Source organism: Triticum urartu, chromosome 1A, assembly GCF_056163025.1.
Source record: "Triticum urartu cultivar PI428250 chromosome 1A, HENAU_Tu73, whole genome shotgun sequence".
In the NCBI taxonomy this organism is placed as follows: Eukaryota; Viridiplantae; Streptophyta; class Magnoliopsida; order Poales; family Poaceae; genus Triticum; species Triticum urartu.
Window position 1 is genome coordinate 587,735,256 of NC_141873.1, and position 71,614 is coordinate 587,806,869.

General features: G+C 45.0%; 4 protein-coding genes and 2 pseudogenes across 8 annotated transcripts; 3 read left to right on the top strand and 3 right to left on the bottom strand.

The window, feature by feature from the left end:
• LOC147993162 (uncharacterized) overlaps nt 1-2,097 on the bottom strand; it is a 4,273-nt pseudogene extending 2,176 nt beyond the window's left edge.
• A 3,375-nt stretch (nt 2,098-5,472) lies between these two features.
• LOC147993163 (uncharacterized) lies at nt 5,473-6,532 on the top strand. The gene is made up of 2 exons (XM_087542452.1): nt 5,473-5,917; nt 5,998-6,532. The coding sequence occupies exons 1-2, from the start codon at nt 5,473-5,475 to the stop codon at nt 6,468-6,470; spliced, it is 918 nt and encodes a 305-aa protein (XP_087398578.1). The 3' UTR covers nt 6,471-6,532.
• A 5,290-nt stretch (nt 6,533-11,822) lies between these two features.
• LOC147993164 (uncharacterized) lies at nt 11,823-21,935 on the bottom strand (annotated as a pseudogene).
• A 3,429-nt stretch (nt 21,936-25,364) lies between these two features.
• On the top strand, nt 25,365-33,688 carry LOC125532359 (uncharacterized). Of its 5 annotated transcripts, none has more exons than XM_087533624.1 (4): nt 25,365-25,540; nt 25,634-25,736; nt 32,776-33,035; nt 33,143-33,688. In XM_087533624.1, exons 1-4 carry the CDS (start codon nt 25,380-25,382, stop codon nt 33,354-33,356), a joined length of 738 nt encoding a protein of 245 aa, XP_087389750.1. In that variant the 5' UTR covers nt 25,365-25,379; the 3' UTR covers nt 33,357-33,688. The 5 variants fall into 5 exon arrangements, with proteins under 5 accessions (XP_087389750.1, XP_087389743.1, XP_087389755.1 ...); XM_087533617.1 differs by lacking the exons at nt 32,776-33,035; nt 33,143-33,688 and adding exons at nt 27,192-27,403; nt 27,512-28,341 and having other exon boundaries at nt 25,396-25,540; XM_087533629.1 differs by lacking the exon at nt 25,634-25,736 and adding an exon at nt 31,877-31,979 and having other exon boundaries at nt 25,415-25,540.
• Nucleotides 33,689-47,353: 13,665 nt separating this feature from the next.
• On the top strand, nt 47,354-48,395 carry LOC147993165 (uncharacterized). The gene is made up of 3 exons (XM_087539247.1): nt 47,354-47,437; nt 47,529-47,675; nt 48,117-48,395. The coding sequence occupies exons 1-3, from the start codon at nt 47,354-47,356 to the stop codon at nt 48,393-48,395; spliced, it is 510 nt and encodes a 169-aa protein (XP_087395373.1).
• A 3,326-nt stretch (nt 48,396-51,721) lies between these two features.
• LOC147993166 (uncharacterized) lies at nt 51,722-55,418 on the bottom strand. The gene is made up of 5 exons (XM_087539248.1): nt 55,147-55,418; nt 53,383-55,046; nt 52,936-53,150; nt 51,896-52,846; nt 51,722-51,811 (listed from the first exon to the last, which is right to left on the bottom strand). The coding sequence occupies exons 1-5, from the start codon at nt 55,416-55,418 to the stop codon at nt 51,722-51,724; spliced, it is 3,192 nt and encodes a 1,063-aa protein (XP_087395374.1).
• Nucleotides 55,419-71,614: the final 16,196 nt, after the last annotated feature.

Below are 71,614 nucleotides of genomic sequence, written 5' to 3' on the forward strand. Positions count from 1 at the left end.
TGGCAAATAAAATAGGAGCAATACATGCCTATCCTATTACATGACCGCCATCCAAACCGGTTGAAAATATCCCGAGCTACCATCTCTTATCGGGTAGACGCAGTAACCAAACGATTCCTGACCTCTGTCGGAGTGAGTAGCGACCACATACGGGTCAACGCCGTGGCCCTGAAGATAACCTGCAAAAAGTGAATGTTCGTTGATCTGTTAAAAACCAAATCATTTCTGTATTTCTAGACTGCCCATAATAAAGCACAAACGCCAACACAAATGTGCCTCGCTGTATCGGAGTCAACCCCATCAAGCCACGTTCCAAATAACATGTTGATGGAAGTAGGCGGATTAATATTAAAAGCAATATGAATCGACCGCTACAGAATCTTAGCCAGCGGACAATCAAGAAAGAGGTGTTTGGTAGTTTCGTTATGGTCACAAAAACTACATCTAGCAAAGCCCACCCAGTTGCGTTTTGTCAGATTATCCTTAGTCAAAATAACTTGTTTATGCACAAACCACATAAACACTTTGATTCGCAAAGGTACCTTTACTTTCCAAACGTGCTTCGAGGAAGGAATGACGCTAGAGTTTATGACATCCAGATACATGGATTTGACCGAGAACACGTCGTTCTTAGTTAGTTTCCAATACAGCTGATCTGGCTGCTGGACAGCTGGACATCCATCAAACGTCTTACAAGATGAAGCCAGGCCTCCCAACGATTTCCAACTAGCGTCCTCCGAAAACTAATATTGAGGGGAGTGGATTGTAGAACGGTTGCAATGTAGTCTTCTCTATGTTGAACAACGTTGTACAGAGTAGGATATTGAAGTGCAAGGGGAGTCTCCCTAAGCCACGTATCCTCCCAGAACCTCGTATTAGCTCCATTTCCGACTATGAACCTTGTCTTGTTGAAAAAGAGTTGTTTGACTCTCATCAAGCCTTTGCAAAAAGACGTAAATTAGCTAATACGTCAACAAATTTGTATTTTAATCAAATGATGACTTGATCGCGAGGACAACAATATTGATTTGGTTTGGTTATATCTTGCGATAGGTTGTGATGATTTTGTTTGGTTCTGCAAACCGATGACTATAGAAATGCGTGCTTTAACCAATGCAACCAAAAGACCGATCTGATGAAAGAGACTAGGCTGCACATCATACGTCAACACTCTCCCTCACGTGTGGCTCCCTCAGGCCTAAACGTGGACCGAAAGTGGGCTGCAATTAGTGCGTGCTCTAACCAATGCAACCAAAAGATCGATCTGATGAAAGAGACTAGGCTGCACATTATACGTCAACACTTCTCCTCACGTGTGGCTCCCTCAGGCCTAAACATGGACCGAAAGTGGGCTACAATTTAATTGCGCCAGCCGGGTCTTGAACTAAAGACCTCTTGACTCTGATACCATGTAGAAGTGCGTGCTCTAACCAATGCAACCAAAAGACCGATCTGATGAAAAAAACTAGGTTGCACATTATACGTCAACAATAACTATTGATCATGTAGATGAACAATGGTTGGGCCCGTGTTGATGCTAGCAACCGCCATGGTGGTGTCAAGTGACTCGCGTGTACTTCTTTATATCAAGACTCTTTCATGTCTTCTTCGATGATGTTATGGATATATGGATCAATGGTCCAATAGTTGGCCATTGAAAGGTGTGTCTCTACCAACGAAATAGTTGTTACCTATTCCGAATGAGGTTTTTTACGATACATCATACTACCGAACTAAAGGGATAGTATTAAACTAATCCAACGGTTAATATGGTAGGGATCAAAGGTTGGCTCGAGGACAGTTTGGTGATTTTCTAAATGATAGTTTACGTCAAAGTTTGAATGACGACGCATCTTGCCCAGAAGAGCACCCTCGCGACCCACCAATCTTCGCCGCCGGATGTGACAAGCGCCGCCACACAACACGCCTTTGACTCATGTTGCGCTGCATACTGCCATAAGGCGAGGCACTTCTGCACGGCCAGGTAAGAGAAAGCTCGATGGGGAGGGTCCCAACGCCGCCGGCCAGTCCGTATCCATCGCTGCTCAGCGTCTCCAGATCACTGGCGCATCTCCTCGCGTCCACGCCGGCAAACATGTCGCAGCTATGGGATGAGTCGGCGGCCCCTGCTAACTGGTTCCTAAGCTGCAGTACTGATTTTCACCTTAAATCTGATGGGCGCAGTATGGTTTGATCGCAATTTAGAATAATATAATACTAGGTCGTAACTTCAGTATCATCTACCATCAATAAAATGATGTATTTTTTTATCAGACCTTTGTGAAATAATTAATAGAGATAATTGTATCCATCAATCGATGCAGAGGCCGGGGGTTTAACCTCCTTTTCAAAAAAGCTAGCCAACGCCATTGCTGCGAGGTCGCGTGCTCAAATTCAAGTACAGCCAAATATAAGTGAATTGCCCAAAGTGCCCCTAACGCCTGAATATAGTACCCGTTTTCCGGTGTAGTATTAGCAAATCTGGGCCACTAGATCAGAAAAATAAACGGTCCAAAATAACTTGATGTACTGTAAAAAGGTCTCCGAATGAGCAACTCAAGTAGGATATTCAAAACGTGTGAAGTTATAATCCTTTTCTTCATGAATTGCCCTCACTCCCTCCCGCGTTTTGCCACGCCCAGGCAACTTGAGAGTGAACCCCAATCCCTAGGGCCACTTTCCTGTTGGGGAACGTAGTAATTTCAAAAAACTTTCTACGCACACGCAAGACCATGGTGATGCATAGCAACGAGAGGGGAGAGTGTTGTCTACGTACCCTCGTAGACTGAAGCGGAAGCGTTGACGCAACGTAGAGGAAGTAGTCGTACGTCTTCCCGATCCGACCGATCCAAGCACCGTTACTCCGGCACCTCCGAGTTCTTAGCACACGTACAGCTCGATGACGCTCCCCGGGCTCCGATCCAGCAAAGCTTCGGGGATGAGTTCCGTCAGCACAACGGCGTGGTGACGATGATGATGTACTACCGACGCAGGGCTTCGCCTAAGCACTACAACGATATGACCGAGGTGGAATATGGTGGAAGGGGGCACCGCACACGGCTAAGGAACGATCACGTTGATCAATTGTGTGTTCTAGGGTGCCCCCTTGCCTCCGTATATAAAGGATCCAAGGGGGGTGCGGCCGGCCTAGAGGAGGCGCGCAGGAGGAGTCCTACTCCTACCGGGAGTAGGACTCCCCTCCCGTTCCTTGTCCAACTAGGAGAGGTGGAGGGAGAGAAGGAAAGGGGGGGCGCCGCCCCTCCCTCCTTGTCCAATTCGGACTAGGGGGAGAGGGGGCGCGCGGCCTGCCCTGGCAGCCCCTTCCTCTTCTCCACATTAGGCCCATAAGGCCCATTAACCCCCCGGGGGGTTCCGGTAACCCCCCGGTGCTCCGGTTTTATCCGAAACTTCCCCGGAACGCTTCCGGTGTTCGAATATAGTCATCCAATATATCAATCTTTATGTCTCGACCATTTCGAGACTCCTCGTCATGTCCGTGGTCACATCCGGGACTCCAAACTAACTTCGGTACATCAAAATGCATAAACTCATAATAACTGTCATCGTAACGTTAAGCGTGCGGACCCTACGGTTCGAGAACAATGTAGACATGACCGAGACATGTCTCCGGTCAATAACCAATAGCGGGACCTGGATGCCCATATTGGCTCCTACATATTCTACGAAGATCTTTATCGGTCAGACCGCATAACAACATACGTTGTTCCCTTTGTCATCGGTATGTTACTTGCCCGAGATTCGATCGTCGGTATCCAATACCTAGTTCAATCTCGTTACCGGCAAGTCTCTTTACTCGTTCCGTAATACATCATCTTGCAACAAACTCATTAGTTGCAATGCTTGCAAGGCTTATGTGATGTGCATTACCGAGAGGGCCCAGAGATACCTCTCCGACAATCGGAGTGACAAATCCTAATCTCGAAATACGCCAACCCAACATGTACCTTCGGAGACACCTGTAGAGCACCTTTATAATCACCCAGTTACGTTGTGACGTTTGGTAGCACACAAAGTGTTCCTCCGGTAAACGGGAGTTGCATAATCTCATAGTCATAGGAACATGTATAAGTCATGAAGAAAGCAATAGCAACATACTAAACGATCGGGTGCTAAGCTAATGGAATGGGTCATGTCAATCAGATCATTCATCTAATGATGTGATCCCGTTAATCAAATAACAACTCTTTGTCCATGGTTAGGAAACATAACCATCTTTGATTAACGAGCTAGTCAAGTAGAGGCATACTAGTGACACTCTGTTTGTCTATGTATTCACACATGTATTATGTTTCCGGTTAATAAAATTCTAGCATGAATAATAAACATTTATCATGATATAAGGAAATAAATAATAACTTTATTATTGCCTCTAGGGCATATTTCCTTCATTTCCTTCCCCCACTTGATCCCTGCCAGCATCCTCCAGCGGCAGCGGGGTCCTCCTACGTGGTGCCCCATGGTTCCCTGGGCCATGGAGTTCGTGGCCCGTGGCCTTGCTTCGTCCTGCGTGCCACATCGCCTCCTATGCATGCCACCACTTGCAGGCCATCTTTGGTACATTTGGCAGCTGGATGGCGCCTTAAGCTTCTTTTCCTCCTTTCTCCTCCCCCTTGCATGAGCATCTCCGGCATCGATCGAGGCCTCCTGCGGCGACACTTGGGAGACTCCTTCTTAGATCTGGCTAAAGGTGGCCACGTCTGGCCCTCCCGTGCGGCATCCTTGATGGGTCACATGTCATCCCCGACCAGGGCCTGGTGGCCTTGTCGGGGTTGGCTCGAACTCGGTTCATGATGCTACTGATTTTGGTATCTATTTGTGAGATGGCACTGATTGTTTGGCATATATTTTTGAGGAAACGTGTATCCGTAAAGTAACATCATTTTTGTATAGAAATGTCGTCAACTGGGTCTGCCGAATGGACCGATGAGAATACTCGGATTATCGTGGAGTTGTTTGTGAAACAAGTGAAGGTTGGAAACATGCCAAGCACTCATTTGACACCCAGTGCATATGATGAGGTGGGAAAGGAGTTCTTGATGAGAACTGGGCTTGAGTACACACCAAAGCAAGTGAGGAACAAATGGACCAAGTTAAAACGTGAGTACAACACATTCAAGAAGCTCGAGTTGCGCGAGACTGGAGGGGGTTGGGACTTTGAGAAAAACACTGTTAAACAAGATAATGAGTGGTGGAAAAACACTGTTAAACAAGATAATGAGTGGTGTAGCAGTCATATTTGGCAAGTATTGTTGAAGTTGGGTGATGAAGGCCGAGCCTCGGAAATCTATTTTGAGTGGATTTGGACGGCTTCAATAGACTATTGCCACACCGGGAGAGACCTACACAATGTTGAGAATGATGGCAAGTGTGTTCTTTGATCTTCATGACTTGTTGGTACGTAACTATGGTCTAAAAGAAACAAGCTTTGTTAGCACTTATGAGTCTCTTGCTATGTTCTTGTGGACATTGGGAGGTTGTGAATCAAATAGAAGAACTCAAAATTGCTTCAAACATTCAGCGGATACTATCCATCGTAAATTCCATGAGGTTCTACAATGTGTAGTGAACATGGCATCTCACTACCTTAAGCCACAAGACCCAAACTTCCACATTGTGCATGATCTAATTAAAAAGGATAGGATGGCTTATCCTCATCTCAAAGATTGCATTGGTGCAATTGATGGGACTCATATAAGAGCTTCTATTCCCAATGGGCCACCAAAAGTTAGGTACATTGGGAGGACGGGCATGACAACTCAGAATGTGATGGCGGTATGTGACTTCGATATGCACTTTACTTATGCTTCAATTGGGCAACCTGGTTCTATGCATGATACAAATGTATTATACCATGCAATTGAGAAGGACAGGCCCTCCTTCCCCCATCCTCCAAAGTGTGAGCCTTTCTTTTCATTACAAGTTTACACATGATGTACTCTATCCTCCAACTAACATGTATGTGTGTTGTCAATTTAGGCAAGTATTACCTTGTAGATGCCGGGTATCCTAATAGAGATGGATATCTAGCACCATACAAAGGAGAACGGTATCATGTCCCTGACTTCCAAAGAGGTGCACCTCCAAATACTCCTAAGGAGAAGTTCAACAAGATTCACTCTTCCAGACGCAATTGCATAGAGAGAACCTTTGGAGTGTGGAAAATCAAATGGCAAATTCTCCTCAAGATGCCAAACTACCCGTTCCAAACACAGATGAAGATTGTTGCAGCTACTATGACATTGCACAACTATGTTTGCCTCCATGACAAAGACGATCTCCACTTTATTCGATGTGAAAGAGATCCGGATTATGTGCCAACAATTCCGGATAGATATAAGAAGTATGTTATTCCTCCGAGTGCATCGGATGCTTCAACTTCAGAGGCAAGTGCTCCTGACATGGATAGGTTTAGGAATGAACTAGCCACGGCCGTTGCTCTTGGTTGGTGAAGTCATGCTTCTGGTCCATACTATTTGTTCCCTGTTTGATTTGCAAACATATGCAAATTTGATGCAGCTTTCATGGTACTGCATATGTCAAACCTTGTGGTTCTTCATCTTAACTTGAGGGAATTCAAAACTCTACATGTTCAGTACATTGTTTGCATTTGTGCTAGCTGAAACTGCTCCCCGTACAGCCAAAATTGCTCTCTGTACAGCCAAAACTGATCTCTGTACATCGAAATATCTCTCTGTACAGCCAAAATCGAAGGAATCTATATAGACAAAAAAAAGAACCTACTTCTAATCCGGCCTGCAGTGCACATGTAAGCCCAACCGGCTTTCACTACTGAAATGGGCTTTACACCTGTCCACCTGAATGGGCTTGATCCTACATTACTAGGCTGCCAGCCCATGCATACGCAGTTGCTCCTCGCCGCTGCACCGAACGCTCGCTGGCTCCACGAGAATCCAGCTAGCGCCAGCTTCACGAGAATCCAGCTAGCGCCAGCTTCACGAGAAGTTGGCTTGTTTTGAAAGCCAACGAGCTTTCGAACGGGGCCTAAGTATCTTCACTCCAAAACTTTGTCCCAGGTGACAGCGAGGCCGACTGACTCACCTTTTTGGAAAGGGCTTATGAGAGTCAAATTAGCCTTTTTTAATAGGACAAAGTTTATTATCGGCAATGGTGCTAGCACATGATTCTGGGAGGATACTTGGCTCGGAGAAACCCCCCTTGCACTTCAATACCCATCTCTGTATCGTATTGTTCAACGACGTGATGCTTTCGTTGCAACGGTACTTCAATCCATTCCCTTTAATATTCAGTTCATGAGGACGCTAGCCGGTAATCGTTGGGAAGAATGGCTTCATCTAGTGAGTAGACTGATGGAAGTTCAGCTGTCTCAACAGCCCGATAAATTACGCTGGAAGCTTACTAGGTCTAGAGAGTTTATAGTTAAATCAATGTATCTTGATGTTATCAATTCAAGCTCTATTCCTAGTTCCAAATATGTTTGGACTATCAAAGTTCCTTTGAAAATTAAAGTGTTTATGTGGTTTGTACATAAACAAGTCATCTTAACCAAGGATAATTTGGCAAAGCGTAACTGGACAGGACCTACTAGGTGTAGTTTCTGTGATCGGGATGAATCTATCAAACACCTTTTTCTTGATTGCCCGTTGGCCAAAGTTCTATGGCGGACGGTCCACATTGCATTTAATATTACTCCTCTGAGTTCTGTCAGCACGTTATTTGGAATGTGGCTTAATGGGATAGAGTCCGAAACAGTGAGACACATTCGCGTAGGAGTATGTGCTTTATTGTGGGCAGTCTGGAACTACAGGAATGATTTGGTTTTTAACAGAACAACAAATATTCATTTTTTGCAGGTTATCTTCCGAGCCACTGCGTTGATCCGTATGTGGTCGCTACTCACTCCGGCGGAGGCCAGGGAGCGTTTGGTTACTGGATCTATCCGGTGGAGATGGTAGCCCGATATATCTTCAACCGGTTTGGATGACGGTCATGTAATAAGATAGGTAATTAGTTTACCTATCTTTCTGATGCAAGCCGGTTGTGGCTTTTTTGGCTAGTTTGTTATTGGCCTTTTGGCTCTTTGTGAGCTTTCCTTTACTTTCTTTGAGACTTTAAGACCTTATTGAACCTATTTGCTTTTTATAAAGTTGGCTGTATGCATCGTTCTAATGCATAGACCGGGGAGCCCCCCCCCCTTTCGAAAAAAAGAAAAAATACACGATTCTGAATTGTTGTAGCCTATCTTGGCAGGCAGGCTCTGGACAGGACATGCCATGTCCGTCCTCATCTACATCCAATTGGCAAGGTACAGAAAACTGTTGCAACAAACCTACACACTTCACGATAGGGCAAACACACAAATTACAATGACATACCCAGAACACGCCTAGTGCTGACAGCTCCTACAACCAATGAATGAGTCATGCCCAAACACATGTCACTTATGAACAAAACAGACTTACTAATCATGCATGTTTGTCGGTTCTACCTTGAGATTGCAGCAAGCAAGCAACTAAAAGAATATAATATGAATCACAAATGGTCTTAGCCTCCAAGCTCGTAGTAGCACCTGGGTATTTGATACTGGTTCTGTTGCTAATATTTGCAACTCAAAACAGGGACTACGGATTGAGAGAAGATTGGCTAAGGACGAGGTGACGATGCGCGTGGGAAATGGTTCCAAAGTCGATGTGATCGCCGTCGGCACACTACCTCTACATCTACCTTCGGGATTAGTTTTAGACCTGAATAATTGTATCTTGATGTTATCAATTCAAGCTCTGTTCCTAGTTCCAAATATGTTTGGACTGTCAAAGTTCCTTTGAAAATTAAAGTGTTTATGTGGTTTGTACATAAATAAGTCATCTTAACCAAGGATAATTTGGCAAAGCGTAACTGGACAGGACCTACTAGGTGTAGTTTCTGTGATCGGGATGAATCTATCAAACACCTTTTTCTTGATTGCCCGTTGGCCAAAGTTCTATGGCGGACGGTCCACATTGCATTTAATATTACTCCTCTGAGTTCTGTCAGCACGTTATTTGGAATGTGGCTTAATGGGATAGAGTCCGAAACAGCGAGACACATTCGCGTAGGAGTATGTGCTTTATTGTGGGCAGTCTGGAACTGCAGAAATGATTTGGTTTTTAACAGAACAACAAATACTCATTTTTTGCAGGTTATCTTCCGAGCCACTGCGTTGATCCGTATGTGGTCGCTACTCACTCCGACGGAGGCCAGGGAGCGTTTGGTTACTGGATCTATCCGGTGGGAGATGGTAGCATGATATATCTTCAACCGGTTTGGATGACGGTCATGTAATAGGATAGGCAATTAGTTTACCTATCTTTCTGATGCAAGCCGGTTGTGGCTTTTTTGGCTAGTTTGTTATTGGCCTTTTGGCTCTTTGTGAGCTTTCCTTTACTTTCGTTGAGACTTTAAGACCTTATTGAACCTATTTGCTTTTTATAAAGTTGGCCGTATGCATCGTTCTAATGCAGAGACCGGGGAGCCCCCCCTTTTCGAAAAAAGAAAAAATACACGATTCTGAATTGTTGTAGCCTATCTTGGCAGGCAGGCTCTAGACAGGACATGCCATGTCCGTCCTCATCTACATCCAATTGGCAAGGTACAGAAAACTGCTGCAACAAACCTATACACTTCACGATAGGGCAAACACACAAATTACAATGACATACCCAGAACACGCCTAGTGCTGACAGCTCCTACAACCAATGAATGAGTCATGCCCAAACACATGTCGCTTATGAACAAAACAGACTTACTAATCATGCATGTTTGTCGGTTCTACCTTGAGATTGCAGCAAGCAAGCAACTGAAAGAATATAATATGAATCACAAATGGTCTTAGCCTCCATGCAGCTACAATATTCAGTGTTCTCTCAACGCACCCATGAGAGCACATGTATAGATCACAAAAATAGTCTGCTCATAATAATGCACAATGCAAGACACTCCTTCTCCGATGCAATTTTTCGTTCATGCTGCAGCATCACTGTGGATCCATTGCCAGCCAGGGCTTGTCGGCCTGCCTGCATAGAAAGGGAGCTAGTAAGAGCCAGCTTTAATAGGCAATGTTCTGCTTAGCACACTGATAATATAAATAGGTGCAAGTATCGACCAGCTTAGCTTTTTTCTAAGTAGTTTTAACACACACCGAAGGGATTTAATAATGATTCCAACTGACACTAATTATATACCAACAAGGAATGGAACTGCGACTTAAAGCACAGGTATAATAGCGGACAGAAAAGATTACCAGCTTAATTCACTAGAGAGGGTGGTCTGGCCTGATCTCCTTAGGCCTTAGCTAGCTATATCATGCACTTTCTCCTTTCCTCGATCTGCTGTTTGTGTTCGATGTGCTTGTTCCATGTTTCAATCTGGTAGACAAGATGCAACTGCAGGTTTCAATTTCAGTTTTGGAAAAATTTCAGCACAACCGAAATCACCGAAGTTCAGTGAATTTTTCAGTGATTTCGGTTTGCATTTCGCCCAAATGACCAAAATATTCACTTGAATTCAATTGAACATTTGAAATTTTGAAAAAAAAATTGAATTCGTGTGCACTACTAAAATTGCTAAAATATTTTGGCCGTAACATAACCTCACTGCTGCTGCTTGTTATTCCTCCTCCGCAGTCATTGTGTGGACTAACCAAACGATCATCATCTAGTATATATGGACAAAAGGTGGGAGATAAAATCAAATGAACTTATAAACTGGCAGAATCAGAGTGCTTAAAAAAATTAAACAAAGCTTGTTTTGATTTTTTTGTGGTTTCTCTACAAAAGATAGCATGCTGTGGTAAACAAGCAGTTGTGTATCAATTGAATTACAGTTTTTTATTATGATTATGGATGGCATAACTACATATAAGCATCACGTCCATACATCTATAGACCATTATCCAATTTCATCTATAGCTAATATTTCATCCAAGACCGCTATCTAGCATGCATCTTAAAGTGTTAAGTAATAAAACAGAGTATTGTATTAAGTATGATGACATGAATGATATATTGTCTTCACCCTACATTCAAAGGAAAATTATCGCACTCATTTTTTTATACCTAGTGGCAACAACACAGTACAAGCCTTTTTCACTTTCTGTTTCTATGGTAGATTGCTTGCAAGATTTAACCCAACTATCATACACAACTCCCTCGCCGCCCACACGTCCAAAGGATGCAACCACCATCACCACCATGATGCTTGCCGAAGAGCCCAACAGGCGGACCTCCACATGGGACCGCTGCCCTGCCATCCTAGACCCAAACCTCATCGTCGCACACCGACACCAACAACCAGACCACTCACACCACCCACCAGCAACATGGAGGAAAGACCCCTCCTTTCCCGCGGTGCACCCGACCGACCACATCATGCACCGCGTGCAAGGGCGGACATCACGGCAATGAACAACAACAGGGTGAGGGGCAGGGCCAGGCCCTCGTACACAACTTGCAGAGTACGACTGGCAGGCATTCAGCCATGGGTAGGTTTGGCCAGCAGCCAAACCCTACCGAAACTCCCAAACCCTGGACCAACTATGTCCTCTGGCATGCACAGGTGACGCCGCAGCTCAGGGGCGCGGGAGTCTTCGGCTACGCCCAAGGCACAACACCGGAGCCGGCCAAGTTCCTCACCACCAAAGATAAGGATGGGAAGGAAACCTCTGAGCCCAACCCTCTCCACCCTCCCTGGGTCCGGGAGGACCAGCAGGTGCTAGGCTATCTCCTCAGCACCACCACCAAGGAGGTCCTGCTGCAGGTGACCACGATCACCACGGCGAGCACGCTCTAGACGACGCTCGTAGGTATGTTCTCCTCGCAGTCTTTGAGCCGTGTCAATAACATACGCGCGGCCCTGCTCAGCGCGTAGAAGGGCACCCAATCGGTCGTCACCTTCTTCGCCCATATGCGTGGCCTCGCCGATGAGCTGGCGGCCGCCGGCAAGCCTCTACAGGACGACGAACTCATCAGCTACATCCTTCACGGCCTCGACATGGAGTACCAACCCTTGGTCTCTGCCCTCGAGTCCGCACCACCCCGGTATCTCTCGATGAACTCTTCTCTATGTTGAGTAACTTCGATCAACGGGTGGCCCTGTACCAAGGGTCGGGCGACTTCAAATCTTCTGCCAACGCCGCGACCCGTGGCCGTGGCGCCCGCCACGGGAGTTGGATCCGCTGGTGTTGCTGCCACCACTACCGCCAGGCCTGCCCTTGGAGCGAGGAGGGCCACGGTAGCGAGAGGAGGAGCCGCCACGGCCACGGGTCGCGGCGTTGGCAGAAGATTTGAAGTCGCCCGACCCTTGGTACAGGGCCACCCGTTGATCGAAGTTACTCAACATAGAGAAGAGTTCATCGAGAGATACCGGGGTGGTGCGGACTCGAGGGCAGAAACCAAGGGTTGGTACTCCATGTCGAGGCCGTGAAGGATGTAGCTGATGAGTTCTTCGTCCTGTAGAGGCTTGTCGGCGGCCGCCAGCTCATCGGCGAGGCCACGCATATGGGCGAAGAAGGTGACGACCGATTGGGTGCCCTTCTGCGCGCTGAGCAGGGCCGCGCATATGTTATTGACACGGCTCAAAGACTGCGAGGAGAACATACCTACGAGCGTCGTCCAGAGCGTGCTCGCCGTGGTGATCGTGGTCACCTGCAGCAGGACCTCCTTGGTGGTGGTGCTGAGGAGATAGCCCAGCACCTGCTGGTCCTCCCGGACCCAGGGAGGGTGGAGAGGGTTGGGCTCAGAGGTTTCCTTCCCATCCTTATCTTTGGTGGTGAGGAACTTGGCCGGCTCCGGTGTTGTGCCTTCGGCGTAGCCAAAGACTCCCGCGCCCCTGAGCTGCGGCGTCACCTGTGCGCGCCAGAGGACATAGTTGGTCCAGGGTTTGGGAGTTTCGGTAGGGTTTGGCTGCTGGCCAAACCTGCCCATGGCCGAATGCCTGCCAGTCATACTCTGCAAGTTGTGTACGAGGGCCTGGCCCTGCCCCTCACCCTGTTGTTGTTCATCGCCGTGGTGTCCGCCCTTGCACGTGGTGCATGATGTGGTCGGTCGGGTGCACCGCGGGAAAGGAGGGGTCTTTCCTCCGTGTTGCTGGTGGGTGGTGTGAGTGGTCTGGTTGTTGGTGTCGGTGTGCGGTGATGAGGTTTGGGTCTAAGATGGCGGGGCAGCGGTCCCATGTGGAGGTCCGCCTGTTGGGCTCTTCGGCAAGTATCATGGTGGTGATGGTGGTTGCATCCTTTGGACGTGTGGGCGGCGAGGGAGTTGTGTATGATAGTTGGGTTAAATCTTGCAAGCAATCTACCATAGTAACAGAAAGTGAAAAAAAGTCTTGTACTGTGTTGTTGCCACTAGGTATAAAAAATGAGTGCGATAATTTTCCTTTGAATGCAGGGTGAAGACAATATATCATTCATGTCATCATACTTAATACAATACTCTGTTTTATTACTTAACACTTTAAGATGCATGCTAGATAGCGGTCTTGGATGAAATATTAGCTATAGATGAAATTGGATAATGGTCTATAGATGTATGGACATGATGCTTATATGTAGTTATGCCATCCATAATCATAATAAAAAACTGTAATTTAGTTGATACACAACTGCTTGTTTACCACAGCATGCTATCCTTTGTAGAGAAACCACAAGAAAATCAAAACAAGCTTTGTTTAATTTGTTTAAGCACTCTGATTCTGCTAGTTTATAAGTTCATTTGATTTTATCTCCCGCCTTTTGTCCATATATACTAGATGATGATCGTTTGGTTAGTCCACACAATGATTGCGGAGGAGGAATAACAAGCAGCAGCAGTGAGGTTATGTTACGGCCAAAATATTTTAGCAATTTCAGTAGTGCACACGAATTCAATTTTTTTTCAAAATTTCAAATGTTCAATTGAATTCAAGTGAATATTTTGGTCATTTGGGCGAAATGCAAACCGAAATCACTGAAAAATTCACTGAACTTCGGTGATTTCGGTTGTGCTGAAATTTTTCCAAAACTGAAATTGAAACCAGCAGTTGCATCTTGTCTACCAGATTGAAACATGGAACAAGCACATCGACCACAAACAGCAGATCGAGGAAAGGAGAAAGTGCATGATATAGCTAGCTAAGGCCTAAGGAGATCAGGCCAGACCACCCTCTCTAGTGAATTAAGCTGGTAATCTTTTCTGTCCGCTATTACACCTGTGCTTTAAGTCACAGTTCCATTCCTTGTTGGTATATAATTAGTGTCAGTTGGAATCATTATTAAATCCCTTCGGTGTGTGTTTAAACTACTTAGAAAAAAGCTAAGCTGGTCAATACTTGCACCTATTTATATTATCAGTGTGCTAAGCAGAACATTGCCTATTAAAGCTGGCTCTTACTAGCTCCCTTTCTGTGCAGGCAGGCCGACAAGCCCTGGCTGGCAATGGATCCACAGTGATGCTGCAGCATGAACGAAAAATTGCATCGGAGAAGGAGTGTCTTGCATTGTGCATTATTATGAGCAGACTATTTTTGTGATCTATACATGTGCTCTCATGGGTGCGTTGAGAGAACACTGAATATTGTAGCTGCATGGAGGCTAAGACCATTTGTGATTCATATTATATTCTTTCAGTTGCTTGCTTGCTGCAATCTCAAGGTAGAACCGACAAACATGCATGATTAGTAAGTCTGTTTTGTTCATAAGCGACATGTGTTTGGGCATGACTCATTCATTGGTTGTAGGAGCTGTCAGCACTAGGCGTGTTCTGGGTATGTCATTGTAATTTGTGTGTTTGCCCTATCGTGAAGTGTATAGGTTTGTTGCAGCAGTTTTCTGTACCTTGCCAATTGGATGTAGATGAGGACGGACATGGCATGTCCTGTCTAGAGCCTGCCTGCCAAGATAGGCTACAACAATTCAGAATCGTGTATTTTTTCTTTTTTCGAAAAGGGGGGGCTCCCCGGTCTCTGCATTAGAACGATGCATACGGCCAACTTTATAAAAAGCAAATAGGTTCAATAAGGTCTTAAAGTCTCAACGAAAGTAAAGGAAAGCTCACAAAGAGCCAAAAGGCCAATAACAAACTAGCCAAAAAAGCCACAACCGGCTTGCATCAGAAAGATAGGTAAACTAATTGCCTATCCTATTACATGACCGTCATCCAAACCGGTTGAAGATATATCATGCTACCATCTCCCACCGGATAGATCCAGTAACCAAACGCTCCCTGGCCTCCGTCGGAGTGAGTAGCGACCACATACGGATCAACGCAGTGGCTCGGAAGATAACCTGCAAAAAATGAGTATTTGTTGTTCTGTTAAAAACCAAATCATTTCTGCAGTTCCAGACTGCCCACAATAAAGCACATACTCCTACGCGAATGTGTCTCGCTGTTTCGGACTCTATCCCATTAAGCCACATTCCAAATAACGTGCTGACAGAACTCAGAGGAGTAATATTAAATGCAATGTGGACCGTCCGCCATAGAACTTTGGCCAACGGGCAATCAAGAAAAAGGTGTTTGATAGATTCATCCCGATCACAGAAACTACACCTAGTAGGTCCTGTCCAGTTACGCTTTGCCAAATTATCCTTGGTTAAGATGACTTATTTATGTACAAACCACATAAACACTTTAATTTTCAAAGGAACTTTGACAGTCCAAACATATTTGGAACTAGGAACAGAGCTTGAATTGATAACATCAAGATACAATTATTCAGGTCTAAAACTAATCCCGAAGGTAGATGTAGAGGTAGTGTGCCGACGGCGATCACATCGACTTTGGAACCATTTCCCACGCGCATCGTCACCTCGTCCTTAGCCAATCTTCTCTCAATCCGTAGTCCCTGTTTTGAGTTGCAAATATTAGCAACAGAACCAGTATCAAATACCCAGGTGCTACTACGAGCTTTAGTAAGGTACACATCAATAACATGTATATCACATATACCTTTGTTCACCTTGCCATCCTTCTTAATTATCCGCCAAATACTTGGGGCAGTTCCGCTTCGAGTGACCAGTTGATACGTCTCCAACGTATCTATAATTTTTGATTGCTCCATGCTATACTATCTACTGTTTTGGACATTATTGGGCTTTATTATCCACTTTTATATTATTTTTGGGACTAATCTATTGACCCAGAGCCCAGTGCCAGTTCCTGTTTTTCCCTTGTTTCAGTGTTTCGAAGAAAAGGAATATCAAACGGAGTCGAAACGGAATGAAACCAACTAGAGAAGTTATTTTTGGAAGGAAAGCTACCGGAAAAACTTGGAGTGCACGTCAGGGAAGAAACGAGGGAGCCACGAGGCAGGGGGCGCGCCCACCCCCCTAGGGCGCGCCCTCCACCCTCGTGGGCCCCTAGTGGCTCCCCTGACGTACTTCTTCCGCCTATATATCTCCATATACCCTAAAAACTTCGGGGAACAGAATAGATCGGGAGTTCCGCCGCCGCAAGCCTCTGTAGCCACCAAAAGTCAATCAGGACCCTGTTCCGGCACCCTGCCGGAGGGGGGAACCCTCACCGGTGGCCATCTTCATCATCCCAGCGCTCTCCATGACGAGGAGGGAGTAGTTCACCCTTGGGGCTGAGGGTATGTACCAGTAGCTATGTGTTTGATCTCTCTCTCTCTCTCTCGTGTTCTTAATTTGGCACGATCTTGATGTATCGCGAGCTTTGCTATTATAGTTGGGTATTATGTTGCTTCTCCCCCTCTACTCTCTTGTAATGGATTGAGTTTTCCCTTTGAACTTATCTTATCAGATTGAGTCTTTAAAGACTTGAGAACACTTGATGTATGTCTTGCCGTGCGTATCTGTGGTGACAATGGGATATCACATGATTCACTTGATGTATGTTTTGGTGATCAACTTGCGGGTTCCGCCCATGAACCTATGCATAGGGGTTGGCATACATTTTCATCTTGACTCTCTGATAGAAACTTTGGGGCACTCTTTGAGGTTCTATGTGTTGGTTGAATAGATAAATCTGAGATTGTGTGATGCATATCGTATAATCATACCCACGGATACTTGAGGTGACATTGGAGTATCTAGGTGACATTAGGGTTTTGGTTGATTTGTGTCTTAAGGTGTTATTCTAGTACGAACTCTAGGGATGTTTGTGACGCTTATAGGAATAGCCCAATGGATTGATTGAAAAGAATAACTTTGAGGTGGTTTCGTACCCTACCGTAATCTCTTCGTTTGTTCTCCGCTATTAGTGACTTTGGAGTGACTCTTTGTTGCATGTTGAGGGATAGTTATATGATCCAATTATGTTATTATTGTTGAGAGAACTTGCACTAGTGAAAGTATGAACCCTAGGCCTTGTTTCAACGCATTGCAATACCGTTTACGCTCACTTTTATCATTAGTTACCTTGCTGTTTTTATATTTTTCAGATTACAAAAACCTATATCTACCATCCATATTGCACTTGTATCACCGTCTCTTCGCTGAACTAGTGCACCTATACAATTTACCATTGTATTGGGTGTGTTGGGGACACAAGAGACTCTTTGTTATTTGGTTGCAGGGTTGCTTGAGAGAGACCATCTTCATCCTACGCCTCCCACGGATTGATAAACCTTAGGTCATCCACTTGAGGGAAATTTGCTACTGTCCTACAAACCTCTGCACTTGGAGGCCCAACAACGTCTACAAGGAGAAGGTTGCGTAGTAGACATCAAGCTCTTTTCTGGCGCCGTTGCCGGGGAGGTGAGTGCTTGAAGGTATATCTTTAGATCTTGCAATCGAATCTTTTAGTTTCTTGTTTTATCACTAGTTTAGTTTATAAAAGAAAATTACAAAAAAATGGAATTGAGTCTACCTCATACGCTTCATCTTTTTAATATCTTTCGTGAGTATGATGGAAAAGAAAATTTGTGCCGAAGTGTTAGAAGAAGAATGCATTAAAATGTTTGGCACTAAATTTTTGAATGATGAGCATGATTGCAATGTTGTTAGTATGAACTCCTTGAATATCCATAGTACTAATGATGATTGCACTAGTTATGATGAAAATGTCTCCTATAAACATGTCAATTTTTGTGGAGTGCATTGGGTTTGCAAGTACACACCAAATAGGGAAGATAGATATTGCAAGAGGCATAAGCACTTAGAAACTAAATGGTTGCAAGAAAGGCTAAATGTGAGTGCTGAAAATTTAAAATATCTTTACCGTACTTGTGAACTTTGCAATGAACATGGTCATTTAAATATCAACTGCAAATTGTTTCATGATCGAATCGTGTCCAAAAATTGTGATGACTTGATTTCCCTTGCACATCATAATGAACTTAGTTTGCTTTTGGGTTATGAAGAAATGAAACGTCAAACTAAGCACATTCCAGAATATAATCTTGAGGAATTCCTCGATATTGATCTAGAAGAAATTTATATGTATTGTGCGGTGAATTGTATTGAAAATCCTTATATTGCCAATTACATAAAGAAAAGAAAACAAATAGAGGATGAAGAGAATACTAATGAAAGGGAAGAGACTTCCCAATATCCTCCTATTATTTCCTATGATGAATCAGGTAACGAGGAGGAGCCTTCTATTCAACCAATCTCATCAATAAGGAGCTCCAAAAGGAAGATTGAACCCACACATGATGTGGTGAAGAAGAAGAAAAGAAAAAGGAAGAGAGGTAAAAAGATATCTCTCCCAAATAAAGTTGCTCCTATTATTGTTGTGCCTCATGAAAATGAATCAAAAATAATTGTGGAAGATGATGCACTTGATGATGATCTCGTTATGCCTATTGCTTGTTGTGATGATTATGATTGGGAAGATAATGATACTTCTTATGATCTTGAAAATATTTTTGGCACTTGCTTGGAAGAATATGATAATTGATATACTATTGGTGCTATCCATACTATTAATAATGAGAGTGATTATGCTTATGATATGAAAAGGCCCAAGCTTGGGGAAGCTATGTTTGATGAGGATGACATATTTGAGAATATATTTGCTACAATTAATGTTTGTCCCAAGCTTGGGGATGCTACGTTTAATGAAGATGATATTTTTAGCCTCCCAAGTTTTGATATGCAAATTTGTAATGACGATAGCATGCCTCCTACTTATGATGATTACCTTCAAGCACTCACCTCCCCGGCAACGGCGCCAGAAAAGAGCTTGATGTCTACTACACAACCTTCTCCATGTAGACGTTGTTGGGCCTCCAAGTGCAGAGGTTTGTAGGACAGTAGCAAATTTCCCTCAAGTGGATGACCTAAGGTTTATCAATCCGTGGGAGGCATAGGTTGAAGATGGTCTCTCTCAAACAACCCTACAACCAAATAACAAAGAGTCTCTTGTGTCCCCAACACACCCAATACAATGGTAAATTGTATAGGTACACTAGTTCGGCGAAGAGATGGTGATACAAGTGCAATATGGATGGTAGATATAGGTTTTTGTAATCTGAAAATATAAAAGCAGCAAGGTAACTATTGATAAGAGTGAGCGTAAACGGTATTGCAATGCTAGGAAACAAGGCCTAGGGTTCATACTTTCACTAGTGCAAGTTCTCTCAACAATAATAACATAATTGGATCATATAACTATCCCTCAACATGCAACAAAGAGTCACTCCAAAGTCACTAATAGCGGAGAACAAACGAAGAGATTATGGTAGGGTACGAAACCACCTCAAAGTTATTCTTTCCAATCAATCCGTTGGGCTATTCCTATAAGTGTCACAAACAGCCCTGGAGTTCATACTAGAATAACACCTTAAGACACAAATCAACCAAAACCCTAATGTCACCTAGATACTCCAATGTCACCTCAAGTATCCGTGGGTATGATTATACGATATGCATCACACAATCTCATATTCATCTATTCAACCAACACATAGAACCTCAAAGAGTGCCCCAAAGTTTCTACCAGAGAATCAAGACGAAAATGTGTGCCAACCCCTATGCATAGGTTCATGGGCGGAACCCGCAAGTTGATCACCAAAACATACATCAAGTGAGTCACGTGATATCCCATTGTCACCACAGATACTCACGGCAAGACATACATCAAGTGTTCTTAAATCATTAAAGAATCAATCCGATAAGATAACTTCAAAGGGAAAACTCAATCCATTACAAGAGAGTATAGGGGGAGAAGAAACATAAGATCCAACTATAATAGCAAAGCTCGCGATACATCAAGATCGTGCCAAATCAAGAACACGAGAGAGAGAGAGAGAGAGAGAGAGAGAGAGATCAAACACATAGCTACTGGTACATACCCTCAGCCCCGAGGGTGAACTACTCCCTCCTCGTCATGGAGAGCGCAGGGATGATGAAGATGGCCACCGGTGAGGGTTCCCCCCTCCGGCAGGGTGCCGGAACAGGGTCCTGATTGGTTTTTGGTGGCTACAGAGGCTTGCGGCGGCAGAACTCCCGATCTATTCTGTTCCCCGAAGTTTTTAGGGTATATGGATATATATAGGCGGAAGAAATACGTCGGTGGACCTCTGGGCTGTCCACGATGCCGGGGGGCGCGCCCTAGGGGGGTGGGCGCGCCCCCCACCCTCGTGGGCAGCCCGGGACTCCCCTGGTGCAACTCCGGTACTCCGTGGGCTTCTTCTGGTCCAAAAATAAGTTCCGTGGAGTTTCAGGTCAATTGGACTCCCTTTGATATTCCTTTTCTTCAAAACACTGAAATAGGCAAAAAAACAGCAATTCTGGGCTGGGCCTCCGGTTAATAGGTTAGTCCCAAAAATAATATAGAAGTGGATAATAAAGCACAATATTGTCCAAAACAATAGATAATATAGCATGGAGCAATTAAAAATTATAGATACGTTGGAGACGTATCAGGTAGCGTGCGCTCAAACACGTTATCAGACTCCACCCGGTCACTCCATAGTCTGGGAGGAGCAGAAGCTGGCTCAAATGACCCAAACCTCAAAGAAATCATAGGCACTAAAAAGGATGGTCTCGTCCCGTCCTCGGGCGTCTGAGTAACGGGGCCTGATCCGTTGGACAACTCTCGTCCAGCATCATCAACCGGTGCCTCCTTGGCACCCGAGCTGTCATCACCCTCATGCATATCTACATCAGTCCCGTTGATAGCCTCAGCAAAGAGATCGGCATCCTCAAACTCAATCTCGAGGTTGAAAATATGTCCCCTATATGTCCACTTGACCACATCAGGGACGAACTCAATGTCCAGAACACTTACCAGAAGTCGGGCCACCCTGTGAGCTCGGGTAAAAGCCATATCCACTCTCTCAGTTTTCCCAACCATGATACCCAAGTTAGCCACGACCCGAACATCCTGCATCGGCTTCTAGGGAGCCCCGGAAAACCGTAACCATACCTGAGTAAGCGGCTTGCCCCGTGGCTCAACCTTCTTCCACTCGTGAAACTCCAGAATACATTTTGTGCCAGGTACTCTGCACAGCCCAAAACTCAGCAATCTCTGCAAATCCTCCACAGAGGGGAAGTCAACCTTGAACATGTTGGCCTCAATACTGACAAGCTCCCACTGGAAGTCACCTGGAGCTAACTCCTTAAGCCTCTGCACAATCTAAGCCTCAGAGACATCTCCTTGGATAACTTTCACAACCCCAGTGGTCAAACTCTGGGTTTCCTCAGGGATCTCTCTCGCAGCCGGAGACTCAAAGAACATCAACTCAGCACAATATACTCCATAAATGGTGAGAGTCGGTACCTGATCACGCAAAATCGGGCAATCCCCCGTATCATGTGCTGGCTTACCGCACGAATCACAAAGCTCCACCACGCACTCAGCAATAAAGTGGCCCTTCTCACCACAGCGATAACACAACATCTTCTCCTTCTTACGTGCCCACTTGGACGTTCTATCTGAGTCTACCCTGTCTGCCACCTCAACTATATCCACAGTCCCAGGTACCTCCGCATTGGCCAGCGCCGTCACGACGTCCATAGCCTGACCAGACAAATCTGGCGTCTGACCGGGATCGGCTGCCCCCACGGATGTCATCTGCTCGACGACTACAGGCGGAGGGGGCTGACGGTTACGGTACCGACCTCGACCACCATGAGGACCCCGGTATCCACCTCGCTACCGGTAGTCAGGGCCAGACGCCCCCTCAACAAAACCACCCGGAGGGCCGAGAAAAGGTCTCTCGGCAGAACCATCACTCTGCCAAGCATATCCGCAGCCACCTCCCGTCGACGACGAACCATGGTGTTGGCCATCTCCATATGCATTGTAACCATTGTCCCCCCACTGTCCCCGGGGCGGTCCATTATCCCCTCCAGCAGCCGCGTTTTGATGCGGCGATGCATGCGACTGCGCCGGGCCAGGCCGTTTTTGCGCCGGCCTCGCGACGTAGTGAGGCGGCGGCGCAGCCCGAGGGTGATCACCGGTCGTGCCGACTTGGTTGGCGGGTGTAGCCGGCCTCGGACCTTGTTCTTCGCTCCGCCCCGCGGAAGCAATCACAGCCGGGCTCTGTGCCATCGGCCAGGGACCAAGAGGGGGCCCGCCCCGACCCTCTGCTGGCACCGGCGGCCTAGTCGCCGTCGGCTGGGAACCAAGAGGCGGTCCGCCCCGACCCGCAGCTGGCACCAGCGGCCGAGTCCCGAGGTGTCCACCTCCGCGGCCCACAGCGGTCTGCGCTGCCCCGACGACCACCGGAGGAGCCACGGCGCCACGCCCATTGCCAGCAGTCAGCGGCGGCGCAACCCCGGCGCGGGCAACAGCAGCCACGGTTGGAGGTTTCTTCCCTGGTGGCGCCCTCGCCCCTCGGCCAGCCATCGCAACGAGGGGTGGGATCCATTTTGCATGCCCGGGTCCGCAGGAAGGGAACCCCGGACTCCCGCACCGATGAACCCTAGCAAGCGGCGATGAAGCACGCGCAGGAAAGCGATCGACCAAATCGCTGCATGTGTCGGTGCACACAATATTGGTGGGGACCAGAATAGCCTGGGCCTCATACCCAGCTATCTCCAGCCCAGCCAGCTGTGGCAAAGAGTGTTTCAGATTTGGCCCATCGTGGCCCAAGAGGGATTTCAAACGAGCCTCCCGAGCCGCCCTGATCCCGATCCCTGAGATCGCCGGCATGAATGCCGCGGCCACCGCCGGCGCCGGTCTGGCCACTTTCCGACGCGCATTCTTCCTCTTCTTAACCATAATCCACGACTCCGGACGAATCAAATCGAAAAGCATTAGGTTCGGAAGACTTACCTTAGGCAGGGGACCTTTCCATGGCCTGATCGCCGTCGCCGACGTTCTCCGATGAACTACGCGACGAACCATCTCCTTCTTCTCTCCCGCGTGCAGTCCAACCCTAGCCGGGTCGTCGGGAGGCAAGATCTTGTCGACCGTCGTTGCCACTTCGTCTTCGTCATAGCCGGAGTGAAAGAACTCGTAGATGAGATCCGACGGCGTCGGCGACGGCGGGGAAGCCGCCGGGGCATCCCCGTCACCGTCCGCATCGTCTTCATCAGAGTCTGCCAGGGCCCAGAACCGCCCTCCGACTCGCCTCGTATCCCAGGGGATGGGGGCGGCGCCCCCGCGGTCGCCACTCCGGTCGCCTCCGGAGTCGCCCTCATCTTATCATGCGATGAGATGAGCTATTTATCCACGCGTGCCCAGAATCGTGTATTATAGAGAATGAAGATCATTTGTGGTTTCTAAATCCTCTTGTCTATGTAACCTGAAGGAAAAAAATCTAGAGTGTCCTAGCTTGGCAGGTGGACGGTTGTACTTGTACTACTACCAGGGGAGAAGCCGTGGAAGCCTCCTGCCTGACAAGATCAACTGCTACAGACTGACTGCAGTTCAGTTCAATTTAGTGAAGAGAATTATTTGTGTATCTTATATTATGAAAACAATTAGTTATGTAGTTGCATGAAGACAGAGTATTTGTGATTTGTATTTTTTTCAGTTGGTTTGCTGTAACCTGAAGCTTTTATGGGTTGAGTGAACAATACTGTAGCTACATGAAGACCAATTGTGATCTCGTCCGGGACAGGAGGAGTGGCGATTTGGTTTTTTTCTTGTGTAATTTCCTTGTAGATAGATAAAAACCAATGGTACAAGGGTGGTGGTACGGAGAGATTAAGTAGGTACATAAAATGCTTTAATAAAGATTTTTTTGTTATGATTTACACCTTAATTTTCTTAAAATTGATTATTTCTTTCCTAATCAATGTGATTGAGTGATTTTTCTTAAAATCGATTGTTTGTTTTCTAATTAATGTGATTGAGCGATTTAAGGTAAGGTTAATTAATTTAGATTTGATCTTCAGATATTAATCATGATTAATTTAGATTTGACCTTTAGATATTAATCATGATTGATTCTTTTACATAAAGACATTACTCAATAATTTGCGCCAGTATGGAAAGTTTTGATTTGTTTAGATTTTTTTCATTATGTGAGATGGGTGACACGAAAATAAACCAGTGGAGTGAGGGGAGGGGACAAAAAAAGTCAAGTCGAAATAACCGGACGAAAGTGGGGGATGCAATCCTACCAGCTGCCCCATTAGGAATAGAGATGGTATATATCAAAACCATACCATGATAATTTGGTATATATAGAAACCGAAGCATATTTAATTTCATATTGTATTTACCAAAGTATTAATATTGTACAAACCAAAAAAACATATAAACGAATCATGTAAAACGAATAAACCGAATGCACAGGGTGAGTTTTCATAGTTTTAAATTATTTTTGCATTAGTTTTTTGGTTATATTTTTCATATTCTTTTCTCTTGGTTTACTTGTTCAATTTTCATTGTTTTTTCATTTTTCTTTCTTTCTGTTAGTTTTGATTCTACATTTTTCATACATGTGGAGAAAATTTTCCCAATACATGTTTAATTATTTTTAAATGCTTGACTAACATTTTTAATACATGGTCAATATTATTTCTATATACATTTTACATTTATTAAATGATTGATCAAAATTTTACAAATACCAATTTAACATTTTTAATATATTACCAGATTAAAAAAATACATGGTCAACATGTTTTAAATGATTGTTTATCATTTTTAAAATACTTGTTCAACATTTTTTTCAGATTCTTGATTAACATTTTAAAAATACATAATCAACTTTTTTCACAGACATTGTATACATTTTTGTATGCATGTGAAACATTTTCTCTATGCACATTCAACATTTTTTAAATGCTCGGTTACCATTTTTCCAAAAAAATTATGTAAAACTTCTTTGTGATATATAGTTATTTAGAATATTCGGAATATTTAAAATTATAAACGTAAATGATTTTTTTTAGAAATAACGGATATGAAAGAAAAAACGAAACGAAAAACAAACAAGGAAACGATGCCGTGGCCTGCCGAGCGGCTGGGCCGGGGGCTCCACCGACGCGAGACATAGGGCCGATGATGGTTGGTGAGTGGATCGCATTCTCATACAAGGCCCAGCAAGTATTTATTACTTGCGCGGCCCTCTTCCCCTGGTATGGTCGATTCTCCTCCTCGGCGGCGGGAGGCCAACAGCGAGGAACCCTAACCCTAACCCTAACCGCGCTCCGATCCGCAAGGTAGGCTTGATTCCTCGAACCCTCGATCCGCAAGGTAGGTTCCCACCCGGCCTGATTTCGCTTCTTCGGTGATTGACTCGTGCTTGTCTGCAGGCGTGCGACGATGGCGGCTTCCCTTCGCGCGGCGGCGACGAGGATGCTGCGCCCGGCGGTGCTTCCAGGGGAGGGGCTTCGCCGGATCTTCCGCACCCAGCAGGTATCTTCTCCGTCCTTGTTGCTCTGATTCGTGGAGCAGGGTCCTCCCTTCTTCTTCTTTCCATACTAGTATTTTTCTATTACATCACAGGGATGCGCGCGTGTCCTTGAAACAGGCACCTTATTAATTGATTTCCGTTGGTAGATGATTAACTTCCCAGCACGAAATCCTTGATATTTTGGTAAAATTGACATGGTTTGGTCAACGATTTTTACATTTTGCTGTGCCATTGGTTGGTAGATGATCAACTGCCCAGCATGGATGTGCTCATGTTTTGGTACAATTCAACATCGTTTGGTCTCCAGTTAGTCTTACATTTTGCTGTACCATTGGTGGATGATCACTTCCTTGCATGAATGTGGTGATATTTTGCTAAAAATCGACATTGTTTGGTCTCCAATTTGTTTTATAATTTGCTTGAATGCCCTTGATATTTCGGTAAAAACGACATAATTTGGTCTCCAACAAATTTTATATTTTGCTGTGCCATTGGTAGATTATCAACTGCCTAGCATGAATGTGGTGATATTTTGGTTAAGCCGGCATCTTTTGCTCTCCAATTAGTTTTATAATAATTTGCTGTGCCATTGGTAGATTATCAACTGCCTAGCATGAATGCTTTGATATTTTGGTTAAACCGGCATCTTTTGCTCTCCAACTAGTTTTATAATAATTTGCTGTGCCATTGGTAGATGATCAACTGCCTAGCATGAATGCTTTGATATTTTGGTTAAACCGGCATCTTTTGCTCTCCAACTAGTTTTATAATAATTTGCTGTGCCATTGGTAGATGATCAACTGCCTAGCATGAATGCTTTGATATTTTGGTTAAACCGGCATCTTTTGCTCTCCAACTAGTTTTATAATAATTTGCTGTGCCATTGGTACATGATCAACTGCCTATCATGAATGTGGTGATATTTTGCTACAAAATCGACACTGTTTAGTCTCTAGTTAGTTTTATATTTTGCCGTGCCATTGGTAGACGATCAACTGCCTAGAATGGATGTGCTGATATGTTGGTAAAAATTGACATCGTTTGGTCTCTAATTAGTTTTATAATTTGCTGTGCCATTGGTAGATTATCAACTGCCTAGCATGAATGTGGTGATATTTTGGTAAAAATTGGCATCGTTTTGTCTCCAATTAGGTTTATATTTTGCTGCACCAATGGTACATGATCAACTGCCTAGCATTAATGTGGTGATATTTTGGTAAAAATTGACATCGTTTTGTCTCCAACTAGGTTTGTATTTTGCTGCACCAATGGTACATGATCAACTGCCTAGCATGAATGCGTTGATATTTCGGTAAAATTGATTTTTTTTTTCGCTGCAACTAGTTCTATGTCTTACTTTTCAAGATATAAGGTGTGCTTGCTTGCTCTACGTAGACCACATGTCTTCTGAAGATTATTTTTCAGTTACCAAAATCTTAATGCTGCTGTGTTTTCAGCTTTCCAAATCCACCCGTGCCTACGAGGAAGGACACCGTCCGTCGATTTTTACCTTGAAGGAATACCGTGCGTCGCGTATCCAGGAGACGAAGGAGCAGCTGTATGATCTCATTGCCGGCGCCGAGGCCAATTCCAAGACCTTCTTGCTGAACAAGAGTCTGCTCAAGGATCTCTCTACACAAGTCAAGCCTAGACCAGAGGACCCTCATTGGTACAGTATCAACCATATGCAGACATAGACGTCTGCTTTATTTTTCATCCACCACAGGAGTTCATATATATATAGTAATTCTTACCATATCATCCCATCTACCTGTAGGTGCAAGATAAGTAGAACCAAGAAGGTGACTGACATTACTATGTCAGCGGGTATTCTTGCTATTTCTGGGCTCACTTATTATGCCTTGACTTCCTGTCCTGAAATCGTAAAGTTTGGTGATTATCTTGTTACTGCTGAGAGTGTGCCCATGATACGAGAGAGACTGCAGAGGCAAGTAATACAAGAGAGACTGCAGAGGCAAGCAGTACAAGAGAGACTGAGCAAGCAATATGGATATCAGCCTGTTGCTGCTGCTGAGGGAGCGGACAAGCAAGATGGATATCAGCGTGTTGCTACTGCTGAGGGAGCGGACAAGCAGGATGCATATCAGCCTGTTGCTGCTGCTGCGGGAGCGGACAAGCAAGATGGATATCAGCCTGTTTCTACTGCTGAGGGAGCGGACAAGCGAGATGGATATCAGCGTGTTGCTACTGCTGAGGGAGCGGACAAGCAAGATGGATATCAGCCTGTTGCTACTGCTGAGAGGGAGCGGACACAAGCAAGAGGAAACTTGCAAAAGCAAGCTGAATGAAGACGAAATGCATCTCTTGTTTGATGGAGAAGCAAGACTGATATCAGTTCCATTCCAGCACTATATTATGTAGTATGTCTCTTGAAATATATATATGTCTATCTATGATCTGCCACCTAGAAGTTAGTAGTAGTATAACTGGATGATCTGTGACTGCATTGTAGGATATGTGTTATGTTGCTGGCATGGTACGTATGTTACCCTTTGAAGTCTAGAACTTTGGAGTGGTATTATAACTTAACTGGACGATCTGTGATGGCGTTGTAAGATATATGTGATTTGCTGCCGTGTTATGTTACCCTTTGAGTCTAGAACTTTAGTGGTAGTGGTAGTAGTAGTAGCATTACTGGATGATCTGTGATGATTTGCTTTGTTGCTGACAATATTCTTCCCCTTTTATCTCTGAAGGTGATGGGCAGTCCAAGTAATGCACGATATGTTTATGAATGACCGTCTTTCTTCTCTTCTTCCAAAAAAAGACTGAATTCTGATCAGTTTGGTAAGGTCTTCCTGAATGCTACTCCTATATAGGTTAGGCTTGGGAATCCTTTGCCTATAATTACAATGGTATGCCACATGGAATTGTGTGCATGGAGAGGGTTAGTGTCAGAGATAGGAAAAGGGTGTCCAACAAGAAGCTGACGGGTTAATTACAATACTACTAGTATCACCTTATCTCTGTTTGGGAGGAAGCATCATCGCTTTTCTTTCATCGTATTAAAATACAAGAATGATGTCACATGTATGAGACGGAATCCCTTGATTTCTGTCAAGTGATCGATGAATAATACTTCTCTTTTACTATTGATTGAGTTAGACTAAATTGTGCAGTCCTTTCGTATCTTAGAGCATCTAAGACCAGACCTCTCAAACCCGCCTTATACGCCCGGGCGCGATTTTTTTGACCCAGACGGGCCCATCAAACGGTCGGGCTGACCGGCACCCCCATATCCAGACCAAATATGGGGCAGATATGGGCACGCCCGCCACGTCGGACTGACGAAGGGGTCCCTGCCGGAAACACCCTCAAACTTGGCGGTCCGAAACTCGTCTCCTAGTGCATTGCCCGGCTATTTAAGTCGACCGGCGGCACCGAAACCCTACCATCCCTTCACATTTTCCTTCTCTGTCCGCCGCCGCCGCCACTTTCCACTCCACCCGTCCGCCGGATGAGGCCTTTCTGACGCTGGAGCGTCGGCTCGAGCTCTTTGAGCAGATCCGGGCTAGGCGCAAAGACCGGATCACTGCGGGGCTACCTCCGAATGCAGCGGGGTTGATGGATGAGCACGGCCACTGTGAGGTGGTGGCTGGCTGCTGCATTGGCATGGCAACAACAACGATGGCAGCATGGCCTGGCGGAGATTTAGGCGCGGTGGTTGCTAGCTGAGCACGGCGACTGCACGGTGGTGGCTGGCTACCGCCCGGGGCGGCAACAACAATTTAGGCGATGGCGGCGATGTAGGCAGGGGTCACACATCGAATCCCTCGGCTAGGCAAGCAGAAGGATGAGTTGTTGATGCAGATGGATGATCTGCTGCTGGACAAGACAACTGAATTACATGTGCAAAAGAAGAGGAATGTAATGATGCTTGTTGCCCTGATGCGTTTTTATCACTCCTGTTGTGTATGGTTTCACGTCTCATATATAGCAATTTGTTATGACAAGTGGAAGAGAACCGGATGTGCTATGTATTTTTTTTTTGCGGAAGGGATGTACTATGTAATTAGACATATGTTATATGAAAATTTGCATTTGCTCCAAGCATCTCAATTACTTGTCTAGTTTGTTCCGTTTGTGATATGTAATCTGATTATGCTAACTAGATGGCTTCAGTTTGTTCATAGCAAACTAAACATAGTCTGCGGGACAGAGAGAGACATGAGAGTCTTCTAGTGGCTTAACTGATGTGGCGGTCAAAACCAGGCCACGTGGCCAATAATTAGTCAAAACCGGGTTTACCTCTTATTAGAACCACCCAAAGTGTTATGATGGAAGAAATTTATCCGGTATGATTACTGGAAGGACTAAGTTTTGATGGTTTTGTTGTTGAGGGATGATTTTTACACTTTTGCGAGAATTGAGGGGCGAAAAATATACTTGCCCCAAAAAAGAATGGGTGCGGGTCAAATCCTACCAGTTGAGGAACTCCTTGTGGTAGAAGGAGAAGGACAATGTTCTATGCACGTGGAACCATCATCTACACAAGAAAAATTAGCATTGAAAGAACAAAAAAAATGTGAATACGCAAGTTGCATATCATTCCATTGGTAGGTAGAAGTTGAAATCACAAGGGTGCAACTCTTGTTACCGTACACACAGATAGTGACAACAAAAGTGCAGGGGAGTAGATGAGGAGGTTGCTTAGCCTCAAGTTACACACTAGGTTACATGCAGTAGGCTATCTAGTCCTCTCGCGTCGGCCCGAGCCCAACGCGTTGCTTCCTGCTTCATGGCCTCGATGACCAGGTTGTGTGACGGTTGGGCACCGTCGAAGATTACGGCATTCCGATGCTTCCAGAGGGTCCATGCTGCGAGGATGAAGAGAGAGTTTGTTCCCTTACGCATGTTGGCCGGGGTAGCAATAGATACAATATCCCATCATGCAAAGAACTCATGCCGCCATCCGACGCAGGGATAGCTATGCGGCACCAGGCAAAGATTTTGTGCCATGCAATGCGGGAGAGTATGCAGCCGACGAGCAGGTGGTCGATGGTTTCATTCTCCTGGCTTCACAATGGACATATGGGGTCACGAGGCAAACCGTAGCGTGCACAGCGATCAGCCGTCCAGCAGCGGTTGAGAGATGCGAGCCAGAGGAAAATCTTTGCGTTTGAAGGAGCCCAGCATTTCCAGATCAAACGCCAAAAGGGGGCGGTGATGGAGCCGGTGAATAGAGCTCGGTAGCAGGAGCATGCCGTGTAGGTGCCAGAGGAGGACCACTTCTAGGAGAGTATGTCGGGGTCAAGGGACAAAGAGATTCCTTGAATTTTTTCGCCAGAGCTTGATGTACTCGACGACGACCACAGGGCAGATCATGCCGTGGATGTGATCAACACAATGATGCCGGACTTGAAAGAACAAAATAAAGGCTCTCCCTCAAGTGAACAAGATGAAGGACAAGATCAACACAATGATGATGGTGGTGCACCAAGTTCATGACCGCGAGCAAGCTAAAGACGATGCTCACGGGTCCATTCCCGAAAAACCTCAAGAATCTCTTAAGGAAATGCCAGAGGTGCACCCAGTCTTCCGTTTGGTGCTCAAGATGTGATTCCCACACTTATTTTGGGGGTGGGGGAGCAAGTACTCATGTTGAGGAAGGTGTAACAAGTGGTGGAGATAGGGGACAGATGTATGCGAGCGTCTACATTGTGCTTTTTTTTAGTGGAGGGAGGAGGCATATTTGTATTTCTGCATTTTTCTCCAAAAGGAAAAAAGAAAAGTTCTCACTGAAGCAAGAAAAAAAAAGGAACTGGACCCTGCTAAAAAAAGGAATTGGACTGATGGTGGTTTTTTTTTTAGACCTTTTTTTTTTAGACCTGAACCGGATGGTGGGTGACTGGGTCTCATTCTCATAGATGGGCTGGGCCTGCTGACGGCCCCCTTCGCCTTCGCCTGGTAGATGATAGACAGAGAGCACTGCCCGATCCATCAAAGCGTCCCCTTTCTTCTGCTCGGCGGCGGGAGGCGATCCAGCGAGGAACCCTAACCCTAACCCTAACCCAGTTCCGATCCGCAAGGTAGGTTCCGACCCCTAACCCTGACCAGTAGTTCCGATGCGCAAGGTAGGTTCCCACCCGGCCTGATTTCGATTCTTCGGTGATTGCTGCAGGCGTGCGACGATGGCGGCTTCCCTCCGCGCGGCGGCGACGAGGATCCTGCGCCCGGCGGTGCTTCCAGGGGAGGGGCGTGGCCTGCTCGTCCACACCCAGCAGGTATCTTCTCCGGCTACATCTGTGGCTCGACGCCTCGACGTCTGATTATATTGGTGGCGGTCCTCCCTTCTTCTTTCCATACTGTTAGTGCTATCTATTACCGGAGTATGTCACACGGATGCACGGATATCCTTAAAACAGGCGTCTTTTTTGGAATTATTTCCATTGGTAGATGATCAACTGCCTGGCATGAAAGCCTTGGTATTTTGGTAAAACCCACGTCTTTTGGTCTCCAACTAGTTCATAGTTTGCTGTATCCTAGAATGGACTGCCTTGATACTTTGGTAAAGTTGACGTGATTTGGTCTCCAACGATTTTTACATTTTGCTCTGTCATTGGTATATGATCAACTGGCTAGCATGAATGCCTTTGATATAATTTGCTAAAATGTACATGATTTTTGGTCTCCAACGAGTTTTACATTTTGCTGTGCCATTGGTAGATTATCAACTGCCTGGTAAAATCAACACAATTTGGTCTCCAATGAGTTTTTTAATTTGCTGTGTCATTGTTTGATGATTGACTGGCTAGCATGAATGCCCTTGATCTTTTTGTAAAAAACTACGTTCTTTTGTCTTCCAGCTGATTTTATATTTTGCTGCACCATTGGTAGATAATAATAAACTGCCTAGCATGAATGCCTTATATGTCGCTAGTATTGACATCTTTTTGTCTCCCCAACCAGTTTTATGTTTTGCCATGCAAGATATAAGGTGTGTTTGCTCTATGTAAATCACATGTCCTGTCAAGATTATTTCATAGTTATCGATTCTCAATGCTGCTTCTGTGTTTCCAGCTTTCCAAATCCACCCTCGCCTTGGAGAAGGAACACCGTCCGTCGGCAATCCAGCAGAGGGAGCAAATGTGTCTCGAGCTTTCGAAATCCACCCTTCCCTTGGAGGAGAAACACCGTGCAGAGCTAATCCAGCAGAAGAAGGAGGAGCTGTACGAACTCATCGCCCATGCCTACGCCGATTCCACGGCCTCCTCGCTGGACAAGAGTCTGCTGAAAAATCTCTCTACACAAGTCAAGCCTAGACTAGAGGACCCTCAATGGTGCAGTATCAACCATATATATATACAGACATAGACGGTTGTTCTATTTTTCGTCTGACACAGGAGTTATACAAAAATCCTTACCATCTCATCCCACCTACCTGCAGGTGCAAGATAACTAGAACCAAGAAGCTGGCTGATTTGGCTACATCGGTAGCTATTCTTGCTTCTTCTGGGCTCACTTATTGTGTCTTGACTGCTGGTCCTGAACTAGTAAAGTATGATGGACATCTTGTTACTGCGGAGAGTCTGCCCCTTCTACAAGGACAATGGCCTGCTGCTGCTGGTAAGGGAGTGCGCAAGCAAGATATGCAGAAGTGAAGGGGACATTCATCTTGTTTGACAGAGAAGCAGGATGGATGTCAGTTCTTTTCCAGCACCATGTTATGTATGTCTCTTGAAATGACTGCATGATCTCTGCCACCTATATATGATTGCCTATGATCTGCCACCTATATATATATATGATATGACTTGAGTAGTAGTATTACCAGATGATGATCTGTGATGGCAATTCAATATATGTGTGATGTTGCTGGCATGGTATGTTATTCTTTCAGTCAGTAGTAGCATTAATGGATGATCTGTCAAGGCGACATGGTGTATTATCCTTTGATTTGAAAACGAGTCTTATGCATTGCTGCTGCTGCTCAGGGATGTCAGCTACATTTTTTGCATCTTTTGCTGTATATAAGACTGTTGCTATCTTACACAAAAACATGCACGCATTTCCTGTGCTCTAAGGAACCAAGGAGATTTGAGTAAATTAAATGAGAATGAGTCACTTAATATCTATAAATAAATTTAGATAAAAACAACCACAACTCCCTCCAAACTGAAAAAGGTCTTTGGTTTCTTTTGGCAAGTAGCACGTCTCTTTTTCTTTTCTCTTCTCTCTAGTTTGGAATGAAAGGCCACCAGGAGAGATCCTACCCAGTTAGTAGAGATGGGAGTGTGGTCTTCCTCACCTGGGGCGGCGACACTGGGTGTCGAGTGTTCAATGCTGCAGATCGTGATGTAACTGTGATTTAGAATTGCCTGCGTGCAAAACTAGCCTGTCTTTTATGATTTTCGGTTCTGTTTCTCTTTCGGTGAGAGCTCCTTGGAACATGCCTGGCATGATGTATCGACCTCTGGTTTCATTCCTGCAATGGAACTGGGGGTGGGGGGTTTCCCCTCCCCTGATCTTCTAAAAATGAAAGGCCACCAGTTTTGTCTCGTGTTTTCACTTTGTATTTTATGAATATAGTCCTATTTTTGAAAATCCTGATTTTTGGAGCGAGCGGTTGAGGCTGATGGAGAGGAGAGAATATCAAGACAAGAAAAGGAGGTCAAGTGATGCTGGTCATATTAACTGTGATCACCCTAGTTATTGGCCAACATATCATTCGACAGTTTTCTTGTCATTTTCGGACGGAGTGACATGATGATTGAGAGAAAACATGGAACATGTCCTTGTAGCACACTGGCATAAGCAAATGGTTGTCAGGTCATACCACTACGGATAATAATAATAATAATAATAATAATAATTGTAGTGAGATTTCAAAGAGCATAGTCCCTTGATGCCTTGCAGCTCTACTACTCTACTGAAGCCTAATTGCACATAGCAAATTATTGGGCATCCAAAAAGTAAACACTGCAGCTGCAGGAAAACAATATGACCAGCATAGAAGATGAACAAGCTCAAGATGAAGTTATTGATTGGCAAATAGTCCAATATGCTAACTAGGGCAAATAGCTCCCTAGTCCTTAGTTGATGATCTAGGGCAAAATTCTTGGTCTAGATGATGATCTAGAATACTCCCTACTCCACAGTTGAATAATCACATAGTCCAATAATCATAGGACCTCTTTTCATAGGAAGGCAACGATTTTAGTAGTTCCATGAAGACAACAATTTCAGTAGTTCCAGGAAAGCCTTTGAGAATTTACAGTAGATTTTCTACTCCAAGTTCAAGCCCAGACATCTGCATTACTTTAGCAAAGACTGTACATTTCTGAACTTATGTCAATTGTTGAACTTGTTTTAATTGGAAACCTCGACGGTGCGCCAGGTGGGTGGGAGAGGAGGGACTTACCACGACGCAGTCCACCGCACCGAGGACGCATTGTCGGCCAGCGGGAGGAAGAAGAAATGATGTTCAGGGTGGAAGAGGGAGCTGCGCAAGCCAGGAGAAGGGAGCGGCAGTCATGTTCTAGAACAGATAGAAATACGCAATGCTTGTGGCATCGTCGAAAACCGTCACTTAGCCCAATGACTACGCCCACGCCCTCTCACCCGTGCACCCCAGGTTCGAACCCTGCGAATATAGGGACTATGGCCCTATATTCTTTTTCGCTGTTTGTCACCCTGACAGGTGGGATCCCCCTATTTCCAAACAGGAACATATGCATGTTTTGTTAGGCCATTTTTTGTCTAGCAAAACATCTTATAATTTGGAACATGCTCCATGACCAAGGCCCTCCCACCATGCCTTGCATCTTGGTTATCCTAACATGTATGTTAGGCCGTGCTTGGATGCATGCGGTGTATCGTAATACAGATATTATACCGAACACAGATAAAAAGATTTGTCAAATGATAAAATCGCTGTTGTCTTAACATCCTACTTGTCCGATGCTACACCGAGGAGTTGATCTTGATTCTAAGTGTCTTAGGCTTGTCGACCTTTCTGGCCGATGATGGTCGATGATCAGTTCTGAGGCTTTTTAAGTGCAAGATTGTGCAGTGAGCATTTTTAAAAAGGCTGATGATGGACACACGATTTTTTTCCTGCTATGGGCAACATATGAAGCTGATGAAACTGATTTACTTTGAAGATTTCCAAAGAGTGTGAATTTCTGCATGACAACTCCAGAAATTGACACCCGGAACACGAAAACAAAACGGAGCTCCACATTTTGTTGTATCTGAAATGGTGACTTGCATTGAAGCTACTTTAGTCGAAATGTTTCCTTGCATAATTTACCACACGTTGATCGTTTATTTTCAACGTCAATTCAATCACATAAATGTTGTGCGTCTTTGGGCAGATGATAGCACAAGCTCCAGCGACAGTTGATTCAAACCAACATCACAACATCAGAAGAAAATAAACTGGACCCAAAATCCATGCCCTAAGCGCATCCTGCATACCTACAAACACTTCCTCAGGTATCTTGCAAATGCAAGCAAAAGAACAGAGCAAACAACTTGCAAATAAACATTGAATAATAAACAACACAAATATGATTGATTTATTTTTATACAACACAGATGTCTCAGGTTCCAGGAACACTTGCAATAAACATTTTAAGCAAACACACAAAGCAGCAAAAAATTATCACCATTTGGAATCTCAACAAAAAGCTAATCATCATCGTTTAAACAAGGCATAACATTATATTATATTATGGTATAAATATATGGCTTGTTAGTCACAGGAAAATATGCAACGTTCCAAAGATTGTTTCAGGGAACGAAATCAACAAGGAATATGTTAGTCACAGGAAAATATGCAACGGTTCCGAAGATTGTTTCAGGGAACGAAATCAACAAGGAATATGTTAGTCACAGGAAAATATGCAACGGTTCCAAAGATTGTTTCAGGGAACGAAATCAACAAGGAATATGTTAGTCACAGGAAAATATGCAACGGTTCCAAAGATTGTTTCAGGGAACGAAATCAACAAGGAATAAAGCAATAGAAAACCTGATACAGTTACAAAGATCCTTAAATTGTTAGGCAAGAAAAGCAACCGATTTAGAAACAATGACAGAATTGCAAACAATCTACAACTACCAGAAAGAGCAAAACAAAATTCCTGTAGACATGCAAAACTAAGACAGGCCACACCAAGAAAGACGATCAAAGAGCTTAAAACCTTTGCCATCTGTAGCGGCAATACTGAACATATCTCAAGTGCAACAAGACGATAGATGAGCTCTCAGGAAGCCTGCGCAGAGGCACGTCACAACCTCTTCTCACTGCCAAAAGACCAACCTATTCTACAAGATCATTCGGCTGACTGTCCAGAACCCTCTCACTGCCAAAAGACCAACCTATCCTACAACTTCATTCAGATGTCCAGAACCCTCTCACTGCCAAAAGACTAACAACTGTCCACAGCCCTGTCCTTCAGTTGGCCGGGCCTATCTTGCTAACAGACTGACCAGCGCTGGTGTGGGTTCCATCCTTTCCAACAGAAGCATGACCAAAGAGGAACGCTGAAATAACAAACGAATCAACCATCTTAGGAATGAATCATGTTAGGACCAGCAATCAAAAGTGTGACAGAGAAATAAAAATCCTCAGGAGCGAATCAACCATCTTAGGAAACAAAGAATACATGATAGCCACACATACCTGCATCAGCAGCAAAGGGAGGGAGGCTTCTGCCGCACTTGCAACATACTTCTGGCCATGGGATGCCGCATGGGCAGATCCCGATATCCAAGATTTCATTCCGAGTATCCAGGCCCTTAGCACCTCCAGTATAAAAACTCAGCCAATCACAACGGCTCATACCAACGAGAAATACACCAAAGCCACCAACTTTAGTCAGGTTGACACAGTTATTATATATTGATTTAACGAACTCTTCGGCCGTCGAGGGATACATGAATCATCGGAAAATTTTCTGGAACAAAAGATAGAAAATTAAAAGGTCAGACAACGAACGGAACACCATTATTGCAAGAGAAATACCAAAAAAACAGTAATGGAAACCTTGTAGGTCGGTTCCTTATCTTCATTTTTGTTCTTGTCTTCTTCAGGTTTGGTCTTCTTCTGATTTTCAGGCTTTTCCCCACCACATCTCTTATCACCGCCTTCATCCCCACCCTTCATCACTCTGAGCTTCTCAATCTCTAGCCTGATTTCATCATTGCGAATCTGTGCCATGTTCTCCTTGTGCGCCTGGCGGCTGATCTCCGTTTGCAATTCATGACTCAATTCCCTTTCCCGCTTGCTAGCATCTTCACGCAACTTGCGATTCTCGGTTTCAAGCTGACCTACTTTCTCAGTAAATGAGCTCAGCTGTTCTTTTAGCAACTCGATCACACCTTGATGCTTTTCTGATTTCCCCTCAGCCAACAGAAGAAACCCGGTAACAGCCAATCCACCAAGCAAGAAATGGTGGGATAAATTCAATAATTCCATTGATATGAAAACAACATTCTACAATTTTACGCAGGCTGATTCTGATAAAAATGATGTCTACAAAAAACATACCAAAGCAGTAAAAGATGTATAAAAAACCAAAAGAGAGGATTCAACCAAACACTATACAAAACTACATCATGTTTTTGTACAGATTACTATACTGAAATTCCATGAACTATACTATCAGCAAAAACATGTTAGAACTATATCAACAACTACACTGACCCTATTTTAAAAAGATGGAAAAAATGAACACATAAAAGAACACTGCATTGAAAGTAAAAAAAAAACATTTCTGATTGAAGCATGGACAACAAAAATCATGATCATACTTCAAACATTTAACTGTATGGGTGGGAAATCTGATGGTTGAACAGTGATTGACTTTGGCAAAAATCAGCGACTAGTTGAATTGCTTAATTTCGGAATTGAAGCTAATCTCTCGGCTAACCAAATTGCTTACTGCTACTGTGGATGAAAGATTGCAGCAAGAGAGCAAGCAAGCAACTCAGCACAAAACAGATGCAACCTAACTAGTCTCATGGCAAGTACTTAGTACCAAGCAGCAACAACAAACAGGCACGGCGCAGGGTGCAAAAACATAACGGTGCAGAGGATATGCAAGGAGAAAATATGTGGAGAGAGGCAAATCAAATTACACACCATCCCGAACCACACACAACACATCTATGTGTAGCTGGTACCACATATGTCCGTCCTTAATTTCTACTAATTACTACACTGAACTTCCATGAACTACATCATGTTGTTGTACAAATTACTACAACAAATTTCCATGAACTGTACTGTCAGCAAAAAAACCCTGCTAGAATTACAACAGAACTACACTGAACCTATTTCAAAAAGATAGAAAATGAACACATAAAAAGAACACTACATATACTCTTCTATTTTCCTCAGTTTTTAAACAAAAAATGGACAAACATGAACTGCAGCTACTGATATGGTCTACTGCCAAACATAAACTGCAGAAAAAAAAAGGAGAGGGAAGTGGTTAGGGTTCAAACCCAATACTGATCCACCCCCACCCCCCCACCCCCATCCCACCTATCAAAAAAGCCCCATTGATTCACACCATCAAAATCTGCCACTGATCCAAAAACGCAAGCTGATACAAAGTGACTACAACCAGAAAAACATCATAAACATCTGCTTAAAGAGCGAAAAAAAGGGATCTAGCCACATAATATACCCACCCCACTGAACTTACCATTTTCAAATCCCCACACATTTGACAGAATGTGCACCGCCCCTCCTCTCCTCTCAGGAGAAAAGATAGGACTGCTGGGAGCAAGCCCACAAGGCCACGACCGAGACAAACACATGCCCCCCCAGCGGCACCAACTGACAAGCCCTAGCTCGTGAAAAAAAAAACCAACAATGGCCTGCCCCATCTCGAGTGGAAGTCACACATGGGTAACTAGCGCGCGAGGATAATATCAAGTTGCACGAATTTTGAAGACAAAAAAAATCAACGGTCCTGAACTGTATAGGATATATCATTCACCTACTAGGAACAGGAATATCAATAAACGTGGAGGGCAGCTAACCTGGGATGGAGCCAACGTAGCCACACCTTGACGAAACGTCTGTGATACGGGAATGGCCTGGAAACCTTGAGGATGGAGCTTGGCCAGCGATCCAGGGACGACCTCCAAGGACAGGTCTGGAACCAAGACGGCAACCGCACGCGTGGCTCCGGCAACGAACGACTGCCTGGCCATGGAACTCAAAATCAGGGCGGAAACCCAGGCAGCTAAGAAGAGGGACAAGTTAAGAGCTTACCTGGTGAGGTCGATCTCGAAGCACAAGGCGCCTGGGGCGTGCTTCTTGAGCATGGCAGCGGCCGCCCGGAGCGGAGAGGCCATGGCCGACATCCTGCGACAAAGAGGGGGACGCGTAAGGGGCTTGGACGGAAGCTCGCGGATCCTGTCGACGGGGAAGAGGCCATGGCCGGAGCTTACCTGGATCGCTGCGCTGCGCCCTAGGGTTAGGGTTCCTCGCTGCGTTGCGCCGTCGAGCGGAGGGGAGGGGAGGGGGGAAATGGGGATCGGGGGCTGCGGCCGCGCCAGGGTTTTGTTCAGGCTCGATCCGGACCGGACGCGCAGCCCAGTTAGATGTGGTCATCTGCGGGCCGGGCCACAAATGCGTGCGAGATTCCAGCCCGACGGCAGCCCATGAATACCAGCCCGATCTCCTCCTGGGATAATTAGATGAGGGGCTTGTTTCCCTGGAAAAAAAATGTTGCGAATGAATGAATGAATTTACAGCAAGGAAGAAAACAGATGAGGGATTCGATCTGAGCCAAACCTGATTGCATGATTTCGTCGGAGGTGATGGGTCCTGAAAGTTAACGAAGAAAAACCATGAAAATTTTCTTCCTGGAGAGGAGAGGCAGAGAAGGGATTCATGCGAGGAATAGGTCTTCTTCTTCTTCTTTTCGGCTCGGCCCAAAGGAGCCAAGCTGTGACACCAGATAGGCCACGGCCACCATAGCCATGAACATGGCCTGACAAGGCCGCTTGGACCAAGAAGGCGATGAACATGGCCATGGGAACCGAGGCCATGGAGGTTGCGTATTCTTCTTGAGATGCAGATGCAAAAAAGGTGAGGCCTTTGGTGAGAGGAGAGGAGAGGAAGTCTGCCACGGGTTAAGTAGTCTGCCACGCGGACAAAATAACGGAAAGACCCGCCGTAATTACCGTCTACAGCTTTTTTTTATTTTTATTTTTTTGACGGGCGACCGCGTGGGTGGAGGAGGCTCAGCTCACTCCCAGTCCTACTCAGCAACCGCACGCACGCGGTCTGACGCCGTCATCCTCGGACTATTTCCCTGTTTGTTCGTCCACCCCAGATCTAGCCACTGACACCGCATCCGGCCACCACCCGTTGGATCATTCCTCCCAAGATCCGACGGCCCGCAACTGCTCAAGGGAAGCACGCGATCCGTGTGCTCCGTCCCCATTGGTTCAGACCTGCTGGTTGGTTTCTTATTTGTTTATTTCTTTATTATTATTTATTTGTGTGCACGTATAACAGTCCTACGTGACAGCTCCACAACTTGTATCGTTCGTGCGTATATTACACAAAAATACGTGTTCCCAGCCTACGAAGAAAACTAGTGCACTATATACGTAACACGCGACGCCAGTGTCACAACTCACAAGCACCACCAAGCAAATCCCTGCGAGACCATCTTCTTCGTCGGAACTCCTACTCCTTCGCCGTCGACACACCGACGAAAAACAAATGCCGGACCCCCTCCGCCGTGCCTGCAGCGCCGCCACGGCGGGGTAAGGATTAGAGCATCTACACTCGCGCATCCTAAACCGCCCCAAACGTCTGGCGAACACCCTAGTCATGCATTGACCGGTCGCAAAAAACCAATCCAACTGGATGCCTTAAACCGGCCTCAAACGCCCAACGCCCCTCCTATCCAGCTCAAACGTAGAGTGGATACGGGGAGGCTCTGGCGTGCCCAAGCGTATCCGCCACGTCGGCTTGGCCTAGCCTGGCATACCCGTGCCTCGTAAAAATCCCCATTCGGAAGACCCTAGACACCGGTCAATTCAAACTTCGCTTCACTCCCCTCTCCGCCCACGCCACTTCTGATCCTATGCGATCCGATTCGATCACCAGCGACGAAAGCAGTGTTGGCTCCAGTGGACAAGCCGACGGCTCGAGCATCGATGTGGAGGAGGGCGCGTGGGATCTTCTTCCTCAGCGCCCATCGCATGTCGACGCGGCGTCGACGACGTTGCAGCACGCAGCTCCGGCCACTCCGCTCCCGTCCTTCAGGTAAGCCGCCAACCACCCTCTGCATTGGAAAGTAGTACCCGGCCACTGTTGGGTCCTCATACCCACGCCGGCGCTGGCGCGCACAAGGACGTCCGTGTCCGAGGCACGAGCAGCCCGCCGCGAGCGACAACGGGCGAGGGAGAGGACGGCAGGGGCCGGGGAGGCGCTAACCGCACGCCGGTCGACCCGATGTCGCGCTCCTCACGTCGGTCCTCCGCCGCTCTCTCACGACGACAGAGACGGATGTGCGGTGCCTTCACTGCGCCATTGAGTTGTCGGAGCGCGAGGCAAACAAGGACGCGGCGGCGAAGGCGAAGACGGCCCGTCATGCGAAGGAGCAGGGCCGTCGGCCCGAAGCTGCAGCTCGTACTCTGACTTGACGGACGACTCGACCTCCAGCTCCCACGACGACGCACCACCACACGTCGACGCATACGTGGAGGAGGGGCACAACCGCATCGACGACCAAAAGGGGAAGGGGCCAGCGAGGAAATCACCCTTTCCTCTGCCCTTCCCCATTTTATTTATATTTAAAGTAGGTTGTAGTATGAATTTGCATTGCCCGCCGATGAACAATGCTCCTTTTGTCCGGCGAGCCGATGAATTGTGTGTTGATCATGTTTTACGTAACGTTGCATGGGTTGTATGGGTTTGAGGTTTTGAATATGAAGGACACGGGTGTAGAAGCCAAAACATATGAGGCATGGCCAATCAATGCTTGCGGACGCGCTCGGCCGCGTTCATAGACATTTGAGATGCCGGATTTACCAAGTCCGATTTGTAGATGCTTTTAGTCATGCATTTAGTCCAAGCTACGAGCAGGATGTGCAAGTCAAGATGTGGTTACGTACACGGTGCAAAGCTAGTCAGTAGTGTTAGCTAGCATCATGTATAACGTTCCGTAAAGTCCAAGCGGCAAGGATGTGGTGTAGGTTTTTGTCCATGATAAAACGTGTCTCATTCATATCATTATAAAGATCAAAGTATAAATCATATAAAGATCGACATGACAAAATTGAAAAGACAATAAAATATTTCTGAGCTTGACATCAATGTCTGTCACCTGTTTCTGGCACCATCATATGGTTGTTTGCCCGTCCTATTTGTGAGTTACGGATTCATTTGAATGGTCATGGCGGATAGCTCTGGCGACTACTCCCTCCGTAGGGAGTACCTCGCACCAGGATACCTTCCCCTCGTCGCCTCCACACTAGCAAAGGGAAGTCAGGAAGCGAACTTGGTGCCCTTGGTACCAGCACCCTATATGCGCCAGAAAAATCACAAAATTTTGAACTTTTTTTTCTAAATTAAATATGATGAAGTATTGTACTTCCTCCGTTCATTTTTATAAGTCCTTTTAGACAAATGGAATTGAGCTGTTTTACACATGAGTTAATTACACAAAACCACAACTTCAGAGTAACTTATAACATTTCACCACAACTTTTGAGTTTTTAACAAAAAACCACAACTTCAGGTCAACTTACAACACTTTACCACAACTTTTGAGTTGTTTTAACACAAAACCACAACTTCTGAACTAATTCTTAACATTGAGCCCAAATCTATCAGTCAACTTCTTTTAGTAGCCAATCTGATTGGTTGGGCCCACATGTTAGGACCCAAGTAGGAAAAAGGTGTCATGTGCGCATCTCCTATGCGGCCTACCATTTCCTCCTCTTGACATCCCGTACCGGTGCTATGAACTCCACCGACCCATTGAGCAGGGAGATGGGTGTTGGTGGGCTGGTCGAAATTCTGCCACAGGACGATCACTCCAAGCGTCCTCGATGGCGAGGTTCCTAGTGTCGCAAAGCCGTGCCCATATATCACTATCGTTGGGGGTGGAGTTCCAAATGATCTCGACGTCGTAATCAGTGAGGATGAGCACGTTGTCATGAAGCATGAGGTTGCAGCCCTGATTGTGCACAACGTGGCGACATGGATGTGCTGGTAGCGCCCGTACGGACTAGACATATAGGTCCTAGGGAGGATGAGCGCATCTCTACAGCCGTGGAGCACAAGGCAGGAGCCTTGTCTATGCATGACGCGGTATAGTGTATGTGCTAGCCGCGGCTATCCAGACGACAACATGGTTGGGCGGAGTGCGCTAGACGACTGTGGATTTATTTTTCTTTTCTGGGGTAGATGGCGCAGAAGCTGCAGGTGAATGCGTCATCGAAGAGACGACGACGTCGTATGCACACTGCTATGTTACACATATTCAGTCAGCACCACGTAGGAGGGAACTTGCCACCTAGAGCCTGATATGTGGGCCCAATCATTCAGACTGGCCGTTAAAAGAAGTCGACCGGTAGATTTGGGCTCAATGTTGAGAATTATTCCAACAGTTGTGGTTTTGTGTTTGAAAACTCAAAAATTGTGGTAAAGTGTTATAAGTTGCCCCGAAGTTGTGGGTTTGTGTTAAAAAACTCAAATGTTGTAGTAAAGTGTTACAAGTTATCATGAAGTTGTGGTTTTGTGTAATTAACTCTTTGCACATTGTGTGAAACGTCTACAAAGCCTTATAAAAATGAACAAAGAGAGTATTTATATATAGATAATTGGCCAATGAATGATTCTCATTGAGTTCAGGGCGAAAAAGAACAAATTTATGTCGATAATATAGCTTGGGTATCGGAACGCTGCACTCGAATAGTCGATAATCGACTTCTAAGCCTAGACTCAGCTACACCCGCGCTGACAAAAAAAATCGAAACAAATATAAGAAAAATTAAAAAAAACATTTTTTTTTGTATAATACATAATTTGATATGTGAGGCCCGCTCTAATTTTCAAATCATTTGAACATGTGAGCAACTCTCGGCAAAAGGACAAATTGGGGTGTCTGTGATTTTTTTACTGTTCACGCACAGTTGTGACCTAATTTGTCTTTTTTGCTGATAGCTGCTCAGATATCTAAATGATCTGAAAATTGAAGCGGACCTCACGCAATAAATTATCTATCATTAAAAAAATCGATTTTTTTGACCGGGTACAGATGAGGCTGGGCACCGTAATGCTGCACTCGTGAATAGTATTTTTATATAGCGTTTTTTGTGAATATTTGACACGGGATAAAATAAAAGTCATTGTCTGGTGAATCTTTATACGAGTAGAATATTTGATCATGTTTGATTAAAAAATTGATTTTATTTGAATTACTAAATTAATTTTGCATATAGAATACGCTGGCACCCGATAGCACCAATGTCTACACATAGGATGTTTCTCTTACAAATTTTGTAGGATGGTGCGCATCGAGCCGTTCCTTGGTAGAATGAGAGTCCAACGCGCCGATGGATTACTAATCGTACTACCGTCAGACAATGAAGTGTCTTACATAGAGATGGTACAGTGTTTTCGTGCGTTTCCCTGTCAAGTATGGCTTGGACTGCGCCGTGGTCTACGTACGGAACGCCTACTCGGTCCCCTCAAAAAAAAAACGCCTACTCGGTCTGTGGCCAAACGTCGCACGCCATGCAGGACGAGATCCACTGCGCTCACTGCCTGCGTGGACAAGGACTAGCACGACCGGTCCGTTGGCCTGTTTTCTGCGGTGGTAGATGCCTGGCTCGAGCCCGACCAGACCATGTTGGTGTTCACTATGTCCGCCGCCGGTGAGCTTGCCAACTTGCCGCTCTGCTCTGCAAGTGGGCGCATGGCAGCTTGGCACGGCGGCAGTGAACATGTATATCAAGTGTGGCTTGGCAAGTTATGTCTGGCGCTTGTTTGAGAGGATGCCGGCGCGGCTGCACCTGCACGGACGCAGAGGCGGCGCGGCGGCAACGGCTCGGCCGCTAGGTAGGCGGCCAGCATGGCTATGCCCGTGATCGGGACGAAGAGGAGCATGGGGTGGACGTGGACGTCGGCAAGGACCTTCAAGATCCGGCGGCGCGAACTCCTCTTACCAGGCTGCCTGCTAGGTGTTGGGTTAAATGCAAGGAGGCAGAGGAGGGTCTCCGGGAGCTCGACCATGGCGGAAAAAAGGCGTCCGGGCTGCTGCCAACCCAGTCGAGCCTGCACGCGGTGGAGTGACATAAGAGCTGCGTGGTCCAGTGGCGGCGCCGGTTGGCTGCCGGCGAGCCGAGCGGCGTCCATGGCGGGCAGGAGCTGCAGAGGAGGGCGGTGCGCCATGTCCGAGGGCGGCGCAGGGTTCGGGCTGCGGGCGGACAAGTGCATGCGGGCTATGGTGGCGCGTGGAGGAGGCGCCGGCGAGGAGCGCTGCCGTGTGCAAGTCAAAGCCCCTATCCACTTTTCTTTTTTTTTCTTGTTTTTTTTCTTGCGGGGAGAAAAGCCCCTGTCCACTTAGGCCGCGCTTGGATGCGGCTATTAGTGTTTGTGTAAATGTAGTGGTCTTATCTAAGGTTCACAAATGTGATAGTTTCTGCAATCTACTCTGATATGACATCTCTTGACACGACTGAACGACCGCCGTTGACCCTGAGAAAGCACACAATTCCTCTTCATCCTACTCGTACGGAACATTGCGGGATTGAATTGTATCTAGGGTGTGGGTGGCTATGTCTCAGTCTAGTCGACTGAGTGATATAGTATAAAAAGAAAAATGAAATATCTGAAAAGAATTATTTTGCATGAATTTTCATACAAGATCAAAGGAACATAGCATTGACTAAGACATAACAAAGGAAAAACTTAACAATATGGGTCTCTTTGATTCACAGGATTGTCAAAATGAAGGAATAGGAAAAATGCAGGAATAGGATGACATGTCCCATAGTATCCTACATGATTTGAAAGAATGTTTGATAGCATAGGAAAAACAAAGGAATTTTACAAAGAGGTTTGAGTGGATGGAAATTTTCCTCCAAAATGTAGTACAAATGGATCATATGGAAAAATTCCTAAGAATGCCAATCCTACGAATCAAACGAGCATCACAGGAAAAATTCCTAAGGGTTTAAATCCTCCCAAAATCCTATGCAAATCCTTTGAATCAAAGGAACCCTATAGTCAAACGGTGCGGCGAGGAGCGCTGCCGTGTGCAAGCCACTTAACAGGAGTTAATTGTAGGGAAGTACTACACTTGGGGCAGTTGTAACGAGTCAGTACCACTATTCAGATTTTTTGCAAGTCAGTACCACGTTTGAGGCTAGTCGTTGCAATACGGGCTAAGCCGCGTATAACTCTGTATTGACGCTGTAACTGACAACCCGGCCCCACCAGTCAGTTGACCAACCGCCGAACCGGCTCGGTCGGTCTACCTGGTCGAACCCAACTCCCTCGAACCCAACTCACTCACTCCCCACGAACCCTAGCCCTCGCCCCGCTCGAGCTCTCGCCCGCCGATTCGCCGCCGACCGCCCCGCATTCCCCCGCCGCCACCGCGCCATGGTCCACGAGAATGAGAGCAGCGACGACTACTCCAGCCTGCAGTATATGAACTCCTCCTCCTCGGACAGCATGTTGTACCGGGTTAGTGGTTTAGCTAGGGTTAGGGTTAGTGTTCCTGCTTTGGGGATTTGATCTTTGATTTGGGGGGTTTTGGTTCATTTTGCTACTACAGATCCCTGCCAGCATTGAAGTCCAAGACTACATGGGCATTGAGACTGAAACCATTGTTCCTTGCCAGCACCATGGGCTGCCATGTGAGAGGCGTGTAGCCTTTGAGGGATTTGACACGGGCAGGAGGTTCTTAGCCTGTCCTCTGAAAGTAAGATTCTGCGCTTTCTATGTTCTGTTTATTAAAATGAGTTGGTAGTAGCCTCACAGTATTTTTAATTAGTAGTAGTTTGGTCCAAGTTAGATTATCTTCTTGTGATTGCCATTCTTTATCCAATTACTAGTACTGATGCACTGATGCTGGTCACTGGAGTAGGCATATGTTAATTTAATATGTGGCCAAGAGCTTAGTTTCGAGTGCACAACATTGTTTAAGCTTTGATCCTGATAGTTTAGTGCTTTATAGTTGCTATACTTTTTGTTATGATTAAATAATGTGGCTATGTGATTTGGTTGCAGTGCACATGCTGTGTTGTTCTTCAGTTAGTTAGTTCTGTTGTTCATTAGTTCTTTACTTAAGATCATATTCTTTAATTGTAATATTTAGTGTAGTTGTGATGTTCTTTACAATCAAATCCTTTATAAAATATAGGTGCTGAATATATTGCAGGAAGGTCAGAACTGTGGCTCTGTTGAATGGGTTGACCCAGAGTGGCCTCCTACAACGCAGAATGCATTGTTGAAGCTATGGGAAATGTATCAAGATAGTAGGAGTGATAGGAGGAAGGATAACCTAGAGAGTTCACTCACTATTCACAATTTGACAGAAGAAAAAAATAAACTGGAGGCCAACTATGACAAATTAGTTGAAGATGTTCATCAACTTTTGAATGCCCAAGAGGATAGGGTGCTGGATTTTAGATATTTGTAGTCTAAGATGGAGAGTGCAGAGGAGAGGAAAGCCGAGGTGACCAACTCAGTTGTCTCAGATACGAAGACTGAGATGGAGAAGAAAGATGCAGAGATATTCAAGCTACAAGGAAAGTATGAAGTCCTGATGAACCTGACAAAAGCCCAAGGCACTGTCATCAGGAACATGAAGTTCAACCATTTGAAAGAGAAGGAAGTGCATAGTGCAGCCATGAGGAACTTGCAGTTCCAGGTTGAAGAACTAACTAAGTCTATGGAGAAGCTCAAGCAAGAGAAGCTGAAGCTGATGCAGGTTGATGAAGTCACTAAGTCTCAGGAAGAGCTCACCCAAGAGAATATGAAGCTGAAGGATCACATTGGTGATCTGAAAAGGGACATGATAAGCTCATCCAAGAGAATCTCCAGTTGAAGGGTCACATGGGTGATCTAAAAAAGGGACATGACAAGCTCACTAAAGACAGCGCTCAGCTCAAGCTTCAGATTGCTGATATGTTGAAGGCAAAGGAGAAGAACAAGCAAAAGATGAAGGGGATCCAGGCCATCTTGGATGAATGAACAAGATGAAGAGGCTGCTTAGCTGAACTTTTGTGAAGTAGTATCAATGGATCTGTTCTGTATGTGTGTATGGTTCTGTAAGAATCTATTAAGTATGTTGAACAATAGTTTGAATTATGGGTCTGTTAGAAGTTATGAACTATGTTGAACTCCAGTATGTTGCTGTAAGAATCTATTATGGTTATGTTCTGTGTGGATCTATTAGTTGGAATTATCTTATTTTCATATATGCTTCATAGAATGGTGAAGTTAAGAAGTTTTATCATCTTTGTTTCATGGATGTATATAGATAGATAGATAGATAGGTAGATAGATAGATAGAATGGAAAAGCTATATTGGGCTCCGTCGACGTCGACAACCCCTAAAGTCTAGATTTTGGCTATGTTGGGTTCCATCGACGTCGACAACCCCTAAAGACTACACTTTGGCTATTTTGGGTTCCGTCGACGTCGACAACCCCTAAAGACTAAAACTTTGGCTATATTGGGTTCCGTCGACGTCGATAACCCCTAAAGACTAAAACTTTGGCTATGTTGGGTTCCGTCGACGTCGACAACCCCTAAAGACTAAAACTTTGGCTATGTTGGGTTTTGTCAACGTCGACAACCCCTAAAGACTAAAACTTTGGCTATTTTGGGTTCCGTCGACGTCGACAACCCCTAAAGACTAAATTTTGGCTATATTGGGTTCCGTCGACGTCGACAACCCCTAAAGACTACACTTTGGCTATTTTGGGTTCCGTCGACGTTGACAACCCCTAAAGACTAAAACTTTGGCTATATTTGGTTCCGTCGACGTTGACAACCCCTAAAGAATAGAACTTTGGCTATGTTGGGTTCCGCCGACGTCGACAACCCCTAAAGACTAAAACTTTGGCTATGTTGGGTTCCGTCGACGTCGACAACCCCTAAAGACTAAATTTTGGCTATTTTGGGTTCTGTCGACGTCGACAACCCCTAAAGACTAAAACTTTGGCTATGTTGGGTTCCGTCAATGTCGACAACCCCTAAAGACTAAATTTTGGCTATGTTGGGTTCCGTCGACGTCAACAACCCCTAAAGACTACACTTTGGCTATTTTGGGTTCCATCGACGTCGACAACCCCTAAAGACTAAAACTTTGGCTATATTGGGTTCCGTCGACGTCGACAACCCCTAAAGACTAAAACTTTGGCTATATTGGGTTCCGTCGACGTCGACAACCCCTAAAGACTAAAACTTTGGCTATGTTGGGTTCCGTCGACGTCGACAACCCCTAAAGACTAAATTTTGTCTATGTTGGGTTCTGTCGACGTCGACAACCCCTAAAGACTAAATTTTGGCTATGTTGGGTTCCTTCGACGTCGACAACCCCTAAAGACTACACTTTGGCTATTTTGGGTTCCGTCGACATCGACAACCCCTAAAGACTACACTTTGGCTATTTTGGGTTCCGTCGACGTCGACAACCCCTAAAGACTAAAGCTTTGGCTATTTTGGGTTCTGTCGACGTCGACAACCCCTAAAGACTAAAACTTTGGCTATGTCAGGTTCCGCCGACGTCGACAACCCCTAAAGACTAAATTTTGGCTATGTTGGGTTCCGTCAACGTCGACAACCCCTAAAGACTAAAACTTTGGCTATTTTGGGTTCCGTCGACGTCGACAACCCCTAAAGACTAAAACTTTGGCTATGTTGGGTTCCGTCGACGTTGACAACCCCTGAAGACTAAATTTTGGCTATGTTGGGTTCCGTCGACGTCGACAACCCCTAAAGACTACACTTTGGCTATTTTGGGTTCCGTTGACGTCGACAACCCCTAAAGACTAAAACTTTGGCTATATTGGGTTCCGTCGACGTCGACAACCCCTAAAGACTAAAACTTTGGCTATTTTGGGTTCCGTCGATGTCGACAACCCCTAAAGACTAAATTTTGGCTATTTTGGGTTCCGCCGACGTCGACAACCCCTAAAGACTAAAACTTTGGCTATGTTGGGTTCCGTCGACGTCGACAACCCCTAAAGACTAAATTTTGGCTATGTTGGGTTCCGTCGACGTCGACAACCCCTAAAGACTACACTTTGGCTATTTTGGGTTCCGTCGACATCGACAACCCCTAATGACTAAAACTTTGGCTATATTGGGTTCCGTCAACGTCGACAACCCCTAAAGACTAAATTTTGGCTATGTTGGGTTCCGTCGACGTCGACAACCCCTAAAGACTACACTTTGGCTATTTTGGGTTCCGTCGACGTCGACAACCCCTAAAGACTAAAACTTTGGCTATATTGGGGCATAACTGACATAGTTTAGATTCATGAATAATAACAGATAGAGTACTCTAACAGATAGCATACATAACTTGCCCCTCATCTCTTGGGGCATCACTGATATAGTTTAGAAACATGACTCATACATAATAGAAAGAGTACTCCTCCAGAAAGCATGTCAACCCAAAAATGATATCTGTTTTGAAACATAAATAACTTGCCCCCTCATATCTTGGGCATAACTGACATAGTTTAGAAACATGAGACATGACAGTTAGGTATTTCCACTTGCAGTAAAAAAGGCCATCCATCCAGTATGACTTGTAGGGCCAGAAGAAGTGGAAGCACAAGAAGTGGAAGCCCCAGCAGCAGCTCTTGGTGCAGAGAATGGCCTTGAATGCCTTGCAGCACCATGCCTTGCATAAGGATGTGCTCTTCCTGGTGCAGCCTGTGCTCTTGCTGGTGCTCTTGCTGGTGCAGCCTGTGCTCTTGCTGGTGCAGCCTGTGCTCTTGCTGGTGCAGCCTATTCTCTTGCTGGTGCTCTTTCTGGTGCAACATGTGCTCTTGCTGGTTCTGCCTGTGCTTCATCAACATTACTTGATCTTCTAGATGCCTTGCAAAAATGAAGGAAACATGAAGAGAAGGAAACATACAATAAATACAAAACATATATAGTACTAGTTAACAAGGTGCTTACCACATGCTTATTTTTTCTCAAAGCCAACTCTGGTTTCAATTGTTTGCTGCAGCTGGTGTATCTATGGCCTTGGAGCCCACAGTTGCTGCATGTTATAGTGGCCATTCTTGAACTCTCTTTTGGCTTTGGAACCTCAAATCTGCCCTTTATCCTCTTCTCTTTCCTTCTTCCCTTCTTCACATGAAATTTAGGTGGCTCTATGTCTGGTCCTGTTGTCTTTGTCCAATCATGTTCACCAGGAACAAGATATATCATTGGTTCATATGCTGCTAGGTAAAATGGTTTTTTGAAGAATTTGCACACATAGTCCCATGGAAACCTTTTTGCCTTGTTAATTGCTGATATTGCATGGTTGCATGGTGTGACACTCAGGTCCCACTTTCTGCAACAACATGTACGAAGTTCCAAGTTGACAGCATGTGTTTGCTGCCCACTGGTTACTTGCCATAGATTAACACCAGCTTGAATGGGTTTACAGAATCTGGCCCTTTCCTTTTCCACCTCTAACTTCTCAGCATAATGGGGTGTGATCTCCCACAGAGCTGCCTTTCCACTCTCTCTATTCCTATGCCACCTCACCATCTGCTTATTCTTAATACCATCAATCATAGTCCTAATGATTTTTTTCTTAAAATCAAGGATGTACTTGTTGAACACCTCAGATAGGTTGTTAACAACCAAGTCTGTCTTACAATTTGTGTCAAAAGCATGCCTAGCCCAGAATCTTGCAGGTATTCCACTCAGCCACTTCCAAGCTTCCTCAGTCTCATTTTTTAGATCATTCATTGCAATGTCAAACTTGTGTTGGTTATAAGCATAACTAACATTATCCATGCATTTCTTAAGATCTTCTCCCCTAAACCCAGCATTCTGGAAGTTTGCATACAAGTGCCTAAGGCAAAATCTTTGGTGGCAGTTTGGAAATACTTGATTAATTGCATTTAGTAGGCCCTGTTGACATAGAATATCATACTAAGCTACTGACATCATAGTATAAGGGCCAAATTTGCATAAAGATAAACAAGGCGATGCATTCATACCTTCTGTCTATCAGACATGATAGTATAAGTTCCAAATTGTCCAACTTCTCCTCCTAGACATATCTTAAGTTGGTGCAGAAACCAACACCAATTTGCTATATCCTCTTGTTCAACAGTACCAAATGCCAGTGGGAAAATGTTGTTGTTGCCATCTCTACCAGTGGCAGCAAGTATTTGAGCTCTAGTGGTGAGCTTAATAAAGCAGCCATCAACACCTATATTGCATTTGTAAGACCAAATTCAGTAACTATATGAAACTATCAAACTATTCTATATATGTCATCTACAAGAATGGATACACAATTATATATATATGTCATATAAAAGCAATGAGCAAGTTCATTCACTATATAACACTACTAAACATACTTAAGCTGTACATGTCACTAACCTACTAAATAAAGCACTAAAATAAAGCATATAAAGCATATAAAACATGTCACTAACCTATGAATGGTCTGCATCCACTAAGAAAGCCCTCCCTTGCTCCATTGATGCAGAAGAACATAGCATGAAACCTTGGTCCTGGATGTGGTATTTTTGTAGTAGGTTTTGGAGTTACAGTTGTAACTATAACTCTACTCCCAGGGTTTGTATCCATGATTGTTTGAGCATAGTCCCTCAGCCTGGGATACTGTTTCTTGTGCTCTCCTAAAACAGCCTCTACAGCAAGGTTTTTGGCCCTATAGGCCATGTGCTTGGGCACATCAACACCATACTTCTCATTGCAGTTGTCAATCAGAGTCAAAATACTTGTGTTTGGATCAGACCTGAACAGTGACTCATATGTCTGTGCAAGCCACTTTGCACTAACCCTTGATGTCTCTGTACTGCTAGGGCAAGTGTGCTGCAGCCTCATTTTTTTTATTGAAAATGTCTTCTCCCCTTTGATAACTGCTGCAACTATGAAGAACTGACAATGCTCTTGTTTGTAGCAAACAATTATCCTTTTGTCTGAGTTTCTATGATACCTGAAATTTCTGGCCTGTGTAATGTGCAAGCTCAATAGAGCATCTCTGAATTGTTGCTGATTTTTGAAACACATGTGCATACATAACTGTTGATGTGGTTGCTCTAGTTTTTCATTATACCATATCCTTGCTGGCCTTTTCAATGCCCTACTCTTCCTTCCTTTTGGTAGGACAAATGCCAGTGGCTCAAATTGATCATCTTCACTATCCAATAGCAACCCAGTATCTTCTTCATCTGATGATGGTCTGAAATCTGGTTTCAATTCCTCTAACACATTAGAATGTGTCCTACTGGTGGGCCCTCTCCTAACTGGCATCTTTTGCCTCTTTTTACCAGCTGCTTTCATGGGTGGTTCCTTCTCCTTCTCAGAATCTTCCTCCTCATCCTCCTCAATCTCAAACAACTCCTCAACCTCAGTGTCACCCTCATAGTGTAGTTGTTCCTTATCTGAATGTTCATTTGTTTCTTCATCTGAATCTTCACCCTCTTCTAGTTCTTCATCTGCTAGCCTCTTTCCGTCTATTATCTCTGTGTCTTCAGCAATCCTGTACTTCTTCATGCAGAAAGGATTGTTGTCACTGTCATATGCCCCTTGAGAGTCATCATTACTCTTATATCTCTCCTCTTCCTCTTCTTCCATCACAGATTTGAGCTTTCTTAAGCTGACATTTCTGCTCTCTTGTGTGCACATACCAGTAGGTTGTACTAGTGCACTACTGTTGCTTCTTTGACTCTCATAAACAATACCATTATCATTAACAGCAAGCACAGGAGGATCTCTCAGATCATACACAACAGATTCTTGATATAAAGCTGTGGCTAATTTTTCCTCACTAACATGAGATGCAATACTGACAAATGATGTGGCCCTGACTAACAAGTTCAGAACTAAACTGTCCTCATTCTGCTTCTTAATTTCCTGCAACTTGATGTTTGTGTCTATCAAATCTAGGCCATGCTCTCTCTGCACTCCTATGCCTGTATTACCCATGTGGTACAATTCATCATTGAAGTTAAATCCTTGTGTTCTCATCAGTGCATACAAATTCAAATATGTGACATCTGAGTTGCATATCTTCCTATCCAAATTATGCTGAGCATCGAAATGAATCCTAACATCCCAAACAGCATCATCCAAACTACAATGGACAGCAAAATTGCACATTTTCAGTTCAGTAAACCTAACCCTAGCCCGAATCATGGCACAGAGAGTAGAGAGGGAGAGGAGAGAGCACTTACAGCAGGCCACCCAATCCATGGCTCCAGTGATGGCTCGTGGTAGGGCTGGCCACCCAGATCTCAGCCAGCCGCAGCCGTTGCTCCATGGACAGCGGCGCCTCCATGCCCTCGCCGTCGTCGCTGTAGTAACCTGATGAAATGGACTCCCCACCCTCGACTTCGATTCCTTTGTGCGCATCGCTCCCGAGTCTGGGGAGGTCTCCGTACCCGCCCACAACGCCATCGCTGCTCCGGCCACCGCCACCGCCGCCGCCGCCGCCCAGACTAGCCATCACGAGGAGAGGGAGAGGGAGAGGGAGAGGAGAGAACTGCTAGGGTTCGACCGAGCCAAGACCGTCCGAGCCGGGTCCGTCCTAGCCAACCGAGCGACGCACAGGTTCGGTGGCTGGTCAACTGACTGGTGGGGCCGGGTTGTCAGATACAGTATCAATACAGAATTATACGCGGCTTAGCCCGTATTGCAACGACTAGCCTCAAATGTGGTACTGACTTGCAAAAAATTTGAATAGTGGTACTGACTCGTTACAACTACCCCAAGTGTGGTACTTCCCTGCAATTAACTCACTTAACAGTATAGTCAAACGGTGTGACATTTCACTGCCATGTCAGCACTTACAAATAGGTCCCATCCATTAGATTCTGCGTCGATCGCTATTTATCCAAAAGATTACTAAATACCTGGTGGTTTTGGTTGTTTTATCTAAGGTTTACAAATAGGGCAGTATTGGGCATCGGCGCACCGGCCGCGTACGCACGATATGAGCAGTTTCAGTCTCACGATGGTCCCTCTTCCCCAACTGCTTTGTTCGTAAAAAGAGAAGAAAAGGCCACGGCGGCTATCATCTCAGGCAACCATGATCCTGTTGGGGAACACAGTAATTTCAAAAAATTTCCTACGCACACGCAAGATCATGGTGACGCATAGCAACGAGAGGGGAGAGTGTTGTCTACGTACCCTCGTAGACCGACAGCAGAAGCGTTATGACAACGCGGTTGATGTAGTCGTACGTCTTCACGGTCCGACCGATCAAGCACAGAAACTACGGCACCTCTGAGTTCTAGCACACGTTCAGCTCGATGACAATCCCCGGACTCCGATCCAGCAAAGTGTCGAGGAAGAGTTCCGTCAGCACGACGGCGTGGTGACGATCTTGATGTTCTACCGTCGCAGGGCTTCGCCTAAGCACCGCTACAATATTCTCGAGGATTATGGTGGAGGGGGGCACCGCACACGGCTAAGAGAACGATCACCCAGATCAACTTGTGTCTCTAGAGGTGCCCCCTTGCCCCCGTATATAAAGGAGCAAGGGGGAGGGGCGGCCGGCCAGGAGGAGGCGTGCCAGGGAGGAGTCCTACTCCTACCGGGAGTAGGACTCCCTCCTTTTCCTTGTCCAACTAGGAGAGGGGGAAGGAAGGGAGAGAGGAGAGGAAGGAAAGGGGGGGCTCCGCCCCCTCCTTGTCCAATTCGGACTAGAGGGGGAGGGGGCACGCGGCCTGCCCTGGCCGCCTCTCCTCTTCTCCACTTTGGGCCCATGAGGCCCATTAACCCTCGGGGGGGTTCCGGTAACCCCCCCGGTACTCTGGTTTTATCCAAAACTTCTCCGGAACACTTCCGGTGTCCGAATATAGCCGTCCAATATATCAATCTTTATGTCTCGACCATTTCGAGACTCCTCGTCATGTCCGTGATCACATCCGGGACTCCGAACAATCTTCGGTACATCAAAATATATAAACTCATAATGAAACTATCATCATAACGTTAAGCGTGCGGACCCTACGGGTTTGAGAACAATGTAGACATGACCGAGACACGTCTCCAGTCAATAACCAATAGCGGAACCTGGATGCTCATATTGGCTCCTACATATTCTACGAAGATCTTTATCGGTCAGACCGCATAACAACATACGTTGTTCCCTTTGTCATCGGTATGTTACTTGCCCGAGATTCGATCATCGATATCTCAATACCTAGTTCAATCTCGTTACCGGCAAGTCTCTTTACTCGTTTTGTAATATATCATCTCGCAACTAACTCATTAGTTGCAATGCTTGCAAGGTTATGTGATGTGCATTACCAAGAGGGCCCAGAGATACCTCTCCGACAATCAGAGTGAAAAATCCTAATCTCGAAATACGCCAACCCAACATGTACCTTTGGAGACACCTGTAGAGGTCCTTTATAATCACCCAGTTACGTTGTGACGTTTGGTAGCACACAAAGTGTTCCTCCGGCAAACGGGAGTTGCATAATCTCATAGTCATAGGAACATGTATAAGTCATGAAGAAAGCAATAGCAACATACTAAACGATGGGTGCTAAGCTAATGGAATGGGTCATGTCAATCACATCATTCTCCTAATGATGTGATCCCGTTAATCAAATGACAACACATGTCTATGGTTAGGAAACATAACCATCTTCGATTAACGAGCTAGTCAAGTAGAGGCATACTAGTGACGTTTAGTTTGTCTATGTATTCACACAAGTATTATGTTTCTGGTTAATACAATTCTAGCATGAATAATAAACATTTATCATGATATAAGGAAATAAAATAATAACTTTATTATTGCCTCTAGGGCGTATTTCCTTCAGTCTCCCACTTGCACTAGAGTCAACAATCTAGATTACACAGTAATGATTCTAACACCCATGGAGCTTTGGTGCTGATCATGTTTTGCTCGTGGAAGAGGCTTAGTCAACGGGTCTGCTACATTCAGATCCATATGTATCTTGCAAATCTCTATCTCTCCCACCTGGACTAGATCCCGGATGGAATTGAAGCGTCTCTTGATGTGCTTGGTTCTCTTGTGAAATCTGGATTCCTTTGCCAAGGCAATTGCACCAGTATTGTCACAAAAGATTTTCATTGGACCCGATGCACTAGGTATGACACCTAGATCGGATATGAACTCCTTCATCCAGACTCCTTCGTTTGCTGCTTCCGAAGCAGCTATGTACTCCGCTTCACATGTAGATCCCGCCACAACGCTTTGTTTAGAACTGCACCAACTGACAGCTCCACCGTTTAATGTAAACACTTATCCGGTTTGCGATTTAGAATCATCCGGATCAGTGTCAAAGCTTGCATCAACGTAACCATTTACGATGAGCTCTTTGTCACCTCCATATACGAGAAACATATCCTTAGTCCTTTTCAGGTATTTCAGGATGTTCTTGACTGCTGTCCAGTGATCCACTCCTGGATTACTTTGGTACCTCCCTGCTAGACTTATAGCAAGACACACATCAGGTCTGGTACACAGCATTGCATACATGATAGAGCCTATGGCTGAAGCATAGGGAACATCTTTCATTTTCTCTCTATCTTCTGCAGTGGTCGGGCATTGAGTCTTACTCTATTTCACACCTTGTAACACAGGCAAGAATCCTTTCTTTGCTTGATCCATTTTGAACTTCTTCAAAACTTTGTCAAGGTATGTGCTTTGTGAAAGTCCAATTAAGCGTCTTGATCTATCTCTATAGATCTTAATGCCCAATATGTAAGCAGCTTCACCGAGTTCTTTCATTGAAAAACTCTTGTTCAAGTATCCCTTTATGTTATCCAGAAATTCTATATCATTTCCGATTAGTAATATGTCATCCACATATAATATCAGAAATGCTACAGAGCTCCCACTCACTTTCTTGTAAATACAGGCTTCTCCAAAAGTCTGTACAAACCCAAATGCTTTGATTACACTATCAAAGCATTTATTCCAACTCCGAGAGGCTTGCACCAGTCCATAAATGGATCGCTGGAGCTTGCACACTTTGTTAGCTCCTTTTGGATCGACAAAACCTTCCGGCTGCATCATATACAACTCTTCTTCCAGAAAACCATTCAGGAATGTAGTTTTGACATCCATCTGCCAAATTTCATAATCATAAAATGCGGCAATTGCTAACATGATTCGGACAGACTTAAGCATTGCTACGGGTGAGAAGGTCTCATCGTAGTCAATCCCTTGAACTTGTCGAAAACCTTTTGCGACAAGTCGAGCTTTATAGACAGTAACATTATCGTCAGCGTCAGTATTCTTCTTGAAGATCCATTTATTCTTAATTGCTTGCCAATCATTGGGCAAGTCAACCAAAGTCCACACTTTGTTCTCATACATGGATCCCATCTCAGATTTCATGGCTTCAAGCCATTTTGCGGAATCTGGGCTCACCATCGCTTCTTCATAGTTCGTAGGTTCATCATGATCTAGTAGCATGACTTCCAGAACAGGATTACCGTACCACTCTGGTGCGGATCTTACTCTGGTTGATCTACAAGGTTCAGTAGAAACTTGTTCTGAAGTTTCATGATCATCATCATTCGCTTCCTCACTAATTGGTGTAGATGTCATAGAAACCGGTTTCTGTGATGTACTACTTTCCAATAAGGGAGCAAGTACAGTTACCTCATCAAGTTCTACTTTCCTCCCACTCACTTCTTTCGAGAGACACTCCTTCTCTAGAAAGTTTCCGAATTTAGCAACAAAAGTCTTGCCTTCGGATCTGTGATAGAAGGTGTATCCAATAGTTTCCTTTGGATATCCTATGAAGACACATTTCTCCGATTTGGGTTCGAGCTTATCAGGTTGAAGTTTTTTCACATAAGCATCGCAGCCCCAAACTTTAAGAAACGACAACTTTGGTTTCTTGCCAAACCATAGTTCATAAGGCGTCGTCTCAACGGATTTCGATGGTGCCCTATTTAATGTGAATGCGGCCGTCTCTAAAGCATAACCCCAAAACGATAGCGGTAAATCAGTAAGAGACATCATAGATCGTACCATATCTAGTAAAGTACGATTACGACGTTCGGACACACCTTTACGCTGTGGTGTTCCGGGTGGCGTGAGTTGCAAAACTATTCCACATTGTTTCAAATGTACACCAAACTCGTAACTCAAATATTCTCCTCCACGATCAGATCGTAGAAACTTTATTTTCTTGTTACGATGATTTTCAACTTCACTCTGAAATTCTTTGAACTTTTCAAATGTTTCAGACTTATGTTTCATTAAGTAGATATACCCATATCTGCTTAAGTCATCTGTGAAGGTGAGAAAATAACGATATCCGCCACGAGCCTCAGCATTCATTGGACCACATACATCTGTATGTATGATTTCCAACAAATTTGTTGCTCTCTCCATAGTACTGGAGAACGGTGTTTTGGTCATCTTGCCCATAAGGCGCGGTTCGCAAGTACCAAGTGATTCATAATCAAGTGGTTCCAAAATTCCATCAGTATGGAGTTTCTTCATGCGCTTTACACCGATATGACCCAAACGGCAGTGCCACAAATAAGTTGCACTATCATTATCAACTCAGCATCTTTTGGCTTCAACATTATGAATATGTGTGTCACTACTATCGAGATTTAATAAGAATAGACCACTCTTCAAGGGTGCATGACCATAAAAGATATTACTCATATAAATAGAACAACGATTATTCTCTGATTTAAATGAATAACCGTCTTGCATCAAACAAGATCCAGATATAATGTTCATGCTCAACGCTGGCACCAAATAACAATTATTTAGGTCTAATACTAATCCCGAAGGTAGATGTAGAGGTAGCGTGCCGACCGCGATCACATCGACTTTGGAACCATTTCCCACGCGCATCGTCACCTCGTCCTTAGCCAATCTTTGCTTAATCCGTAGTCCCTGTTTCGAGTTGCAAATATTAGCAACAGAACCAGTATCAAATACCCAGGTGCTACTGCGAGCATTAGTAAGGTACACATCAATAACATGTATATCACATATACCTTTGTTCACCTTGCCATCCTTCTTATCCGCCAAATACTTGGGGCAGTTCCGCTTCCAGTGACCAGTCTGCTTGTAGTAGAAGCACTCAGTTTCAGGCTTAGGTCCAGATTTGGGTTTCTTCTCCTGAGCAGCAACTTGCTTGCTGTTCTTCTTGAAGTTCTCCTTCTTCTTCCCTTTGCCCTTTTTCTTGAAACTAGTGGTCTTATTGACCATCAACACTTGATGCTCCTTCTTGAGTTCTACCTCCGCAACTTTCAGCATTGCGAAGAGCTCGGGAATTGTCTTATCTATCCCTTGCATATTATAGTTCATCACGAAGCTCTTGTAGCTAGGTGGAAGTGATTGGAGAATTCTGTCAATGACGCAATCATCTGGAAGATTAACTCCCAATTGAATCAAGTGATTATTATACCCAGACATTGTGAGTATATGCTCACTGACAGAACTGTTCCCCTCCATCTTGTAGCTATAGAACTTATTGGAGACTTCATATCTCTCAATCCGGGCATTTGCTTGCAATATTAACTTCAACTCTTGGAACATCTCATATGCTCCATGACGTTCAAAACGTCGTTGAAGACCCGATTCTAAGCCGTAAAGCATGGCACATTGAACTATCGAGTAGTCATCAGCTTTGCTCTGCCAGACATTCTTAACGTCGTCAGTTGCATCAGCAGCAGGTCTGGCACACAGCGGTGCTTCCAGGACGTAACTCTTCTGTGCAGCAATGAGGATAATCCTCAAGTTACGGACCCAGTCCGTGTAATTGCTACCATCATCTTTCAACTTTGCTTTCTCAAGGAACACATTAAAGTTCAACGGAACAACAGCACGTGCCATCTATCTACAATCAAACATAAACAAGCAAGATACTATCAGGTACTAAGTTCATGATAAATTTAAGTTCAATTAATCATATTACTAAAGAACTCCCACTTAGATAGACATCCCTCTAATCCTCTAAGTGATCACGTGATCCAAATCAACTAAACCATGTCCGATCATCATGTGAGATGGAGTAGTTTTATTGGTGAACATCACTATGTTGATCATATCTACTATATGATTCACGCTCGACCTTTCGGTCTCCGTGTTCCGAGGCCATATCTGTTATATGCTAGGCTCGTCAAGTTAAACTTGAGTATTCTGCGTGCACAACTGTTTTGCACCCGTTGTATTTGAACGTAGAGCCTATCACACCCGATCATCACATGGTGTCTCAGCACGAAGAACTTTCGCAATGGTGCATACTCAGGGAGAACACTTTTACTATGATAATTTAGTGAGGGATCATCTTATAATGCTACCGTCAATCAAAGCAAGATAAGATGCATAAAAGATAAATATCACATGCAATCAATATAAGTGATATGATATGGCCATCATCATCTTGTGCTTGTGATCTCCATCTTCAAAGCACCGTCATGATCACCATCGTCACCGGTGCGACACCTTGATCTCCATCTTAGCATCGTTGTCATCTCACCAATCTTATGCTTCTACGACTATCGCTACCGCTTAGTGATAAAGTAAAGCATTACAGGGCGATTGCATTGCATACAATAAAGCGACAACCATATGGCTCCAGCCAGTTGCCGATAACTCGGTTACAAAACATGATCATCTCATACAATAAAATTTAGCATCACGTCTTGACCATATCACATCACAACATGCCCTGCAAAAACAAGTTAGACGTCCTCTACTTTGTTTGTTGCAAGTTTTACGTGGCTGCTACGGGCTTAAGCAAGAACCAATCTTACCTACGCATCAAAAACCACAACGATAGTTTGTCAAGTTGGTGCTGTTTTAACCTTTGCAAGGACCGGGCGTAGCCACACTCGGTTCAACTAAAGTTGGAGAAACTGACACCCGCCAGCCACCTGTGTGCAAAGCACGTCGGTAGAACCAGTCTCGCGTAAGCGTACGCGTTATGTCCGTCCGGGCCGCTTCATCCAACAATACCGCCGAACCAAAGTATGACATGTTGGTAAGCAGTATGACTTATATCGCCCACAACTCACTTGTGTTCTACTCGTGCAAATAACATCAACACATAAAACCTGGCTCGGATGCCACTGTTGGGGAACGCAGTAATTTCAAAAAAATTCCTACGCACACGCAAGATCATGGTGATGCATAGCAACGAGAGGGGAGAGTGTTGTCTACGTACCCTCGTAGACCGACAACGGAAGCGTTATGACAACGCGGTTGATGTAGTCGTACGTCTTCACGGTCCGACCGATCAAGCACCGAAACTATGGCACCTCCGAGTTCTAGCACACGTTCAGCTCGATGACGATCCCCGGACTCCGATCCAGCAAAGTGTCGGGGAAGAGTTCCGTCAGTACGACGGCGTGGTGACGATCTTGATGTTCTACCATCGCAGGGCTTCGCCTAAGCACCGCTACAATATTATCGAGGATTATGGTGGAGGGGGGCACCGCACACAGCTAAGAGAACGATCACCCAGATCAACTTGTGTCTCTAGAGGTGCCCCTTGCCCCCGTATATAAAGGAGCAAGGGGGAGGGGCGGCCGGCCAGGAGGAGGCGCGCCAGGGAGGAGTCCTACTCCTACCGGGAGTAGGACTCCCTCCTTTTCCTTGTCCAACTAGGAGAGGGGGAACGAAGGGAGAGAGAAGAGGAAGGAAAGGGGGGGCGCCGCCCCCCCTCCCTGTCTAATTCAGACTAGAGGGGGAGGGGGCGCGTGGCCTGCCCTGGCCGCCTCTCCTCTTCTCCACGTTGGGCCCATGAGGCCCATTAACCCCGGGGGGGGGGAGGGTTACGGTAACCCCCCGGTACTCCGGTTTTATCCGAAACTTCTCCGGAACACTTCCGGTGTCCGAATATAGCCGTCCAATATATCAATCTTTATGTCTCGACCATTTCGAGACTCCTCATCATGTCTGTGATCACATCCGGGACTCCGAACAATTTTCGGTAGATCAAAATATATAAACTCATAATGAAACTATCATCGTAACGTTAAGCGTGCGGACCCTACGGGTTCGAGAACAATGTAGACATGACCGAGACACGTCTCCAGTCAATAACCAATAGCGGAACCTGGATGCTCATATTGGCTCCTACATATTCTACGAAGATCTTTATCGGTCAGACCGCATAACAACATACGTTGTTCCCTTTGTCATCGGTATGTTACTTGCCCGAGATTCGATCGTCGGTATCTCAATACCTAGTTCAATCTCGTTACCGGCAATTCTCTTTACTCGTACCGTAATTCATCATCCCGCAACTAACTCATTAGTTGCAATGCTTGCAAGGCTTTAAGTGATGTGCATTACCGAGAGGGCCCAGAGATACCTCTCCGACAATCGGAGTGACAAATCCTAATCTCGAAATACGCCAACCCAACATGTACCTTTGGAGACACCTGTAGAGCTCCTTTATAATCACCCAGTTACGTTGTGACGTTTGGTAGCACACAAAGTGTTCCTCCGGCAAACAGGAGTTGCATAATCTCATAGTCATAGGAACATGTATAAGTCATGAAGAAAGCAATAGCAACATACAAACGATCGGGTGCTAAGCTAATGGAATGGGTCATGTCAATCACATCATTCTCCTAATGATGTGATCCCGTTAATCAAATGACAACACATGTCTATGGTTAGGAAACATAACCATCTTCGATTAACGAGCTAGTCAAGTAGAGGCATACTAGTGACGTTTAGTTTGTCTATGTATTCACACAAGTATTATGTTTCCGGTTAATACAATTCTAGCATGAATAATAAACATTTATCATGATATAAGGAAATAAAATAATAACTTTATTATTGCCTCTAGGGCATATTTCCTTTAGATCCTACTCGGACGCCAGCCAGCTCGCCGGTCGTCCTCACACGATTGCCTTGCTGCCGGGCGCCACCTTGCCGCCGGCTATAGCCCTCAGCATTGCCGCTCCACATATGGTTGAAGCTTTTTCTCGCATAGTTGAAGCTTTTGTACATGCCGATTGAAGCTTTTTTCCAAACGTCGACACCGGTTGTAGCAAACTTGGTGCCGGTGGTAGCACGGCAAAAATGCAGGTTGTAGCAAAACCGGACGCCGGTTGCAGCTCCTTGGTCATAGGGTGCAGCTGTCTGCCTTCGCCGGGCACAAGTTCGCCGTCGCCGGCCACCGAACTACACCGCAGAAGATTGTTGGAAATAGTGGCGCCGGTTGTAGCAAAACAATGATACAGTTGTATAAAAAAATCAGTCGTTGTTCCAACTCGCTTGTCGGTTGCAGCAAAAAAACACATGCGGTTCCAGCTCTGGCTTCAGCCGATTGAAGCAAAAAAGTATGTTGGTTCCTGCATCACCTCCGTGAGTCTGGCACCACTGCGCGCCGCTGGTAGCTGCATCCATCCATCGCCATTGTAGCACCGCCCAGGTGTCGTTGCAGCTCGTGTGTGCCCCTGAGAGGTGCGGGTTTCCTTCAAAGCGGAGGAAAGGAGAGGAAAATATGGTGCAAGGAGGGGATGTATCTGGAGGTAGGGGACGAAGGGTGTGCGGTTGAGAGGATAAGGCATGGTCCGCATTGGGCCCCACCAAACACGCGTCTCGCGCGGGCACTTGATGCCAGCGTGGCTCGCGTCCGCCCAAGCGCTTCGGCCGGCGTGTAGAAGCGAAGCATTTTCCTTACAAATATGATGGGTTTCTGCAATTTACGTTGATATCTCCTAACACGATCAAGCGAACCCAGTTGACTATGAGAAATCACACAATTCATATTCTCCTAACACGATCATGCAACAATGAAGAAAATTATATGGATAAATATGTTAGGTAGCATTTCACATCAAATGTTCTGTTTTTATCATTTACCTACTCGAGGACGAGCAGGAATTAAGCTTGGGGATGCTTGATACGTCTCCAACGTATCTATAATTTTTGATTGTTCCATGATATTATATTATCTGTTTTGGATGTTTAATATGCATTAGTATGCTATTTTATATTATTTTTTGACTAACTTATTAACCTAGAGCCCAGTGCCAGTTTATGTTTTCCCTTGTTTTTGAGCTTTGCAGAAAAGTAATACCAAATGAAGTCCAAACGGAATAAAACCTTCGTGATGATTTTTCTTAGACCATAAGACACCCAGGAGACTAGGGGTGCAAGTCAGAAGAGCGACAAGGCGGCCACAAGGGTGGAGGGCACGCCCCCTACCTCGTGGGCCCCTTGATGACCCCTTGACCTATATCTTCCTCCTATATATTCACATATATTCTCAAACCATCAGAAACATCCACGAAAACACTTGTCCACCGCCGCAACCTTCTGTTCCCGTGAGATCCCATCTTGAGGCCTTTTTCGGCATCCTGCCGGAGGGGGATTCGATCACGGAGGGCTTCTACATCAACTCTATTGCCCTTTCGATGAAGCGTGAGTAGTTTACCTTAGACATACGGGTCCATAGCTAGTAGCTAGATGGCTTCTTATCTCTCTTTGATTCTCAATACCATGTTCTCCTCGATGTTCTTGAAGATCTATCTGATGTAATCTTTTTTTGCGGTGTGTTTGTCAAGATCTGATGAATTGTGGATTTATGATCAGCTTATCTATGAATATTATTTGAATCTTCTCTAAATTCTTTTATGCATTATTTGATATATTTGTAATTCTCTTCGAACTATCGGTTTGGTTTGGCCAACTAGATTGGTTTTTCTTGCAATGGGAGAAGTGCTTAGCTTTGGGTTCAATCTTGCGGTGTCCTCATCCAGTGACAATAGGGGTAGCGAGACACGTATTGTATTGTTGCCATCGAGGATAAAAAGATGGGGTTTACACCATATTGCTTGAGTTTATTCCTCTACATCATGTCATCTTACTTAAAGCGTTACTCTGTTCTTCATGAACTTAATACTCTAGATGCAGGCAGGAGTCGGTCGATGTGTGGAGTAATAGTAGTAGATGCAGGCAGGAGTCGGTCTACTTGACACGGACATGATGCCTATATTTCATAATCATTGCCTTAGATATCATCATAACTTTGCACTTTTCTATCAATTGCTCGACAGTAATTTGTTCACCCACCGTATTATTTGCTATCTTGAGAGAAGCCTCTAGTGAAACCTATGGCCCCCGGGTCTATTTTCCATCATATAAGTTTCTGATCTACTATTTTTCAATATTTTATTTTTTTATCTATAAACCAAAAAACCCAAAATACTTACTTTATATTTTGTTTAGTTTTATCTATCTATATCAGATCTCACTTTTGAAAGTTACCGTGAAGGAATTGACAACCCCTTTATCGCGTTGGGTGCAAGTGTTTGATTGTTTGTGTAGGTATTCGGTGATTTGTGCGTTGTTTCCTACTGGATTGATTCTTTGGTTCTCTAACTGAGGGAAATATTTATCTCTACTTTGCTGCATCACCCTTTCCTCTTCAAGGAAAAAACCAACGCAAGCTCAAGAAGTAGCAATCTTGAACATGTAATCTAATCATGGCATGAAGATTAAGATACGAGTGATTCAAGGCAATTGTCTATCAATTTGATATCGAAAGAATAATACAAGACATGCATGTAATTCATCATTGTCTTTCATAATAATTGAGCTAAAGGAAACAACCTCTATACACTTAATTGTGGTAAGCATGACACACTCAGTCTTCCCTACATAAAGTATAAATCATGAGCACCTTGGTGTCAAACCAGGCAATTGCATCATACTTCTAACGCGCTTCAGCATTTTCAATTTCACTCAATACATGAGCGTGAGCCATGGATATAGCACTATGGGTGCAATAGAATGCGGTGGTAGGATCAATAGGATAAGGAAGAAAGTCTCGCATTAACTAGGCGGATCAACAGGCTATGGAGATGCCCATCAATTGATATCAATGCGAGGAGTAGGGATTTCCATGCAGCAGATGCATTAGAGCTATAAGTGTATGAAAGCTCACAAATGAAACTAATTGGGTGTGCATCCAACTTGCTTGCTCACGAAGACCTCGGGCATTTTGAGGAAGCCCATCATCGGAATATACAAGCCAAGTTCTATAATGAAAAATTCCCACTAGTATATGAAAGTGATAACTCAAGAGACTCTCTATATGAAGAACATGGTGCTACTCTAAAGCACAAGTGTGGTAAAAGGATAGTAGCATTGCCCCTTCTCTCCTTTTCTCTCATTTTTTTATTTTAGGCTCTTTGGCCTCTTCTTTATTTTGTGATTTTTGTCCTCATTTTTATTTATTTTGGGCTCTTTGGTTTCTTTTTATTTTATTTTTAAGTCCGGAGTCTCATCCCAACTTGTGAGGAAGATTAACTTACAACTCGATAAAACTAATACATGATGACTATATGAATGCCTCTGGCAGTGTACCAGGATGTGCAATGATCTAGCATAGCAAAGATATCAAAAAACAGACAAGACATGAAAATATCATGCTAGCTATCTTACGATCATGCAAAGCAATATGACAATGAACGCTTAAGTCATGTATATGATGATGATGGAAGTTGCATGACAATATATCTCGAAATGGCTATGGAAATGCCATGATAGGTAGGTATGGTGGTTGATTTGAGGAAGGTATAAGGAGAGTTTATGCACCGATGAAATTTGCGCGGCACGAGAGATTCTAGCAATGGTGGAAGGGTGAGAGTACTGTTCGCACATGAACACGTCACCGGGTACCTCCAACGCCGAGGGTGATGCACCGCAGCTCACGTCGAAAGAGACCCATCCGGAAGCGCGGTACGCAAGCAATCCGGCGGGTGCTTTTTAGGACCCGAAACCCCACACGCTCGGGAGGGACCCCGTCTGGACGTGTGGCGGCTATGGGCTGCCCTAGGTCGGTTCGCCCGCCCCTAGAGCCTCGAGGATCGCTGCCCTTCAACACGAAGAACGAACGAAGAACGAGAGAGAAAGAACAAGGGAGGGATGTAAAACTAGGGTAAAAAGTAGATGTGTTTTGTGATTGTGTGTTGTTGTTCAATCGGCCGTCACCCCTTGGGTATATAAGAGGCGGCTGGACTTCCCGTGCAAGGAAAAGGTTTGGATTCATGTCCAAAACCCTAGTCAAATTCGGATTGGTTCAAATATTTACGCAGCTCATCAGACATACCCACACATGTGTCTGGTTCTGAGCGTCATATTTTGCCCACTGGAGGGTCGCGCTGTGCGGGCTCTAACTTTTTCATACGACCTCGGATTGGGACGATCTTTATATCAAAATCAATCATTTTGACGAGACAAAGATAATTCGTGTAGATCATTTTTCCATACGGGGCAGTCTTGGGGGCATAATGAGCCGAATAGTGTTCTGAATACAAAATCTCAGTATTTCGAATACAACTTCGGCTTTCAAGATGAGATCGGATGGCGATGGACCAAACTTCAAGATGTTCGTATCGACAATACGAAACTTTTTTATGTAGATCACTTCTCCATTTGAGGCCATATTAATGAAGTTCTTGACCGTGCCAAAATCTAATGTCAACACATGCCCCCCTGTTTTTTAGCACAACTTGGATGCCGAAGAATAATTTGCCCAGAGTTTGTTCTAAGGACGATGTCAACACTCCATCGTCCATTTATATGTGCTTAGGGTGATAATTATATATCGGCCATGATTTATGCTAAGGGCGATAGTCATATATCGGCCATGTCTTTGCTTAGGGCGATAGTTATATATCGGCCGTTGATTTTAACTTCTTGTTCACATCATACCTTGTAACCGATTACCACCAATCGGCTTTAAAGAGATGGGAATGAACCCGTTCCTTGTAGCACTAAGGAAATCAAACTCCAAGAGGTCACGCCCTGTTAAGCAAGTAACATCGGGATGATTCCAATCCACCGATGCATCGGCCAAAGCAACACAAGCCGAATTATCCGTGTGAATGACTTCTACCTCATCATCGACCCATTGTATTAAGAATTGATGCATGGTAGATGGCACACATTGGTTAGCATGAACCCAATCGCGGCCTAATATAACATTATAGTTACCTTGCACCTCGACGATGAAGAATGTGGTGGCCAAAGTTTTACTTCCCACGGTGAGTTCCATGCACATCACACCTTTGGCCTCTGTCTTTTCTTTACCCTCAAATCCATTAAGTACCATATTGGTCTTCATCAATGCATCATCATCTAACCCCAACTTCTTGAAGACCGAGTAGGGCATAATATTCACCACGGCACCACCATCAACAAGCATCCTAGCAACCGGCGATCCGTTAATATGACCTTTGAGGTACAACGGTTTCAAGTGTTTCAGCGGTTCTTTTGGATTCTCGAAGATAGCATTCTTAGGACCAAAATCCAGCTGGGCTACCTCTCCTTCTTCACCTGTAGCACAAAACTCGGCAGGTAAGTAATATACCATATTAATATCCATACCTTCCTGAACCGGTGTAGATTCATAATCCACCATCTCATCTTCATCTCCCAATGTGTATATTGGGCTTAAAGTTTCCTCAATTGAAGGGGATGTTTCAGGTGGTGTGGACGATGTAATAGGGGTCGCATCATCCTCTTTCGGTGGTGAAGGTATTGATGCAGCTAATGTAGAAGCATCTGTGTTTTGTTTTTGTTTAGGCCTCCACACTTGTTTTGTGAGTGCCATGGGCCGAATTTCACTAAACAATTCGTCCCTTTGCCTGTCCTCTTTATGCTCTACCTTCTCATGGTTCCTCATGAATTGCAATCTTCTTTTCATGGTCTTAGTTAAACCGGGAGGGCACCACTTAGGTTGAGTATATTTGGGATCCCTTGGTTTGGCCTTGCTTGTGCTCGCCTCATGATCATTAACCATGGAACCCTACTGAACAATAACAATACAACCATTAGAAGTAGCCAGATTACCGACAACTAGCTTTTCGATCTCCTTTTGCTTGTCACATTCTGCAATTTCCGCATTAGGTGACTTAACACACCACACTTTTTTGTTGGCCTTGCTTGGATAAATTTTTGTTGGCCGATTAGCACCATAGCTCAAACGGCCTTGTGTGGGATAATAAAGCCTCTTGGGAGCAAAGCTTCTAGGTGCTTCCCGCCCCATATGAAAAGCATAAGGAGCCACTGGGGGTTGCCCCCATCCTCCACTGAAGCCTCTCATGTAATATAGCGCATAGGAGGGTTGTGACATCCATGTCGGTGCCCATGACCCATATGGCCTTGCATAGCGTCGAAACTCTTGCTCCGGAGGCAACCTTGAACGCTTTGAATGTGATGGCCGATTAGAACTAGAACCAGTCGCTTGACTTGCATATTTGGATAGCAACATATCAAAAGTCGGCCTGATTCGCTTGCGCTTAGCTTCACTCTTTTCCCACTTGCCAACTTCTGAATTCTTGGGCTTGATAAATCTAAAATGAGTATCTTCTTGTACTTGTGGTTGCCCCCCGAGTGAAGGATTTTTTATGGTGATCTTCAATACTTCTTTGCCATCGGGTTGCTTATCAAGCACAACCTCTCGTCCCAAGACTTTGTCTCCCTCCTTGCCTTTCCTGGGCTCACCAATAACAACATTATCTTTATTAGTAGATTCGGCTATGCTAGTCCGAATCAACATTTTCTTTCTGAGGGAGTCCTGGATTAGGGGGTGTTCGGGTAGCCGGACTATACCTTCAGCCGGACTCCAGGACTATGAAGATACAAGATTGAAGACTTCGTCCCGTGTCCGGATGGGACTTTCCTTGGTGTGGAAGGCAAGCTTGCCG

What these genes read in the sequence shown, in the direction of transcription:
- LOC147993163 (XM_087542452.1), top strand. Translation starts at nt 5,473, where the DNA reads ATGTTCTTGTGGACATTGGGAGGTTGTGAATCAAATAGAAGAACTCAA. An exon ending in CTTCCCCCATCCTCCAAAGT is followed by an intron (nt 5,918 to 5,997) that starts GTGAGCCTTTCT and finishes TTGTCAATTTAG; the next exon opens with GCAAGTATTACCTTGTAGAT.
- LOC125532359 (XM_087533617.1), top strand. Translation starts at nt 25,644, where the DNA reads ATGGCGGCTTCCCTTCGCGCGGCGGCGACGAGGATGCTGCGCCCGGCG. An exon ending in GGATCTTCCGCACCCAGCAG is followed by an intron (nt 25,737 to 27,191) that starts GTATCTTCTCCG and finishes CTGTGTTTTCAG; the next exon opens with CTTTCCAAATCCACCCGTGC. An exon ending in AGACCAGAGGACCCTCATTG is followed by an intron (nt 27,404 to 27,511) that starts GTACAGTATCAA and finishes ATCTACCTGTAG; the next exon opens with GTGCAAGATAAGTAGAACCA.
- LOC147993165 (XM_087539247.1), top strand. Translation starts at nt 47,354, where the DNA reads ATGGTCCACGAGAATGAGAGCAGCGACGACTACTCCAGCCTGCAGTAT. An exon ending in CGGACAGCATGTTGTACCGG is followed by an intron (nt 47,438 to 47,528) that starts GTTAGTGGTTTA and finishes TTGCTACTACAG; the next exon opens with ATCCCTGCCAGCATTGAAGT. An exon ending in TCTTAGCCTGTCCTCTGAAA is followed by an intron (nt 47,676 to 48,116) that starts GTAAGATTCTGC and finishes TATAAAATATAG; the next exon opens with GTGCTGAATATATTGCAGGA.
- LOC147993166 (XM_087539248.1), bottom strand. Translation starts at nt 55,418, where the DNA reads ATGGCTAGTCTGGGCGGCGGCGGCGGCGGTGGCGGTGGCCGGAGCAGC. An exon ending in CATGGATTGGGTGGCCTGCT is followed by an intron (nt 55,047 to 55,146) that starts GTAAGTGCTCTC and finishes TGTCCATTGTAG; the next exon opens with TTTGGATGATGCTGTTTGGG. An exon ending in TCATGTCTGATAGACAGAAG is followed by an intron (nt 52,847 to 52,935) that starts GTATGAATGCAT and finishes CTATGTCAACAG; the next exon opens with GGCCTACTAAATGCAATTAA.